Source organism: Triturus cristatus, chromosome 2_1 (assembly GCF_964204655.1).
Source record: "Triturus cristatus chromosome 2_1, aTriCri1.1, whole genome shotgun sequence".
NCBI classification, from domain to species: Eukaryota; Metazoa; Chordata; class Amphibia; order Caudata; family Salamandridae; genus Triturus; species Triturus cristatus.
The window spans coordinates 819,208,960-819,281,048 of NC_140581.1; the positions used below are offsets into that span (position 1 = coordinate 819,208,960).

The 72,089-nt window shown below is 45.4% G+C and overlaps 1 long non-coding RNA gene across 1 annotated transcript; it reads right to left on the reverse strand.

Annotated features, from left to right (window-relative positions):
• Positions 1-12,227: 12,227 nt before the first annotated feature.
• LOC146865914 (uncharacterized) lies at positions 12,228-48,634 on the reverse strand. The gene is made up of 3 exons (XR_014976724.1): positions 48,586-48,634; positions 26,494-26,617; positions 12,228-12,316 (listed from the first exon to the last, which is right to left on the reverse strand). It is a non-coding gene; the product is annotated as an uncharacterized LOC146865914 (long non-coding RNA).
• Positions 48,635-72,089: the final 23,455 nt, after the last annotated feature.

Genomic DNA, 72,089 nt, shown 5'->3' on the forward strand with positions numbered 1-72,089 from the left:
AACAGGGGTAACTAAGCGCGAAGCAACTTCCCATGGCAGTACAAGTGTACTGTTCATTCCAGTCATCTTCAAACAAAAAACAGTTAATGTGTAGGCAGAAATATAGCATGTGCATCAAAAGCATAGTATGGTCATACATGGTGATTGGTCTGTCTCTTAAGTAATATTTACAAGCCTCAAGGCCCAGATCATGCTAAATACAGGTGTAAAGAGCAACAACATCTATTGTTGCCAGAATGTAAGTGACTTTCCACGGTATCTCCTGTACCTTTGACAGGAAGTCCATGGTGTCTCTGCAATAGGACGGTAGGTTGAGGACGTAGGGACAAAGAAAATAGTCTAAATAGATGGAAGTATTTTCAAGGAGGCTTTGGTTGGCTGAGATAATCGGCCTACCTGGAGGGTCTGTGGGATGTTTATGCACCTTTGGTAACATATAGAAGACCGGGGTGACTGGTTTGCGCACCAAAAGGAACAGGAACTCATTTTGACTGATATGTCATTCTCGCGCCAGTCATGGAGCATTTTCCTGTACTGTTTTGTTATACCTCCCCTGGCTTGATCTCAGGTAGCACCCTGAGAATTCAAGCTGTCGTTTGGCCTCTATTCTGTATTTGTTAATATCCCAAAGGACCACATTTCCCCCTTTATCAGAGGGTTTAATCACAAAGTTTGTAGCCTGTTGCAAAGACTGCAAACCTTTACTTTGTGCTGAGGTTAGATTCTTTGCTAAGTTATTGCCGTCTTTTTTCCAAAGATCCAATAAGTCATGTAACACTGACTCTTGGAATGTATCTATCCCATCATGCAGTGTAATCGGGTTGAATTTAGATCTGGGTTGAAAATCATTTCTGGATCTTTTGCTGACCTCCATATCCATTATGATTAGCAGGTCACGATCCATTTCCCAGTCTCTGTAAATATGTATATATATATATATTTATTCATAGCGATGAATTTACAATATTAATAAAAATAATATAAGGTAATAATGTAAAATGATATATATTATTAATTAGGTTACTATATATATATATATATTACCTACTGGCGGTCGCCAGTAGGTAGATATAGTTAGGACCCTGTTTCCATAGGAAATCCGCAACATTCTATTTGGAATAACTTTGGCGCCGGTCGACGAATCCTCGCGAAATATTCAAAATAGGTGGGGCGCTACGCTCCGCTCCTACCCTGAAAGTCTCGGGGGGATTCGTCAAGCAGGGGCCGAGAAAAAAGGGGGGTCCCAAAACGCGTTTTCCCCATGCATTTTTCCATAGGACCTTTAGACACGGCTACAGCCCGAACGGCTGAACAGAATTACTTGAAATTTGGCAGAGAGGTAGCCATAAGGTCAAGGAAGTGCCTTTTGCAGGTCTGGTGTAAATCTGTTCAGTATTTCCTGAGAAAATAGCATTTAAAAGCATATATATATGTGGGCGGAGCCTAACCACACATCTCATCCTGAGATCTGATTGGCTGTCAGCACTTCATCCAAGAAGTGTTGGCAGCCATCTTGGGACCAATATACATGATAGCACCTCATTAAAAAGCATTGCAGTTAATAGAAGGTTTTAAGACTTTAGTTACATTATAAATCATTTGTTGATGGTACCATACTCATTTTAGGAATTGTGGTATGTTCTAAGGTGATTTCACCATGTGAAAAAGCCTTCTGCTGGGATATCATGATTGAGAGAAAAATATTTTCTCATGCTTTTACCACAGAGGTTTGGAAGGTGATCTATAGGCTAAACTGAGAGCTTATTTTCTGTAAATTCACATTATCTTTCTCAGTCATGTGAGAATGAAGTCTGACATTCTCAGTAAAACATGTACATCCAACAAGGGCAGAGACTGTCAGTTGATTCCTTTGTGTTCTACTGCAGCTTCCCAGAGTGTTCCAAAGAACTACTAGAGCGCTAACAGTCCTACTTATGATAAACGTATGGCACACCTGAAGCCATCTTGCTTGGATTAAAGTGGTAACTCTTAAAACATTTAATTTAAAAAGGAACAAAATGAGGGGGTTCATTTTTCCATAAAAAGTATGATTAGTGCTGCAGAAAGAAAAATTAGGGCACATTTTGAGTGACTTCTCAAATCCTCTTCTATTTCATTAAAAAATTCTGACATGCAGACTGAAACATGCACTTTCAATACCAGCAGCAGTTTTCCCTGGTGAGCAGTAGCTTTACTACAGTGATCTAATGAGCAAAAAGAGTGCTAACATTCTGAATTTATGGCAAATGTGTGACACATCTGTTGTAACAACATCTGAATGCCTTCTTGATGGAATCAAAGTAAAAAACTGAAAGTATTTCCTACTGAGGAGACTGCAGTAAATGAGGAAATTAGGAAACTTCATAACAAATAAGTCTCCCAAGATGGCCACCAGAGACAAAAGAGCCCAAATGTAGCCCAAATATCACCCAGATGTAGCCCAAGTATAGCCCAATGACAGAATGTCCCAGAATGTTCTTAAAAACAACTAGAGCGCTTACTGTCTTCATTATGACAAAAGTAAGGCACACATGAAGCCATCTTGATTGGAATAAACTGGTAACACTTAAAACATTTAAGTTAAAAAGGAACACAATGAGGAGGTTCATTTTGCCATAGAAATTATGATTAATGCTGAAGAAAGAAAATGAGGGCACATTTTGAGTGACTTTTCAAATCCTATTTTATTTCATTAAAAAATTCTGACATGCAGACTGAAACATGCACTTTTAATACCAGGAGCAGACTTCCATGGTGCAGTAGTTTTACTACAGTGATCTAATGAGCAACTAGAGTGCTAACATTCAGAATTTATGGCAAATGTGTGACATATCTGAATACCTTCATGATGGAATCAAAGTAAAAAACTGAAAGCATTTCCTACTGAGGAGACTGCAGTACATGAGGAAATTAGGAAACTTCATAACAAATAAATCTCCCAAGATGGCCACCGGAGACAAAAGAGCCCAAATGTAGCCCAAAATCACCCAGATGTAGCCCAAATATAGCCCAATGACAGAAGTGTGCAAAACACTTATTATTTTGTGTTTTTGCAGTGTTATATAGTGCAGACTTGTCAGGTATTGGAGTGCTTTACATGAGCATTGGTTACATCACACAAGAACAAATTCATTTTGGTTGTTGACATGGAGAGACTTAGTGATTTGACCAGAATCACAGAATGTCGAGCTGAAGCAGAAACTTCAACCTGGTTCCCCAGTTGCAAAGTCTGCAGTTCTGGAAGTAACACCACATCCTCTCCCCTAAGTGCAACATTTAATCAAGTGGTCAACTGGATAAAAAAACATAAAGATAACAAATAATTTAAAAGTGCTTTGTCGCTATTTGAAAACTCAGAAAATATGTCCTTATTTTAGTCTTTTAGAGCACTAACCATAATTTTGATGCCAATAAGACCCTCTCATATATGTAATTTCTAAAGGAAATGCTCTAGGTATTACAGTTTTGATTACATCAAGATGATGTCAGGCGTTCCACACTTTTGTAATAAATATAGAATGTTAGCAATCTAGTTGTTCATTAGGATACTGTTGAGAGGCAGAGGCCAGGGGCACGGACTCTGAAAATTGAAGGCAGGTAGGAGGGTGCAAAGGCAACAATTTAACCACACTGAGCAGGCAGGAAGGGCCGTGGAAGCACAACAGACTATGGAGGGCAGTGGAAAGGGGGGCAGGGGCAACAAACCAACAATACAGGACTTGCAATAGAGACTGTTGGAGGGAAGATCTATTACGGGTCAAGGAAGCTAGGGGCGGTCCCCAGATCCCCGGGAGCCACCACAGAACTGAGCAGGAGAGTGAGTCAGGGACAAAAGGGGCACCTTAATTTGAGCCGGGGTGCCTAGGAACGCTTGCTCCAAAAATGAAGAAAACAGACATATGAGACATGGAATTGGAGGCAGAATACAATGGCAGTTTAATGGGAAGATGCAACTTCAAAGAAACCGCAGAATAGAGACATAAAGTACAAAATACAGAATCCAGATAATCATACAGCTGTCATAATATTCTCTGTATCTCAATTAATGTACTGACAGAGAGAGAGAGAAAACACATCTATAAATGCATCATGAGAAACAAGTTACACCAAGGAAAATGTTACCTAGGAACACTCACGTTTACTCTTAGAGCAAGCATTCCTGCAATTACAATACAAAATCTTTTAAATGCAAAAGTAAAGAGAACAATGGTTAAACATAACATGACATTTCATATAGGTAAAATAGAATAAGATACTTCAAGCAAAGCAGAGCAAGACATTTTAAGCAAAGGAAGACAAGAGCTCCCAGCTCTTGGGGAAAACCTGCACTGCCTGTTAACCTACATTCAGACGGCGAGGTAGTCCGTCGATATCTGTGGGTGCTCCCTTTTTATATCATTTTGTGGGCTCCTTTGCACGCTACATCTACCTACGTATGCTACCCAAAAGCTTCGTCTGCAGATTTTACCAGACATTTCGTCATTTACCCACTTAATGCTGACAATGGACTGGGTGAAAAGGTCAGTCTCTCAGGCCAATCGCTTATCGTAAGTTCCATAGAGCAAGCAGAAAATAATGGGTATTGTACGGGAATTCAATATATTCATGTATAAAATCTCCTCAGTTCTCCTAACTTGACGCTCTGCGGTTGCCACTTCCTTAAAAGCGGGAAACCTGCCCAGGAAGCAAGTACCAGTCCAGGATGCAGCCTACTGTATGTCGACAGCTTCAGGGGGATGTTGAACTTTGATACCGAGCACGGAGCACTCGGGTAGGGTGGGGGCTACTAGTTTGGATCAGAAGGCCTCGCAGACCTGCCTTCAGACTGCTATACACTAAAATTGCAGAGCTATGGTCAATTTAACAAAGAGGCCTACATATTGAACAGAAGGGCCTACACAGGGGTTTTATGCTGGCTGAGTGGTAAGGATGTCTCAGGATAATTATATAGCAACACAGGACCCGCTGGTCAATTTAATACGGCCTACAAATGCAGCTGGCAGGGCAAGGACAAGGGTCTCATACTTCAGGTGTGGACAGAACGGGCCAGGGGCCCCCTGTGATACAAAATCTACCCTCCTTCAAGGCTGTGGCAATGTAATAGACCATTGTGGGCAGAAGGAAGAGGCAATGGTAGTACAACCATACATGCCAACAGACCCGATTCAGCCAGGAAACGTCCAATGTTTTTAAGCTCAAATGGGCTTTATTTGATCTGTCTTCTGTCTACAATATCCTCTTTTTCAATGTAACTCAAAGGGGAAAATCAATACCCCAGTTTTTTTTCAAAATCTCCCTCTTACCAAGTTCAAAATTTTCGCAAGTATGGTACATTGGATCATGGAAGGAAATGGGATAGGGACATGGACTTGGATAACAGAGGACAGGAGGGACATGGAGAGGTGCACCAAACTGACCCTGCAGGGCAGGCATCAGGGTTTGCAGCAGCACAATACACCACACAGGGCATGCAGGACGGGAGTGCAGCACAACAATCCATAGAAAGCAAGAGGGAGGGGACAGGACCATGCACATGGACAACAGAGAACAGAGGGGCAAGAGGCAATGGTAGCTAGCTGACCATAATGGACAGACAGGAGAGAAAGCTGCAGTATAACAGCCCATAAAGGGCAGGAGGGACGGATCAGGGGCATTACAATGGAACAGACAAGCCAGGAGGGAGGGAGTAGGGCTGGGGGCAAGGGGGCAGGGCAGGAGCAGCAAGATAGCCATGTAGGTCAGGCAGGATGGGCACTAGAAGCAAGACACACCATGAAGAGCAACAGTGAGACTGTGATGGCATACACACAGACCATGGAGGGAAGGTGGGAGGGGGTCAGGGGCAGCTAACTGACCACACAGGGAAGGTGGGAGGGGCCATGGCAGCACAGAAGACCATGCATGGCAAGTGGGAGGGTTAGTGGCAGCACAATGGCTATGATGGGCAAGAAGGAGGGTGGAGGGGCATGCACAAAGGACGATGGAGGATAGAAGGAAGGGTCAGGACCTGTGCACAGACAAGAAAGTTCAGGGGAAGGGACCTCACAACAGACCACACGGGGCAGGCAGGAGGAGCAGTTGCAGCACAACAGACCAGGGAGGGCAGAAGGGTGTGGCAGTACAATGGACCATGTAGGACAGGAGGAAGAGGATAGGGGCATGGCATGTGGACAGGCAGGGTGGAGGTGGCAGGGACAGGTTACAGTCATCTGACAATGCTAGGCAGGTGGGAGGGGAGTGGCAGCTCAACAGAACACTCAGAGTAGATAGGAGTGGCAGGTCCATGGGACATGGTGGGCAAAAAGGATGGAGCAGGGGCATGCACAAAGACATCGGAGGGCAGGGGGAAGGAGAATAGGGGCAGCAAGCTAAGCACAGAGTTTAAGCAGGAGGTCAATGATGGGGCATAGAATTGGGCAATGGAGGGCAGGAGGAGTGGACTGGTACATCATACTAAATTGAGGGCAGTGGCAGCACATCAGACCATGCATGGCAGGAGGGAGGAGGCTAGTCCATGGATTCACACAACAGAGGATAGGGAGGAAGGGGATGGGGCAGCAAGCTAACTGTTCAGAGAAGGCGGGTATTAGGAACTTTATTGTTTTTAAAACATTGTGTCTGTGCGAACTACTTAAAATATGAACAAGTATGCAGCATAATCTCACTTTTATTCAGGAAGAAGAGGACGTTTGTGACTGTGACTCCGGGCTCACTTGGCAGAAACACCCCCTGACCCTCCACCCCCTATCGCAAAATGTAATGCCCGTGAAAAGGGTAGGTGAACACAGTGTTATATAGAACATAGTCCTGAGAGCACGATTGAAAATGAAAACTAGATATAGTGTATGGTATAAACTATGCACCAAAAAGTGTGATATAAGATGAACCGGGCGTGAAATATAATATGCAATACATTGTGCGCAATGACAGATTCATGGGAGAGCGCGAGATAGCACAGGCACTAGCGCGTGCTATGCGATATGCGCCTTGGAGTGTAATATGCACAGGGCAGTGTTGTGTAACCTAACTAGTCTCTAAAGTTGTAATATAAAATATGTGCTGGGGAGTGTAACGTTGCATATGCACTGTGACAAAGATATGGATCCCAGATTGTAATATGTATGGCATAGCACTGTGCGTTATAACATAGGCATCGAGAAAGGCACGTTAGATGGGGCAATATAACCCGTGCGAAGACAAGTGTGGCATGACATATTCATGGGGTGGTGTTACAGTGCACATGGGCTAGAGAGTGTCATAGCATATGCACTAGCTAGTGGAATACAACACAGAGGTGTGTGGCACTCGGCAGACAATGGTGGGTGTAACACAGCATTGGGCTCTGTCAGGAGCACGCTGTGACTCTCAAGTGATGTTCGTCCCCTTTCCAGAGAGTAAAATAAAAAGTATTACACATCCGGCAGTGGATGTGTGTTTTATTAACCGTGAGGGGGGTTTCTTGCATAGTTTTGGTCGAATTTTTGTCGAATCCCCTTTGAATGGCTTGGTGTGCATGTGTATTAAATGTGCCCGTCAATAGCTACCCATGTTTGTATAAATAAACGACAAGGGTGTCTACCAGGATTAGGCACGGTAGGGCATCAGACATGTCAGAGCTTCACTAGTGGTGTAAATACATTCCACGTGGATTCATTGCATGCATAGTCGCCTTTTAATGAATATCACGCAAATCGGCATGGTGATAGGTACGTACGGTTTGTCCAGCATGTCCTAGGTGTGTCTATAAATATATATTTTTTAAAAATAATAAAAAACAGTGGCCGGCCCTGGGGTTTGGGGTCAAAAAAATATAATTAGGAGACTGGCCCTGGGGGATGGGGTCATCAGGGCCAATAAATTAGAATAAGAAGGGGAACCAAACAGCCCCCCTTCTTAAAAAACTAAAATAAATAAAAGACTGGCATCGTGCCGGAGGCCATGCCCCCTCCGTGCAGCACTCTGCAAACGCGCCCCCAACAGGCATCTCCAGTATGCGCCAGGGAGCTGCGCTGCAGCCAGGTGTTCTGAGGCCAAGCCCCTTTTTACACCTCTCTGCAACGCAGCTCTGTGGCGCTTACTGGAGGTACCTAGTGGTCTAGTTTGACCCTAGGGACCCTTAGGATTCAGGGGGACTTAATCTCTCAACTTAGAACAGCCACAGGGCGCGTTTACACAGTGGTGAAGGGAGGGGACGGGGCCTGAGGTGACGTGTGCAAACACGCACTATGGCACGTTTTAAATTGGGGATATAATTTCCCTTCAATACTGAGGGCCCCTGGGGGCTAACTAGCCCACCAAGTGCTTCCAGTAAGCGCCACTGAGCTGCATTGCAGAGAGGTGGTCCAGGCCGTGCCACTTTTTACACCTCTCTGCAACGCAGCTCTGTGGCACTTACTGGAGGTACCTAGTGGGCTAGTTGGACCCTAGGGACCCTCAGGATTCAAATGAACTTAATCTCCCAACTAAAAATGGACACAGGGCGTGTTTACACAGTGGTGAAGGGAGGGGACGGGGCCTGAGTTAACGTGTGCAAAAACGCCCTGTGGCCTGTTTTAAGAGGTAGTTTTAATCCCCATGCCCTATTATACACTAGGGGCTTACAGAGGAGGTCATGCTAATCACAGGGGGACCCCAACGCATAATGTTCCCTAGTGTATGTAGATGTTTTCACTGTATTCTAAGTGTCTTTTAACATAGCACTGGCTCTAGGACTGGTTAGTCAGACTCAGTTTCCACCAGTATCCGTCTGAAAAAGTTGAGGGTACAGGATGATTTTGCAACAAGGCTTCTTTCTGCTCTTCTTTTTGTTCTTTCTGCACGTTATCCTTCTTCATGCACTTATCTTCGTATTTGAGGACTTCTGTTGCTTCTTTCTGCACTTCTTTTGTTTCTTTCTGTGCATTTTTTCTTCTTTCTTCACATGTCCTATCTCTGTAGGCATAGTTAGAAATTAGCATTTAAAAAACCTTTGAAATTCACAGAAAAAACCATAGGTTTCAGGCACGTTATAGTTAGGAATTAGCATTTAAAAAACCTCAGAAATTCACTGAAAAAACCATAGGTTTCAGGGGTGTTATAGTTAGCTGGACTTTTCACTTGTACAAAACCATTGAAATTCCCCCGTTATAGTTAGTTCAGCTAACTATAACTCGCGCGCCCGCAATGCACTGCTGATGACGTCACATATTACATCACTCATGACATGGTCAGTGACATCACTCATGACATCACTGATGACATCTCAAATGACATCACTGATGACATCACTGATGACATCATCCTTGTGATAGAGTGGCAGACCTCCTCTCACCCTAATATAACCTTTGATACACACATTCAAAAATAGAGACTAAAATTTTCAAAACAATGGACATACCAATACCAGTTACAACAACCTCTTCAGTAATTCTAAGATCCACATACACATCCACTCATTCACCAACAGTCCTATACAGTCACTCATACATGTACTCACTCATCATATGTACTCATACACCTATACATCCTGTTACACAATGCCACTCATCCATAGAGTTACTCACACACATAGTCACTCATGCTAATAAAGAATCAAACATACATTTACTTGCATATACAGTTATACACACACCACCATACTTACTTCTACGGAAACTTACACATACTTAGTCTTTTAAACAATCACTTATAGAAACACATACTTATTCATACAGGAACTCTTTCAATCTCTCACTCTCACATATACTCACATATATACACCAATAGTCACATATACTAGTTTAAAACATATGTAGTTACTCATAAAGACACTATTGAGACAGTCATTCACTCACTAACACACCCATACACACACTCATCCACCCATACAGTCCTGCACACATGCTGTGTTCAACACATACTAACAGTGAGTCACTCATTCATGCACCTATGCACTACGTAATACCCCCCACCGAACCATGCAGACACTCAGACTGATACTGAAAAAACCAACTAATAACCTATATAGACACCCATGTAGCTACTCACCAACCCATGCAGCCACTTATACATAAAGTGAGAGACTGATACAGATATTTACATATTTAAACATTACTCACTAAGCCATGTATTCACTATGATACACTTAATCAGTCAGTTACACAATCAATTTTTCAAAAACAAATCATCCATTTAGACACTTATATACCCATTTATTCTTCCATCGACCTTGAGATATACATGTATAAAACATATTTAATTTTCAGAAAAACACACATTCACTGGATGATGTCATCAGTGATGTCATCAGTGATGTCATTTGAGATGTCATCAGTGATGTCATGAGTGATGTCACTGACCATGTCATGAGTGATGTAATATGTGACGTCATCAGCAGTGCATTGCGGGCGCGCGAGTTATAGTTAGCTGAACTAACTATAACGGGGGAATTTCAATGGTTTTGTACAAGTGAAAAGTCCAGCTAACTATAACACCCCTGAAACCTATGGTTTTTTCAGTGAATTTCTGAGGTTTTTTAAATGCTAATTCCTAACTATAACGTGCCTGAAACCTATGGTTTTTTCTGTGAATATATATATATATATATATATATATATATATATATTCACTGAAAAAACCATAGGTTTCAGGGGTGTTATAGTTAGCTGGACTTTTCACTTGTACAAAACCATTGAAATTCCCCCGTTATAGTTAGTTCAGCTAACTATAACTCGCGCGCCCGCAATGCACTGCTGATGACGTCACATATTACATCACTCATGACATGGTCAGTGACATCACTCATGACATCACTGATGGCATCTCAAATGACATCACTGATGACATCACTGATGACATCATCCTTGTGATAGAGTGGCAGACCTCCTCTCACCCTAATATAACCTTTGATACACACATTCAAAAATAGAGACTAAAATTTTCAAAACAATGGACATACCAACCTCTTCAGTAATTCTAAGATCCACATACACATCCACTCATTCACCAACAGTCCTATACAGTCACTCATACATGTACTCACTCATCATATGTACTCATACACCTATACATCCTGTTACACAATGCCACTCATCCATAGAGTTACTCACACACATAGTCACTCATGCTAATAAAGAATCAAACGCTGCTGTGACCCGAGAGAGGTGGCGTACACTCCGGCGGAGCGTGCCGGTAGTAAAGTTCCAAAGGTGCAAAGGCAATTCTTCGTACGCTCTCAGAAAGACAGACCACAAACGGGGATCTCTTGAAAGGGGTGTTTTAATTCACTACGCGTTTCAGCTCGAAAGCCTTGATCACGTGAAAGATTGTGTACAAACATGGTGATTAATAAAGTTGCTTCAATCAACATCAACATAGGACAACCAAAGGCTAGATGATGTAACAGTGGCAGACATCTTGGAGTGCAAAATTCTGTATTGCAAGTGAATCTATGTCGTTCTGTATCCGTCACACAAATAAAATAATCGGCGCCAGATTGGTGTTCAGAACGTGAAATGAAATAACAGATAAAACAGCATTGTAATAATTAAGTACAAATGTGCTGAGTGACATAGTCCAAAAGTCACCATGCGCGAAAGCAGAGTAGTCGTGCCTCGAGCCTGTTGTAAAGGTAATCCTGAGCTCTGTATGTAAAAGACATGAAATGCAAATAAGTGGATGCATAGTGCACAAAATGCATTCTAACAGTTATGCCCCAATAGTTGCCCGCACCAATTTGCCAGTACGGTTAAACATGGTATTAGGACAGTGTAGTAGATAAGCTGAGAACTGCCAAGTGACAAGTCCAGGAGGTGTGAGGGGCGTGAAGACATGAGCTGCAGATGCACGAAGTGCTATTGGAGTGCAAAAATAAATGAACCGGGTAAATACCCTGTCATGTACACGCCCCAATGTTGGCATATGCTGGGCTGCCAATAGAACAGTGAACTATGGAAGAATGAAAGAACGTGAGGGGCATTGAACATCTGCTGCGAGTGCACAAAGTGCCGTGTGAAGACACAGAGTGGTATGAACTAGCCACGGTATCAAAAGGAATTGTCCTTGTGGGAGTGTCCATCTGAAGGTGTCCATCTAGGATAGGTGGCCAAGTGGCCTTTGCGTGAGACACCTATCATGACAGTGCCCTTAGGACATGGCAAATTAGTAGCGTGAAAGGGGCAGTAAAACAAGAGCTGAGTTGTAGAATACAAAAAAGGATTGCACTATACCATGGTCCTCCAGTTGTCTTAATAGAAGAAACAAAGATCATCAGTCACCGTGTTCAAGGAGTGAAGGAGGGAAGGAAGGGTAGGTAGCCCGTGTGCGGTGAGTGACGGTGTTTGGGTACCTTCCTTGCTTCCTGTGAATAAAAAGAAGAAAAAACAAAATGTTAAAAGTTGCTAGCAAAATAACTATCGCAATGCTATATACAACACAATCAGAGTCAATCGAATGAGGAGAAAGTTAAGAACATCTCAGATTGCAAGAAAAGGAAGGAAGAGAACCAAGGACATAATGGCAACATTGTACATTATTCTCTCAGATGAACAGCTAATTCTTCATCTTGATTGAGGCCCCCCGGGTCCTTGGTTTGAAAATCAATGATATGTTTGGACTCACGCTGCCTCAATTTGAGTACCCTGTTACCTCCTCTGGGATTCTTAGTGATCTGTTCAAGAATGAAGAATCTAAGAAGTGCAGGATTAGAAAAATGTTTGGCTTTGAAATGGCGAGCCACGGGGTATTTGTCGTCGTTATGTACAATGGCTCGATAGTGTTCTAGGACACGTTTTTTGGCAAGAAGAGTGGTGCTACCTATATACCACAAATTGCAAGGGCATTCTATAACATAGATCACAAAAGTGGTACTGCATGTGAGGAATTCCTTGATCTCTTTAGTGATACCATTGTAGGTGACCTTGTTGCAAAACGTGCTGTTCTTACAGGCTTTGCAGTGCCCACACGGAAAAAATCCCTTCAAGCCATGTTGTTGTCTAGTAGGGTATATGGTGACATCGCTTCTAACTACCAAATCTCTGATGCTTCTGCCCTTACGATAGGTGATACTGGGTCTATTGGGAACAGTCATGCCAATAACATTGTCACATTTCAAAATATCCCAATTTTTTGCTACAATTTTGTGTATGTTTTTAGAATCTGAATTGAAGGTCATAATCATTCTGGTAGTGTCATTGTTCTCATCTGGGCTTTCTACAGTTTTGTCAGAAATGGTAAGATCTCTGGGTATAGCATCCGCTCTGTCCTTGGCTTTGCGAAGTACCCAGTTAGGGTAGCCTCTATTTTTGAACCGTGTCATCATCTCTCTACTGATGTTTTCATAGGCGACTTGGGTACTGCAATTTCTCTTGGCCCTCAGCAGCTCACCATAGGGAATACTCCACTTAAGTGTCTCAGGGTGACAGCTGAGGGCATGCAGGACACTGTTGCCTGCGGTGGCCTTTCTGAACAAGGTTGTCTGTATGGAATTATCAATGATGTCCAATCTGACATCTAGGTATTCGACACTGTTCTTGTTGATGTGACTGGTCAGAACAATATTATTGCTATTGATGTTGAGTTTATCAATGAATTGGATGGCTTGTTCTTCGTTGCCATTCCAAATGATAAACAAGTCATCAATGTAGCGCATCCATGTTGTTACATGTTCTAGATCTTCTTTATAGTTGGGGTTGGAAAAGACTGACTCCTCCCACCTGCCCATAAACAGATTTGCCAGGCTGGGAGCAAAACAAGAACCCATAGCCGTCCCAACCACTTGCCTGTACAGTTCACCATTAAAAAGAAAAATATTGTTGGTGGGACAATAATTGATCATGTCCAAAATCATCATGCTGTGATCTCTAGGGCGTAAGGGTCTGGTGTTGAGATAGTGTTCACAGGCCTCTATTCCTTGTTGATGGTCAATGATCGTGTATAATGACTGGACATCTAATGTAATGAGACAAGAATTCAACTCCCACTTGATGCCCCCAATCTTTTTGAGGAAATCTTTTGTGTCCCTGATGTAACTGGGTAGGTTGCTGACATAGTCTCTAAGAAAATGGTCAATATATTTTGAGACATGTTCTGACACACTGCCCCTGGAGGAAACAATTGGGCGTCCAGGAGGATCTATGGGGTTCTTGTGTAGCTTGGGTAATAAGTAAAGAGCTGGAAGAATTGGATGATCATTTTTTAAGTAAGTATATTCTTCCCATTCAAGAAGGCCCTTCTCTCTCCAAGTGGTGAGTTTGTCCCACAAGCATGTGATGCTAGTGTTGTAGTTCTCCATATTTATGTGTTCATAATATCGAGTGTCTGAGAGTTGTCTGGCTGCTTCTGTGATGTATTTGTCCCTGTCCAGAATTACCACATTGCCACCTTTGTCGGCTGGACGGATGACGATGTTACTGTCATCCGTGAGTGATTTAAGTGACTGTCTCTGTGCAAATGACAAGTTGTTGTTAAAACATTTTTTCTTCTTGTTTCTAAAGGTACACAACGACCTGCTGACAATGTCGTGAAAAGTGTCAATGGGATCATATGGGGAGGTGGGAAAGAATGTAGATTTGGGTTTGAAGCCTGAGGAAACATGGCTGTCGGTGGTAAGGCCTAGTCTGTCGATGACTTGTGTGGTGCTGCAAGGATCTTCATTGTAAGTGCAGTTGGTTGCTGAATTCGAGTCTTGGTCTAGATGTATCATATCAACAAGTACATCAATGTCGCCTAGTGTGATATTATCTAGGTGCTGAGTTGTGCCAGTAATGCCTTTTCTGGAGTCCCCTAATCTTTTGAGTTTATGCCACTCTGTGTCTTCACACGGCACTTTGTGCACTCGCAGCAGATGTTCAATGCCCCTCACGTTCTTTCATTCTTCCATAGTTCACTGTTCTATTGGCAGCCCAGCATATGCCAACATTGGGGCGTGTACATGACAGGGTATTTACCCGGTTCATTTATTTTTGCACTCCAATAGCACTTCGTGCATCAGCAGCTCATGTCTTCACGCCCCTCACACCTCCTGGACTTGTCACTTGGCAGTTCTCAGCTTATCTACTACACTGTCCTAATACCATGTTTAACCGTACTGGCAAATTGGTGCGGGCAACTATTGGGGCATAACTGTTAGAATGCATTTTGTGCACTATGCATCCACTTATTTGCATTTCATGTCTTTTACATACAGAGCTCAGGATTACCTTTACAACAGGCTCGAGGCACGACTACTCTGCTTTCGCGCATGGTGACTTTTGGACTATGTCACTCAGCACATTTGTACTTAATTATTACAATGCTGTTTTATCTGTTATTTCATTTCACGTTCTGAACACCAATCTGGCGCCGATTATTTTATTTGTGTGACGGATACAGAACGACATAGATTCACTTGCAATACAGAATTTTGCACTCCAAGATGTCTGCCACTGTTACATCATCTAGCCTTTGGTTGTCCTATGTTGATGTTGATTGAAGCAACTTTATTAATCACCATGTTTGTACACAATCTTTCACGTGATCAAGGCTTTCGAGCTGAAACGCGTAGTGAATTAAAACACCCCTTTCAAGAGATCCCCGTTTGTGGTCTGTCTTTCTGAGAGCGTACGAAGAATTGCCTTTGCACCTTTGGAACTTTACTACCGGCACGCTCCGCCGGAGTGTACGCCACCTCTCTCGGGTCACAGCAGCCGGAAGGAGCCATTTGGATTTGATATATATATATATATTTGCCATACATGCACAATAAAACCATAATAAGTATAAACAATTGCATTAGAACTGATATGCAGATATGTGAATTAATGTAGACAACAAATAAAATATTGCAAATTGAAAAATCCAATCACAAATTTGCACAGGATACTATAAATATTAAAATACATTTAAAAATAAACAAATAATAGAACATGGAAAAATAGAAACAAATTAATGCTATAAAATCTATTTAACTAATATTGCGAAACCCATTGAAGACTAATAATATTGAATATATGATCCCCACTCTAATTTATGCAAGATTTATGTATGGTAAGATTTACTATTCCAACCATAGGCTCTGCAACAGTAGGGAAAGCAATAAATTTCAGAGGGGTGTGATTTACTAGCACCACTACAGTTACAGCAACAGTAGAGAAAGCACTGGATTATGGAGAGGTCAAATTTACTATTGTCACTCCGAACAGTGCAACAGTAGAGAAAGTGTTGCACTGCAAAGAGGTTAATTTTACTGTTCCTACTGCAGTCTAAACAAGAGTAGGAAAAATACTTCATCTGAAACACATTACATCACTGAGTAACCCCATGAATATAGAAAAAATATTACACTGTTAATAACAAAAATATTAATTAACAAAAAATATATATGGATTAAAAAAAACTGAATATAATCAATTTATATAATTACTATTCAATAAACAATTATCAATTAATAAACAATTGTTATTCAACTATTCATGATTTTCCCACCATGTACCTCAACAAACCGAGCAGCCCACACCTAAAATAATATTCCATAACTTACATAGTTAAAATAAATTAAATAATTAGTTAACAATTAATTAATTATTATTTAATTAACCTCCCACCGAAGCATTCTACAAACCTAATATCCATACACTAAAATAAAATGAAAATTAATTAGTATTCCACAATTCAAATATTAAAAATCCAATTAAATAGTTAATTTAGAAATAATAATTAACAGTTGTTTCATTATTATTTAACTTCCTACCCTACACCCCTATAAACCTATCATTCCACAACTAAAATATGAGTGAAATGAATCAGTATTTCATATTTTACTCAATTAAATAATTAACGGTCATATATTGTTAATTAATTATGACTTGTATACCTTCCCACACTATACTCCTACAAACCTAACAGCCGGGCAAATAACATATCACAAACATTTATCAGTATTACATAAATTACATTATAAATGCCAATCATCTAATTAAATAAAATGTATTAAATGATTCTTAATTAATTATTACCTAGTTAACTTCCAACCCTATTCACCTACAAACCTACAACCCACTACGGCACTATACCTTGTTAGGTAGGTCGCTCCCCCACCACACAGCTCCGCCTGTGTGTCCTGACCCTGCCCCAGCTGCCGCTGCTGTAGAAGTTCAGGCCCTCCTCCACCCGCAGGCTACCACCTGCGCCTCATCCCTGGTGGCAAATGGTAGGCCTTAGGTTTATATCACTGTCGCTGTCTGTCTTTCCCTGTACTGCCCATGCTGTCTTCTGGTGTCTGTGACCACAGTTGCCTGTCTCCCCCCTGTGCCTGCATTCTTTCTGTGTTACAACAAACAAATGATGGACGGAATGCTGACAATGCAGACATTCTCACCCAGTCAAGAGATCTGGGTTAAATCCATCGTTCTTTTGCCCACTACGCCACCCCAGTTCAGACATGGCCATATGCAAATCAGTCTTGACCCTGTGCCTCATGGGAACAGTCCAGCCCGAACTGCCAAGCCATGTCTTCCCTGGACCGGAATCAAGCATCCTAGGACCGGTTTCTGGCTATCAGCCGTCATCAGCCAGGATAGCTTGACTCCAGTGGCGTAGTGAGCACGGGTCCCACGTCTGGGAATACCCATCCCACTTAGGGCGAAAAGCGTTACAACAAACAAATGATGGACGGAATGCTGACAATGCAGACATTCTCACCCAGTCAAGAGATCTGGGTTAAATCCATCGTTCTTTTGCCCACTACGCCACCCCAGTTCAGACATGGCCATATGCAAATCAGTCTTGACCCTGTGCCTCATGGGAACAGTCCAGCCCGAACTGCCAAGCCATGTCTTCCCTGGACCGGAATCAAGCATCCTAGGACCGGTTTCTGGCTATCAGCCGTCATCAGCCAGGATAGCTTGACTCCAGTGGCGTAGTGAGCACGGGTCCCACGTCTGGGAATACCCATCCCACTTAGGGTGAAAAGCGTTACAACAAACAAATGATGGACGGAATGCTGACAATGCAGACATTCTCACCCAGTCAAGAGATCTGGGTTAAATCCATCGTTCTTTTGCCCACTACGCCACCCCAGTTCAGACATGGCCATATGCAAATCAGTCTTGACCCTGTGCCTCATGGGAACAGTCCAGCCCGAACTGCCAAGCCATGTCTTCCCTGGACCGGAATCAAGCATCCTAGGACCGGTTTCTGGCTATCAGCCGTCATCAGCCAGGATAGCTTGACTCCAGTGGCGTAGTGAGCACGGGTCCCACGTCTGGGAATACCCATCCCACTTAGGGCGAAAAGCGTTACAACAAACAAATGATGGACGGAATGCTGACAATGCAGACATTCTCACCCAGTCAAGAGATCTGGGTTAAATCCATCGTTCTTTTGCCCACTACGCCACCCCAGTTCAGACATGGCCATATGCAAATCAGTCTTGACCCTGTGCCTCATGGGAACAGTCCAGCCCGAACTGCCAAGCCATGTCTTCCCTGGACCAGAATCAAGCATCCTAGGACCGGTTTCTGGCTATCAGCCATCATCAGCCAGGATAGCTTGACTCCAGTGGCGTAGTGAGCACGGGTCCCACGTCTGGGAATACCCATCCCACTTAGGGCGAAAAGCGTTACAACAAACAAATGATGGACGGAATGCTGACAATGCAGACATTCTCACCCAGTCAAGAGATCTGGGTTAAATCCATCGTTCTTTTGCCCAGTACGCCACCCCAGTTCAGACATGGCCATATGCAAATCAGTCTTGACCCTGTGCCTCATGGGAACAGTCCAGCCCGAACTGCCAAGCCATGTCTTCCCTGGACCGGAATCAAGCATCCTAGGACCGGTTTCTGGCTATCAGCCGTCATCAGCCAGGATAGCTTGACTCCAGTAGCGTAGTGAGCATGGGTCCCACGTCTGGGAATACCCATAAAGCTATCCTGGCTGATGACGGCTGATAGCCAGAAACCGGTCCTAGGATGCTTGATTCCGGTCCGGTGAAGACATGGCTTGGCAGTTCGGGCTGGACTGTTCCCATGAGGCACAGGGTCAAGACTGATTTGCATATGGCCATGTCTAAACTGGGGTGGTGTAGTGGGCAAAAGAACGATGGATTTAACCCAGATCTCTTGACTGGGGGAGAATGTCTGCATTGTCAGCATTCCGTCCATCAATTGTTTGTTGTAACGCTTTTCGCCCTAAGTGGGATGGGTATTCCCAGACGTGGGACCCGTGCTCACTACGCCACTGGAGTCAAGCTATCCTGGCTGATGACGGCTGATAGCCAGAAACCGGTCCTAGGATGCTTGATTCCGGTCCAGTGAAGACATGGCTTGGCAGTTCGGGCTGGACTGTTCCCATGAGGCACAGGGTCAAGACTGATTTGCATATGGCCATGTCTAAACTGGGGTGGTGTAGTGGGCAAAAGAACAATGGATTTAACCCAGATCTCTTGACTGGGGGAGAATGTCTGCATTGTCAGCATTCCGTCCATCAATTGTTTGTTGTAATGCATTCTTTCTGTGCCCGTTTTTCTTGCCTTCTGTTCCCCTCGTTGCCCCTTCATTCTGTGCCCTCTTTTGCCTTCTGTTCCCCCTCGCTGCCCCCTGATTTGTACCCTTTCATTCTGTGCCCTCTTTTGCCTTCTGTTCCCCCTCGCTGCCCCCTGATTTGTGCCCGGTTGCCTTCGGTGCCCTCGCCGCTTCCATTCCCGCCGCTGCGTCCCCTGCAGTCCCGACCCCTCACTGCCCATTCGCTGCCCCTGCCTGCCACCTCCCAGCTGCTCCTCCCTCCCACCTCCCCATGTATGGCGGCCGCGCCGCTGGCGCGCCAATTGCATGCCTTAGGCAAGCCCGTCCGCGCCCTGACCGCGCCCAGCGCCAGAACCCCTGGTCCCCGCACACGCCACGACGACCACCGCTGCCACGATGCCAGCACACTCCATGCTCTCAACCCCGGACGGACCCACACCTGCTTCAAGGCTGCTCACACGGTCCCTTCACCTGCCGGAACTACTGCTACACCGGCCTCAGTGCCGCCGAACAACCCGCCAAGAAAGATCTCAACCACCTTCTATGCATCCTACTGAACACCCGCTCCGCACGCACACACGCCGTCAAGCTCTGGGACCTGCTCGACATCATCCCCAGACGTCGTTTTCCTGACAGACTTGGATGAACGACTCCTCTGCACCCGACATCGCCATAGCCATCCCAGACGGCTACAAGATCACCCGCAGAGACCGCACCAATGGAGTCGGAGGAGGAATCGCCATCGTCCACAAGAACAGCATCAGGGTCTCGACCAGCACCGACGAAACTCTCAGCACCGCCGAACACATGCATGTCCAGATCCACACAGACCCCAACTCCACCCTCAGAGGCACCCTCGTCTACAGACCCCCCCAGACCCTGAACCCAGTTCAGCGACTCCATCGCCGACTTCATCAGCATTCACGCCCTGACCTCCACCGACTACATCCTCCTCGGAGTCCTGAACTTTCACCTTGAGAACAACAACGACAGCAACTAGACAACCCTGATCGATAACCTCGCCAACCTTGGACTGAGGCAACTCGTCACAACGCCTACCCACTCCGCTGGACACACGCTCAACCAAGTCTTCTCCTCAAGCCTCCATGTCTCCTTCAGCCACACCACCGAACTCTTCTGGAATGACCACCGCTGCATCCACTTCACCTTCCAGAAACCCACCACCGCACCCAACAGATCACTCGCGGCTGCTGAAGCAAAATCAATGAAGACCAACTACACGCAAACCTCGCTCTCAGCCCACCCACTGAACCCTCCAACACCGACGACACTGCCCACAGCCTCAGACGCTGGATCGACGACTGCGCCAACACCCTCGCCCCACTGAAGAAACCCCCCAACAGAGTCACCAGCAAGAGGGCCAGCTGGTTCACCCCAGATCTCCTAGCCTCCAAGCGAACCTGCCGGAAACTAGAGAAGAAATGGCACAGCGAACAAACTCCGGACAGCCACGCAGCCAACAAGGACGCAACCCGCAACCAACATCACCTCATCAGGACTGCCAAGAGGACCTCCTTCAAAGACCGCCTCGACAACAACGCACACAACAGCAAGTAGCTCTTCAACATCGTGAAGGAACTCTCCAACCCCAGCTCCAACACCAACGACATCCCGCCGTCGCAAGCCCTGTGCGACTCCCTCGCCACTTTTTTTCCACCGCAAGATAGCAGACATCCACGACAGCTTCAACACCCAGACAGCCCCAACAGATAGCAACACAACAGTCTATCCGCACACCATCGACCACGACCCCCTGCTAGCCTGGGCCAGCGTGAGCATCGATAACACCATCAAGACCATGAGCACAATCCACTCCGGCTCCCCGTCAGACCCATTCCAGCACCACATCTTCAACAAAGCCAGAAGCTCCATCGCACCCCACCAGCGCAGCGTCATCAATCTCTCCCTCGAAACCGCGACCTTCCCAGAAAGCTGGAAACACGCCGAGATCAACGCCCTACTCAAAAAACCCAAGGCAGACCCTAGAGACCTCAAGAACTTCCGGCCCATCTCTGCTCCCGTTCCCGGCCAAGGTCATCGAGAAGATAGTCAGACAGCTAACCCGATACCTCGAAGAAAACAGAATCCTGGACCCTTCCCAGTCAGGGTTCCGCAGCAACCACAGCACTGAGACCGCCCTTGTCGCCGCCACCGACTACATCAGGACCCTGCCGGACAACAGTGAGATCGCAGCCCTCATCCTCCTGGACCTCTCCACCGCCTTCAACACCGTCTGCCACCACACACTACGCGCACGCCTCCACGCCGTAGGGATCCGAGACAAAGCTCTGGAATGCACCACCTCCTTCCTCTCCGGCAGAACCCAGAGCGTCCGCCTCCCCCATTCCGATCCAAAGCCTCCGAGATCATCTGTGGCGTACCCACAGGGATCTTCCCTCAGCCCGACACTGTTCAACCTTTACATGGCCCGCTCGCACATGTCGCCCGACAGCATAACCTCAACATAATCTCCTACGCCGACAACACTCAACCTATCCTCTCCCTCACCACGGACCCCATCACCGCAAAAGCCAACCTCCACGAAGGAATGAAGGCCATCACCGACTGGATGAAGATCAGCCGACTGAAGCTGAACAGGGACAAAACGGAGGTCCTCATCCTCGATTCCAACCCTCAGCTTGGGGCGACTCCTGGTGGCCGGCGGCACTGGGGGCAGCCCCGACACCCACTGACCACGCACGCAACCTGGGAATCATCCTCGACTCAACGCTCTCCATGACCAAGCAAGTCAACGCCATCTCCTCCTCCTGCTTCAACACCCTCCGAATGCTCCGCAAGATCTACAGGTGGATCCCGACAGATACAAGAAGAACAGTCACCCAGGCCCTCGTCAGCAGCAGACTCAACTACGGAAACACACTCTACGTGGGAGCCCCGACCAAGCTCAAACGACTGCAACGAATCCAAAACGCCTCGGCACGACTGATCCTAGACATACCACGCCACAGCCACATCACCCCCCACCTGAGGAACCTGCACTGGCTGGCCGTCAACAAGAGGATATCCTTCAAGCTCCTCATCCACGCACACAAGGCACTCCACAAGACCGGCCCAGCCTACCTCAACAGACAACTTTCCTTCTACATCCCCAACCGCCAGCTCCGCTCTGCCGACCTCGCACTCGCCACCGTCCCGCACATCCAAAGAACAACCACCGGCGGGAGATCTTTCTCCCACCTCGCCGCCAAGACCTGGAACACCCTCCCACTGATCCTACGACAGACCCAAGACCTGCTGACCTTCAGGAGGCTACTCAAGACCTGGCTGTTCGATCAGTAGCGCCCTCCCAGCGCCTTCAGACCCTCACGGGTATGTAGTGCGCTCTACAAATGGTTGATTGATTGATATAAATTAATATTAAAAATTAATAAAACATTCTAAATCACTTTAAAATAGAAGCTATAATTTAAAAACAATTAACAACATTTATAGAAACAATAATAACACATATAAATAATATATCAACTAAAACACATTAAAATAATAAAAAAACAATATTTTTAACCACTATATTAGTGAAAACAATATTAAAAGCATCTCTATTATTTACAATGATGTTACTTACCTCGAAAACGATATTCTTGCCAAGATTTGTGCATTACAATATTTGTGTCTTACAACATTTCATTTCTGATATTTCTGCCTCCTGATACTTTGAAAATCAATATGTTGTCCAAACACCTAACATATATTGGTCATGCTCAGCACAGCCCTCTACCCCCAATACGTATACACACATATTTACATGCATTTGGAACCATCACCATTGACTGATGCCAGAGCTTCTCAAGTCGTCATTTTTTCTTGCCCTCTTTTGGCAAGTATTTTCTGGAGCCAGCCTTCACTGGCATGTGTCTTGGTTTCTTCCACAAAGTCAGGTTAAGCTCCTTTATCTCAGTTAGACAAGTAATGATTTTAAATTCAGACATCCTATTCCGTAGAACACAATGTTGCTCTTGTATCAAAACAGGGGGACCCAATTATTGGGAGGAATCCAGTGGGCTCAGTGTTTCAGTGAAGATTCACTGCAACATAGCTCTCAATGATTGCCAGAAACTGAGACAAAGATAGACACAGTCATTGAGCGGTTAAACTTATGCTTCCTCAGACTTAGCTGAACGGTGATGGGCTTATCAAGGCAGGTTGTACACCATCCTTTATCAACAGCACCATGAGAGACTTTCAGTCTGGATGTCCTACCTCTCAGACGATAGTTCTGCTACAGTCCCTACAGTACAAGAAGCACTCTCAGTCTAAGCCTCCAGCCTGACTTCTGATGGAGCGCTACTGGTCAGTAAAGGAAAAAACATAGGCTTAAGGGAAAAGCAGGAACATGGATTGTGCTGCATAATCTCTGGACTGGCTCCTGAAACTTAAAGTCCATGATGGAACTAGAGCTGAGGGATGATTTGGCCTTCACTGAACAGTCAGTGATGCAAAAATCGATCTGTAAAAATACTGTATCCAGAATATTAACTACCACTATATTGGGATTGTAAGGTCATATAGGGAAGTATCAAGTTACTATTCCTAACTCCACATCTATGAACCTTGTTGATATTCTGGCATCACAGCATTCTGGTAGGAAACAAAATCCTAGGGGAGTTCTACCCACTGCTATTCCTGGAGAAATCTCTAATAATTTGAAATATGAAACTCTGGCAGTCTCTGGTGTGATTCAGGATGATTTCTTCCTGTACTCTTCCTATAAGGGACACAGAATGAAATAAAGTTTCACAGTTTACGAGGTTGAAGATAGAGGAGTTCCATTAACCACTTCCTCCACATAATGATTATCACTCTTTCTGAATGGAGTGAAATGTTGATAAGCCCAAATTTTATTTATATATATCTTTGAAGCTCTAGAGTCAACTCCAAAGTCAACTGTTACCAAGTTTTGATAACCTGATCACCCATTTGCAGAACTGCTCATCATAAAACGAATGCTGGCTCTCGTTCAGCTTTTTGCAACAGTGTAGTCTGTACACATTTTACTTTTCTCTGCCTTAAAGACAGGTGGCGTTATTCTCCAAGCGCCGAGTCGGATGTACTGGGCAGCCCCAAATTAAGGGCCTTATTTTGATAGTGGGTAGTTGGACTGCTGCCCGATATCATGGCAGTCAGGAGACCGCCCGACAAGCAGGCGGTGTTACGACCGCCCAATTGCGATAGGACCACCATGGTGGCAGACTGAAAGTGCTTTTTTACATGGTGGCTTGTGCTGCCACCCAGGAAAAGGGCTGCAGCAGAAGCTGCAATGTAAAAACACACTTTGTACACATCCATGCACCTTGTGCCATGCAACATCTGGTGTATGACTCACAGTGCATGAATGTGTGTGGGGGCTCTACATGTGCCCTCAAGGTCACTTTGTAGGGGGTCACTAGGGGCAGAGGCCCTGTTTGGGGCCTACAAAGTCCCTTTCTGACAGCCTTTTCATGGTGATTAGACTGGCATGAAAAGGCTGTCGGAAAGGGACATCGTAATCCCAATGGCAGTGTCTGTTCGGCACCACGCCATTCAAGAGATATGATTCCAACCGCCACCACCCAGGTGGGATCGTAGATCCTGGTGAAGGCGGTGATCTTTCCCCTGATGGTTTCTGTCCGACGGCCTACATCATAATGCGGTGTTCAGAGCAAAGGACTGTCTGTCGGAGGGACCGCTAGTGAAGGCCTGTCGATGGCAATCCCACCGACATCATAATCAGGCCCAAAATATTCTTTACTGCCACAAAACATACACAGTCCTTTTAGTTACTTCTTCATCCAAGAGACGAACTTGAGCCAAACATATTTGCACTGGTTTTTCTTTTTCTTCCATCTCAGCTTCTGGAGGAGAATCTTTGGTTGATTATTTTGTGACTGCAGAATTTGTCTACAATAGATGCCTATCACTCTTTCCTTAAAATCTGTCCTTTTTATGTATCCTATGTTTTCCATCCAACCAGTATACCATTGCAAAATATAATTAGTTTAATACCTTCAGTCACATTGTATGTTCAACAAATACAAGAAAAGCAAAAAAGATTCACAGATTTCTCCTGCAAGCACAAAGCAGATACACGTTCTGGGTTATCATCATCATAAAAAAGAAACAGGATACCGATCAGGCGATAAAGTATGACTGTCAACTCGAAATGTACTGTTTCTAAAGAAACCAGATACATTTGTTCTTGTAAGAACTTGGGTTTCAGGATGTGGGGGGGTGGGGGGTTTGAATCACTACTAATCTCACCCTTCTAATGTTTTCGGATAAAGTAATAGATTACTGTGATCTTGCTAGGGAATTTAATGCAAAATCAGACGTTTAGGGCTTTGGTCCAACATCTTTTATTTCAAAATCTAAAAAAACCAAAAAAACAGAAGTTTGAGATTGACAGTTCTCTTCTTTTCTTCTGCATGGCCCTGGAAGTTCCTGTTCACCGGTACCCTTGACAGAAAGGAGAGGTTTGGTAAATCACTATTATAAATGTCTTTATATTCTGAATTGCAAAGGTTAGTTTAGTGATTTCTTTTGTGTGATCTGTCCCAAAAAAAGTGAGGTTAACAAAAAGGTACTCAAAATTAAATAAGGCCGGCGATATAGTTGAATGAAGATGAAATAAAAAAATAAAAATCAAGAAATATTCTTAAAGACAGGGGTAGCACTGACTTCAGCCCCACCCGTTCTTTTTACAAGAAATTATAGTATCCCCTTGTATTCCCACCCACCTCCTGTTTGTGGCTTTCCCTCCTGCTTGCCAGCACTACTTAGGAACCTTTCACACCCCTGACTGAGCCACATTCCTCCTGGAACGTGGCTAGGAGTTGAACTCAACTGGCAGACAGGATCCGTCCTCAGTTCTCTAGGTGTCGCCGAGTTCTTATAGACCTCCAGTTCCACCCATCTCAACTCCACCGGTTCCTCTCATCTCAACATCTCCGGTTCCCCAGGCCTTGGGAAGAAAACCTATAGCTGGTAGTCTCCCGCTGCGACTCTTGTTGGACACTCACCTTCCAGCTCTCCGTTCTCCTCTCTCCCCGAGTCCACCCCGTCTCTTCTTCTAGATGCCCGCTAGTCCCAAGGAAGTTCTGGTCTTGGCAGGGTTGCCTAACTTCCAGTCTTGTCATATTGGCCCTGTTACAGAAGAAGGGCGCAGTCAGTTTCAGGGAGGTAAATCGCCTTATCTACAGCCCTAAATTTGTGACAAATACTTTGACTCCCTTGCTCCCCTTAAGTCTATCTAGCGAAAGCTACTCAAAGCTATTTCTACCCGAGCTTGACTAAGTCAAATGTCTGTATATTCAATCAGTAAGGAAATAGCAATTTTACAGCAAATAAATGGTGATGATATAGAAACTACAACTCAGATTTTGTTCCAAAGAAAAATAATAAGTGACAGAATTATCTCTGTCCTTGTGTTCTGTAAAGAGCTTCTCAATCTACTGGGTTAAATTAATTCTCCTTTAGCACAGACAATGCGGTCCACCTCTGACATTAATGCGTAGTGTCTTATTTTTTAATCAAATTTCTGAAAAATCTGGGATACAAAAATTGTAGTATTTCTCCTTCTGGGCCTACTTTGGTTCTCCCTTGGTTACACGTAGAAGCAGCTTTAGGCTGCCTTTGCTTTGAACAGTCACACACATTACCTTTGTTTTTGTGACATAATATTATCTTACAACGCTATGCATGTTGTTTGTTATTTAGCGACTGTTCCTGGGATTCAGTCTGAACATTTCGTACAAGGTTGAACAACATAATATACTGTTTTTCCTGTGCCCAGTCAGTAACATCTCCCTATGTTTCTAGACATAACATGGTAGCACATCTGCAGGTTTTCTAACAGAACAGTTTGTATAATAAAAACTGTCTCAACTCCTCTGAGGTTAGAGGGGAGAATCCCAGCAGAGGAACAGGTTTTGGAACAGAGGCAACAGCCTTGCGTGAAACGAGTTAATATCTACTATGCGACCCCACCTAACCACACACACCAGAAATGAGGTTCAGCGCTAGTCCCATACATCACTAATATATCCCTGTCCTCACATATTGAGGGTAGGCTAAGATAGATGTATTAGTTGTCATTTTCAGGCTGTTCAAAGTATACAGTCTGTTAGTAATGTTAGTTACTTTTCTTAGTTGTATTTGTTTTCTAATCGCAGCAAACATGCTTCAAACTAGACTATGATACTTTCTTTACTTTCATTAAATATATTGTAAACTTCTTTCGTGTCTTTCTTCTGTTTACTACGGACATGCATGAGTGAGAAAGAAAGGTGATGAATTGCTGCCACGGTTCCCTTGGGGACTAGAGGTTCATGTTCTAGGTTTGCCAAAATCAACTGTTACTCTGAAAGATTAGGAGTGCAGGTGAGGCAATGTGAGTGTTAGACCTGGCACAATTAGCGTGGGTCTCCCTTCCATTTTTCGCTGTTGTCTCCTCTGTTTTTGCTGGTAATAGATGCTCTGGGCGCTGTGCCACTGCCATTCAGTGCCACAGCGCGAATGCTCCCTGTGTAAAGATGACATGTGAATTGGTATATCCATGATTGGCTTATTTGGTTTGCCTGTTAGTCCCTAGTAGCGTATCCTGTTTGTGCCCAGGGCTGGTAAACCAAATGCTGCTGGTGGGCCTGCAGCGCTGGTTTGCGCCACCCACAGAAGCAGCTTGTAAAGTGTGTCTCAGACCTGCCTCTGCAGTGTCTGCGTGCAGTTTAGAACTGCCATCTTGGCTATGAAGTGCACCCACTTCCCATCCCCTGAACCTTCCCTTGGCATCATGTAAGCCACCCCTATGGTAGGGTGCATTGTATGTGTAAGGTAGGACATGCTCTGATGTGTGTAGAATGTCCTGGTAATGAATTAAACCCAATTTTGTTTTTCACTACTGTAAGGCTACCTGTTCCCTATAGACCAGAATGAGCAGTTTGGCTATTACATTCTATAGTCCTAACTGACCCACAGAACACGGTAGAAAAACAAATTTAGTATGCCTGAGCTCAGAATATTAAAGTACATCTTTTAGTGAAGTTTATTTTTATATTCTGTGTTTGAAAATACCACTTTTAGAAAGTAGGTATTTTCTTACCTAAGCCTTCCAGTGTGCTCTGCTGTTATGTGTATTGGCTGTCTGGTTTTGGAGGGACAGGGTAGGCTGAGTCAGACCTGGGTTGAATAGAGAGATTTGCATTGGAGTATGGGGAGGGGTAGCTCCTGGACCTGAATAGGGCTGTGCCTGGCAAGGTGAATGCTGGCTCCACCTCCCACTGTGCGTCTGATGGCAGAGCCCCTCTTTCTGAAAGGAAGGATGCAGCCTGGTAAACAAAGTGCTCCAAGGCTGGGCAGAACTGGTTCTGGCTGGGTTCAGTGACTTGTAGCTTCTGAGAACCAAGACTTTTGGGGTATAAATATCTGTGCTGAAACCCCTACAATTGGTATTGCTCCTGGACAACAAGAAGAACCTCTGTCCGTGTAACTGAAGGAATCTGCAGGAGAGGACTGTGCTTGTGTGCCGTTTCTTGGACTGGCCTGCAGTGGTTATTACTGGACTAAGAAGAGGAAAAGGACTTTGAAATAACTTTTATTTTATCTTGCTACAGCAATCACCCAAGGGCTAGAAGAGAGCTATAGCCTCCTGCAGGAGTCTCAGGCACATTAGACTCCACCACCAGCCTCCTGTTTCCTTCCAGCGAGGATTTCTATCTGCAGGTGAGGCTCCTGTGGGTTCCCGGGCCTCTAGTTCTACTGTGGAGAAGAGAGTGCTGAAAATCATTGCTAACGCCTGTTAGCGAGTCGCCGCAGCTGAAGAGCGTAAGTAAAATCATCGCGCTGCTGCCGCTGAGTGCTTGCTACCGGAGATCACCGCATCGCATGTTTGCGGGCCTCCAAGTGCTCGCTAACCAAAGATAATCGCATCGAGTTCATCGCTTCACGACATCACAGCGCGGACGCCGAGCGTTCGCCATTTTCATCGCATCAGGATCGTCGCTCCCTCGCAGGGCACCATTTCTTTTCATCGCAGCACACCGGAGAGGCACTCGGCCTCTCTGGTGGGAACCCAATGATGAAGCATGTCACCAACTAGGTTGGTGAGTGAGGGTTCTTTTAAAACACAGTGAATCACCTTTTTTGCTAGTTCTTATTCCATTTCAGGATACACTCTTTTGTTGTTTAATTATATTAGGAAGAAGGGTCCCTACTTGGACAGTGGCCAGCCATTGCCAACTAGAGACCCCCATTTCTAACAGTGACCTAGTCACATTTGGGCCTACAGTTACTAAGGTAGTAGTGAGACTCAGTCCCTACATTCTGACTTACTGTATCCCATGGTACATTTCTGTTTCCAATCAGAATCACTGCACCACGGCACTACCGATGATGTTCTGGTACTTATTCAGCGGGTCGCCTGAGTAGTGCTTGTCTGTGGCCTTACTACTCACACCTACCACCGGAGACGTCACTGATGTTGAGGATATATCATCAAGAGTATGTTTAGGTAGCACCAAATTTTGTCTGTTGGTTGTTCAAGCTTGGACTTTTAAAAGGATTACCTATATTTGTGTCACTGTACATGGCCTTACTAATGCAGGTGGTGACTTTATCTTCGTGGTTGAAGCCCATGATTACTATCGCTTAGAAGTCTTTTACTCTTGGGTCAATTTTCCAGCTGTGTATGCTACTACAAACACATTTCATGAATACACTGTTTACCCACAAAATGTATATAGAGCATAAGTGCTCTTAGAAATACCTTTATCACAATGGGAATATCAAAATTGGATCCGAGACACTCTTGTACCTGTACTCGGGTCCAGTATGCACAAGTCACCTTTGTAATAAAGGGGCTACCTTGCCAGCATTAGCTGGTAATACACCATTCCCTAATTTGGTGAATCTCAATGCTCAAGAACTACAACAATTATACAATGGTCCAGTTAGACTATAGAGACTCTTGACTCAATATGTGTTGTGCACCTTGCTGGCAGTCCCAGCAAGGGCTTGCCTGGTAGGGCAAGCCCAGTTGTCTGCAGTGCCAACAATAGGTCCTGTGATTCTTCATTCAATTATGGACAGGATTTCCCCAGATAGTGAAGAAATTCCTTTTTGGATCTCCCACAAAAATCGATCAGATTGAAGCTGTGTTTCCCCCTATGGTACCACAAGACAAGTACAGAATTACTGTGTACGCAGATTTGTCATTCACCAATCCATGAAGACGAAGGATACATACGGATTATTGTAAATGTCTGCCACAAACTCTAAGATATATATATAAAAAAAGACAAGCACAGAATATCGACTATGTGCTTATCCCATGAAATGGTTCCTGGAATAGGTAACTCTGCCACATAGGGCACAGTCTTTGTTGCTGTGTATACCATTTGTCATGGTACTATGTCTATGTCACTCTTGCTGGAGGAGGTGTTAAACCAAATATAGAACAACACAGGGCAGCTGCTGCCCTGGATATGGGAAAGAGACTAATTGGAAAATTTCTGGTAGTGTCTGCAATGATTCTGTCTAACATTAAAAGCAAAACAGCTTCTCTGTCTATCTGCCACACAAGTTGCACAAGTCAACCAAGAACGGAACCTACCTATTATTATTACGAATGTCTATACTTCTTTAGGATGCAATAATTTGGGAACCAGACCTACCAAACCGCAGCGTAGCAAATCTAGATTTGACAAAGACACTGCAAGCAGAACCTTGAGTTTGTTAAAAAACAATGGAACAAATCCAAACCTAAACAGAAAGGTAAACCTCGTGGAGATTCTGAGCCACCGGATCCCTCTGAGAGAGACTATAATTTGACTGATCACACGCAAAAAAAAGCACCAGAAAGGTATCAGTTTTCTGATACTCGCCCTTCTCGTTCCTTTGAGAACATATCTGTCATGCAATACGAGAGAGGAGGGCATTCTGACTGCAAACAGGAAGAGTATGTGAACCCGAAGAGGGACTCACAACACTCGTCTGAGGTGAAGATTAAAAATGAGGAAACCCGCCTCAATTAAAGCCCCAATTTCAGAAAAAGAAAGGTGTGGCTCTAACAGCAAAATATGCCACAAATGCTGAGAACTCCCCTCCTGAACAGGAGGTGGTAATGACTTTCCTTGACAGCATGGCAGAGGTCACTATAGTGTGCCAGAATCTCCAGGAGTTTCTGGCAGCGAAAGGAACCGATAACTTTGTTACAGAAGAAACCCCAGACAGGCGCATGGATCATCCAGACAGATTATATAATTTGGACATACAAATTGAGGGGTACATACCGCGCACCATTAAAGTAATACTCTGTGAAAAGTCAACTTTATCATATGACATTCTTTTAGCAGAGGTCGATTGGCCCCCGCAGTGTGTCCAAACATCTCTGCAAGGTGAGGATATCATACTTCAGACTTTCTATGCATTTGTCCCTGATGAAGTCACACGTTTATGCAGCTGAATGGGCTCTTGCACTGGCCCAGATTTATATTGCATGTCAGCTGGGATAAGGACTCTCCTTATCACATTATACCCATAAGATCCAGCCCACAAGTGCAACCACAATACCCTATTAAACGGGATGCTAAAGTACCTGTTATAGAAATACTCTAGTTGGAGTACCAGGGAGTAATTGAACCCTGTGACTCAATTGAATAATCCTCTTTTTTCTGTGCTGAAACCGAATCATTCATATCGCATAGTCTTAGACTACAGACATTTAAACAGTCATACACGCACCTTTGCAATAAGGAATATACACAGTACAGCACTTATATAACTAATATAGGGCCAGATGTAGGTAAAACCGAAATACCGAGTCCTTAATAGCGAATTTTACAGATTCGTAATTAAGAACTCGGTATTTCAGATGTAGATATAAAAAATAAAAATCTGTAAAAATTACCGATTCGGTAAAAATCTGTAAAAATTACCGATTCAGTAAAAATTTATAAAAAACAATTCTGAATCCCCATTACCGAATCGGTATTATCGATTCCTTAATACTGATTCGGTAATTAGTGAATCCGGTATTTTGAAAAAACCCCAATTGTTGAATCAGCCAATCCTGTGCTTCCTCATGACCACACAACCAGGAAGTGGCCACACCCATGCAGCTGCACTGATCCTGAAGCTGTTGGAGAGGCAGGGATCACAGCAAACAACCCAGGAGTAACTTTTCCAAGTTTTTGCTGACATCCCAGACCAGAAATGGACAATCAGGATAAGGAAAAGGAGGCAGGAGAGCGCAAAAGGAAACACAAATTCAGTGATAGGGAGCTGAAGGTCCTGATTGAGGAGGTTACAAAGGACCATGATAAACTGTTTGGAAAAAATTCCCTGCACGTCCCTGAATCACAGAAGAGGCAGATATGGCTGGTTATCCAGGAAAGGATTAATGCCATAGGTGTAACCCAGCGCTCCATTGAACTTAAAAAACGCTGGTATGACCTCAGGAAGCGTGCAAAGGAGAGGTTGGCAGAGAGAATGAAGCATGCCAAGCAGACAGGTGGAGGGAGAGCCACAGCACCTGCACCAACTGCCCTGGATCTCCTGGTGGCGTCCACCCTCCAGCTGGAGAGTGTGAGTGGGATTGGGGATGCAAACAGCTCAGCCAGAGCTGGCAAAAGGCAAGGTAAGATGCATGCACAGCATGCTGTGCCCCCCACTCCCTAACCCCAATCCCCAATGAGGCAGTATGATTCCAACTCCAGTACATGTTTTACTAAAAACCAGCAATGTGACACACATCAGCAATTAGCAAGCAGAGGACAGTCAGTTTAATTGGCAGTCATGAAATTTATTATTACGCAAATGCTGCCAGACAAGTGAGCAAATGTACATTCTGTCTCCACAGGCGAGCCATCGTGCAGGGCTGCAGAAGGGGACACAGGAAAGGCACCAAGGAGAGAGAAAACACAGGAGGAGGAGGTCTTGTCGCCTGCAGAGCACACCACACCACCACCACCACCACCACCGAGAGCCAGGAGGCATACAGTGGCTAGCCTCCAGCTGATGGAGGTGTCCGAGGAGGACAGCATGGAAGGCCAACATTCCACGCTGGCAGGGGATGACAACAGTGCAGGCACACAGTCCCCCACCGAGCACGCCCACACAGGTGTCAGACACCGCAGAGCAAGGGCAGCCAGCCCTGTTGCCCAGGGCGAGGATCCAAGTGTATTCGCCGGTCTTGAGGGGAATATGCTCAAGGTGCAGCACCTGCAAGGCATAGCAATCAGATCAGTGCAACGGCAGATGGTCCACATGAATACACACATGCTGGAAATCAAGGAGGGCATGAACAGCATGAACAATACTGTGGCTGAGGGCATGAGGGACATATCATAGGCAGTGAGGAGGCTGGGCAGCAAAATGGATGAGGATTGCTTGGCGAGGCGCAGGGACCGGCAGAAATTGAACAACTACACTAAGGCAGTGAACCGGCTCTCCACTGCCACCTCTGTGCTCTGCAGGCGCTCGGTGGCCATGCAGGAGGAGGTGGCCCACTGCAGCCGTGGCGTGGCAAGGGGGCTGGTCACAGTGACCAGTGCACTGGAAGTGCTACAAACAAACCAAATAGCCACTACAGATGCAGGTGATGGGGGGATAGTGAAGAGGCAACTAGCCGCAGTAGCATCACGCCCCCGATAACTGAGTCCAGGAGGCGCAGCGAACGGCACAGCGCTGCCACAGGACAGACCGCCAGTGAGGACAGTGTGCCCAGGGAACGCAGCAGTGCTGCGCGTGGGCACAGGAAATAATGCCAGCCATCACCTGGTATTGTGAAATGGGTGATGTAACCCATTTCGCCTTTGGAATGTCCATTGCATGTTGGCCTGGCATGTTGAGGCCTTCATGTTGTGGTGGTGTGCTATGCTATTGCCCGAGTTAAGGTTAATAAAACACAGGCACTCAATTACAGTAACTGGCTGTGTCTCCTTACTTACTCAGAAATAGTTGTGTGCGATCTCAGCCTATCTGTGTCTCCCATCTGGTGCTATTGTCACACCTGCTGCGCTGTTCTCTGGCTGTGGACAATCCTCATCCTCGTCGTCAGTTCCACTGCTGTTCCTTGCTTTGTGGCAAGGTTATGCAGCATGGCACATGTTGCAATTATTTTACAGCAGATGATGGGCCGGTACTGACGTGCACCTCCACTTTTGTGGAGGCAGCAGAACCTGCTTTTTAGGAGTCCGAATGTGCGCTCCACAACATTGCGCGTAGATCTATGTGCCACATTGTATCTTCTCTCACTTGGGGTAGATGGGTTGAGATATGGAGTTAGGATAAATGCCTGCACGGCATTTGCACTATCACTTCAGTGAGAAAGCAAGTGCCATTAATAACAGTCACCAACACATTCATCCAAGGTATACATCAGGGTGTGTCACATTGATTTACCTAGCAGGTATCCTTCTCCAAATTCGCCCCCAGCCAGACGTGTGTAGATCCCACGGTTCCTGAATATGTAGGAGTCATGGGTACTCCCTGGAAATTTGGCTACAATGTCAGTGATGATGTGGTCCGCATTGCATATTACCTGCACGTTGATAGAATGTGTAGATTTGCAGTTCCGATATATGTACTCTGTAGCTGCAGGTGGGCAGATTGGTATGTGTGTTCCATCAATGCACCCTATTACATGTGGGAACACAACCTTTTGATAAAAATCCATCTTGGTTTTCTGCAGTTCCGCCTGTGTGCTGGGGAAGCGTATGTAGTGATGCATTCTTTGCATCATGGCATCCAGGAAAGTGTTGAAAAAAACGGGACAGGCAACTCTGTGACACACCACCTGCCAGAGCTATCACCCCCTGGTAACTACCTGATGCAAGTAGGTGCAGGCTACAGAGCACCTGAAAATGTGTTGGTATAGCGTGCGCCCTTGCTGTCGGATGCTCCAGGAGTGGGTGCAGGTCCCGTATCAGGTCTATGATGGTTTGGGTGTCTAGCCTGTACCTCTCATGGATGTCAGGCTCTATCAGTTGGAACAGTAACGCGCAGTCTGTACACGCATTCCTCCCGTCTCCAGATCCTCAGTCCTGCTGCTTGCATACGAAGCCGCCTTGCAATGACGTAGAGGGCCACCATTGTGTTCACACTGTTGCATTTTGGGGCTGTTTAAATGCAGTGCACCTGATTACCACCTGCTTTGAGTCAGTGGTAATTAGCGACTCCTAAATACCGAAAAATAAATAGCCAACCAGAAATCCCATTTCTAACATTGGTGATTAGCGGTGGGATTAGGACTTGCGTTTGCGCAGTACCACAGCGACGGCTGGCTGCACTACAAAACCCTGCATTTAGATAGTCACATGGAAAGGGATTATTGTTCTAAGTTGTTTTAAGTGGCATTTCTGTGAAAATGTGTTTCTGGATTCACCAGTAAGGGTGGGATCCAGTGGTGGCAGCAGATGTGTGTCCAGTGCATGTATTCCCATTCCCAGTTCCCGGGGTAATGGTACCTGTGTCACATGATGGTCAGATTGAGAAATCAGGGGCAGTAGAAACTGTCTTACCAGTCTTGGGAGGGGTGGGGATGAATGTGTAATGCGCTGGATGAATGTGAACGTCCCATTCCCAGTTCCCAGAGTAATGGTACCTGTGTCACGTGGTGGTCAGGTTGAGAAATCAGGGGCGGTAGAAACTGTTTTACCAGTCTGGGGGGTGTGTGTGTGGATGATTGGTGTGAGTTCTCAGAAATAAGGAGCTTGCTGAATACTTTGGTGTGAGTTCTCTGAAATAAGGAGCTTGCTGAATACTTTGGTGTGAGTTCTCTGAGATAAGGAGCTTGCTGAATACTTTGGTGTGAGTTCTCTGAAATAAGGAGCTTGCTATTTGATTGGGTGTGAGTTCTCTGGGGAGTGATTCCAAAAGGAGTGGCTGAGGTGTCTGCCAGCCCAGCGTGGTGGAAGAGGTTCAGAGTAGCCCAGCTAGATCTCGGTGTAGGGGCTCACGTCCTGACTCTGCGGAGAAGGAGTGGGTGGGACTGCGTGTCTCCAGGTGCCCGAAACCCAGTCTCAGGGCCTGGATGGTTTCGTTAGGGAACATCAGGTCGGGGGCCTTGGCTGTACCAATAGGTCATTTGAGGAGGATCTCCCAGTGTCTAGAGGACGTGGAGTGTCAGTAAGCAGAGCTCCAGTAGTTCTGGTGTCTGGCGGTACCGCTCCAGTTGGGAGGGTGCGGAAGTCCAGAGGGAGGGGTGAGAGGGGGAGGGAGTCCCCAGTGGGAACCAGTAGGTCAGGGACCAGCCGGGAGGGCTGAGTCGCCACTGATTGACCGTGGTGTCGCCACTTCTGTCCTGGGGGGTCTGCACGCACTGTCAGATGGACAGGAGGTCATGAGATCAGCGCCAGGCAGACTGTCACACGACCCATTAGTTATGTGTCACCCTCATTAAGTCCTGGTTCGCCAGGCATCTGACCAAAGGGTACGTCCCTCGGTTGGGGAGCCAGTAGTCGGTGTTTCCGGATCTGGACGTAAGGGCAGATGTAGTCCTGAGGGCAGGTGGGGATCATCTTAAGTGAAGAGACCCTGCTCTACAGTGGAAGGGGGTGCAGAGGGAGGGAGTCCTCGCCTCTGACCCCGGTGGATCCCAGGTGGTAGACCAGTTGATGGAGAGAGGTCCTGAACTGGTGGGAGATTTGTGTTCTGGTGGGTGCTTCCCTGGGAGGGTATGGAACCCCAGAAGTAGAGGTAGGGTGGGGCATTCTTGCCCGTGACCTCTGGTCAGCCTGAGGGTGGGGACCCTAGGTTGAAGGATCAGTGGTAGTTTGGAACTACACTGAGAGGGAGAGTGGAGAATGGCTTGTATGCCAGGGGTTACTACCCCCCTCTCTGGGTTTGGCAAGGACCAGTAGTATCTGGGTGGCCTAGGGCCTGGTCCTGGCCGTGGACAACTAGGTAGTACCAGTGGGGTAGCCTAGTTGGGCCTTTCGGTTTTTTTTTTTCAGATGGAACCACGTTGATTCAGAATGGCGTAGAACCGGAGGGTGTCCCTGCAGTGCGGGCCTGCGTCCGTGTTCTATCGCCCCAAGCAGGGAAGACCATCACGGTGGTGATTGGTCTGCCCTGTGTTTTGGCTGGAAGGGGGTTGTGTTGGACTTGGCCCTTCTGGCCAGTTCACCCCTAGAACTTTTTGCATTATCTTAGCCTTTTTCCTATGTTGTACTAGTGGTTTTAGGCCTCTAGGCGCTTTCACACTGTGTCCCAGTGGAAAGTGCGTGCGCTCTGTGTATATTTAGTGAGACTGACCTGCCCTCCCATAGGAATGCATGGGGGATCTGAGTGACCGTGTTAAGTCCTGATGTGAGAGGAGTGCAGGGTCGAGTTTGGTATGTGCGAACTCGTGAGAGTGAATGCTGCGCAATGATGTGTGCGGCGTTACGGTGTCTCGTGTAAAAGTACCACTTCTAGAAGCTGGCCTGTCTGTATAATAAATGTGCAGTGACTGTCTGGCTTGCAATTGGCTGGTGTGTCTGGCTCCAGGAGTCAGGATGGGTCTGCCCCGGTGGTGAATGGAGAGAGCTGCATGTTGATAGCAGGGAGGAGTACACCTGGGACCTGAATAGGGCTGGGCTTTCCCCACACAATGCTGGCTCCACCCCCTGTGGTGCGTTTAATGTCCCTGGCCTTTCCTGTGAATAGGGAGAGGGGCTGAGCAAAACAAAGTGCTCAGGAACCAGTTGCATCTGGTTCGCCCCTTTCCTGCACCTTTGGAGACAAAGGATTCTGTGTATAAAAGAGGGGCTGTGGGCTGTGACCCCATGAAAATGTTCTTGTTCTTGGACTCGAATCAACCAGGGGCGTGCTGCTGCTGGGGCCCAGGAGAAGGCTTGCCTCCCTGGGCCCTGCCCAGCCCCTGGATGCCTGGAGGACTTCTTTTGGGGGACCCTTCTGCCCTTAAATCCCTACAGGACCTTTTGCTGTACTAGCGTCTTGAGAGCGCTTTACTTAGTCTGGGAGCACTTGGTTTTCTCTGTGGAGGAGCGCCTCTCTCTGCCGCCTGCAGCGCTGGGCTGCGATCTCCTTAGAGGGAATCCCCAGCGTAGGGATTCCCCCCTCATTGTGTGCTTTTTGCGGGTGCCCACCCCGCTTATTCCGCGTATGTTTGGCTTGGATTTAGCAGGAGCCCACCCTGCTTTATGTTCTTACTTGCAAGGGAGCCCACCCCTCATTTTGCCGACATCGCAAAGATCACCGCCGCGGCCCTCATGGAAAACAGGAAGCCAGGCCCGTGCCGCCTGACTGCGGGCGGGGCCTGGGGTGTTCGATTTCCGCTTCCCCCCACTGGAGGGAAGCGTTCCATGCCGCATAGGTGGCGGATAGCAGCGCGGGGCTCCCACAAGTGAAGGGAAGCCCCGTGCCCCTGAAAAATGCAGCTGTGGCCAGCGAGGCTCTCGAGAGGAAGAGAGAGCCCCGCCCACTGCCTCGATGGAAGCCGCCGAGGCTTCCGTGAGCGAGGGAGAGCCCCGGCAGACTGCGAGAAGAGACAGCGTCCCCCGCCGCCTCCGGAGAGCAGCCGGGTGAGTAGAACTGCCTGGAGCGAGGGAGGACGCCGGGTAGAGGTACCTGGTCAGAGCAGCCCGATCGTGCAGCGGGCCGCTCCCACGTGGCAGCATTTGTTTAAAGGGCCCCAGTGGTGCCCTACCTTACCCTGACGGCCGTACAGAGTCAGAGCGGCCCCGTCTGGCAGCGGGCCGCTCCAACGTTGGGCATCAGTATTCCACGAGCCTAAGTGGCTCCAACGCTTGGGGGCACTACTTATCTTCCGAGCCCCGTGGTTGCCCCAGTTGTGGTATGTTCGTTTCGGAGCCTACGTGGCTCCACCGATAGGCGCATATATTGTAGATGGGACCAGAGGGGCCCAGGCTTGTTCTGTATTGGCGCAGATGAATTTCAGGAGCCCCGTGTGGCTCCACAGTACTGGGGGACATGTTGTTTTTAGAGCCTAGGTGGCTCCAACGTTTTGGACATTATTTTAAAGGCCATTGAGAGCCCATGCCTCATTTTACTTCCCCAGCTGCGCAGCACTTAGTGCCAGCTGCAGCGTTTAGGCCCTGTTCTTGTCCCCAGCTGCCCAGCAAGTAGTGGGCAGCTGCTACGTTTAGGTTCTGGCGCAACCTGGACCCTAATGTGATTTAGGTGTTATCGTGATTTAGATATTAATGCTTATGGTGTTAGGAAATGTACTGTGTGTAGTATGTTTTGCGCACCCTGTGTTAATGCTTATGGTGTTAGGGAATGTACTGTGTGTAGTATGTTTTGCGCACCCTGTGTTTTATGCCTCTAGATATGATTTCTGCATAGGAGGTTGTTTTACCTGTTTAGGTTGGTGTTAGGGAGATTATACGTCCCTGTGTGATATACGCCCCTAGTGTAATTATACTTAGGAGGTAGGGTCTAATGCATTAGACATGCGAGAGATTGCATAATGTGTTTATGCCCCTGTGATGTATACAGGATAGGTTTTATACCTGATTCTATTATGATAATGCTGAGGTCATTATAGCGCCAGTAGTTACTGGTTGTGCTCTACAGTGATAATTTGTGTTACAGTTGGTATATGTTCTACATTTACAATTGGTGATTTGTGCTAATTCTGACAGTGGTCCATGTGGCCCTGTCTTGTGTAAATAGTCCCCTGTAAAATTCTGCCCAGTGCCTGTTGGCACAGTGTAAATTGTGTGATTATCATCTAATGTGTTTATTATAATACAAAGGCTATTTTTCATATATAACCTTGTGTGGAGTTTCTTTTGTGGTGGGCCTAGTGTGTTGTTGCTGTGTGCGCGCGCAAACGCTTTACACATTGCCTCCGGGATAAGCCTGACTGCTCGTGCTAAGCTACCAAGGGGGTGAGCAGGAGTTATCTTTGGCGTGTAACTCCCCAGCCCTGACTTAGAGTGGTGGTTTCTGCCTGGCTTTGGCGCAAGCCCTAGCCAACCAGAAATCCCTTTTCTAGCACCCAGCAAATGCAGGAGGTCGGCCGTAGTCTGGAGGTGGGAGACAACTTGCTGGGGCAAGCCCGCCTTCAACAGCCAGTCGTCGAGATAGGGGAAGACTGGAACCCCTGATCTGCGCAGATGAGCTGCGACCACCGCCATCACTTTCGTGAACACCCGAGGGGCACTGGTGAGGCCGAAGGGTAGCACAGTGAATTGAAAATGCTCCTGACCCACCGTGAACTGCAGGTAACGCCGGTGGGCCGGCAGGACGGGGATGTGAAAATAAGTGTTCTGCAAGTCCAACGCTACCATCCAGTCTCCTGGATCCAGAGCAGCCAGAACTTGAGCTAGGGTAAGCATCTCAAACCTCTCCTTCCGGAGGAAGGCGTTGACACTCCTGAGGTCCAAGATAGGGCGTAGGCCCCCCTTGCCCTTCTTGGGAACCAGAAGTAGTGGGAATAGCAACCACGACCTACTTCTGGACCAGGAACGCACTCGACGGCCCTTTTGGCCAAGAGGGCCGTAACTTCCTCCCACAGAAGATTCAAGTGATCCCCCGACATACGGTGGTACTGCGGTGGCATGGCTGGAGGGGTCGTCTTGAAGGGGTGGGAGTAGCCCCTTCAGACGATTTGCAGCACCCACCTGTCCGACGTGATGGAACGCCAGTGGAGCAGGTGATGGCGAACTCTGCCGCCCACTGGCGTGGAATGGGCCTGAAAGCACGGACTAGGAGGGCTTTGAGGCGGATGCTGGATGTGGACTGACCGGCACGTTGTCCCCCGGTACCGCCTCGGCGGAATCCACGTCCGTGACCGCGTGCAGGTTGGTTCTGCGGCTGGTGGCTAGGCGGACGTGAGGGGGGCCCCTTCCTTGGCCACGAAAGGGACGAAAGGCCGAGAGACCCAAGGACTTGTCCGTAGCCCAGGAGTCCTTGAAGCGCGCCAGCGCACTATCCGCCTTCTCGCCAAAAAGGCGAGTGCCATCAAAGGGCATATCCATGAGGGTACTCTGGACATCCCTCGAGAAAGACGTGGACCGCAGCCAGGCGTACCCAGCGAGTCCGTAGTGTCTAGTCCACATCGTATAGCATGTCGTGCTGCATCCCGCCCGTCGGCAATAGCTTGGGTGAGCCGTGCCTGGGCCTCCTCCGGACACAGGGGCAGCACGTCCTCCACCGTATCCCACAGAGAGTGGGAGTAACGGTCCAAGAGGCAAGCGGTATTCAAGGACCGCAGTCCCAAACTAAGGGAAGAGAACAGCTTCTTTCCGAACTGTTCCAGCCTCTTGGATTCCCGATCCGGAGGAGCAGTCGGGAAGGAGGATTGGGAAGTAGAGGCCTGGATAACCAGACTCTCGGGCGTGGGGTGTTGGGACAGAAAACTGGGGTCACCCGGAGCAGGGCGGTGGTACCGAGCCACATTCCGATCCACAGGAGGTACTGTGGAGGGCTTGAACCAGGTGCCCTGCAGAACGTCCACTAGTGCCTCATTGAACTGCAGCAGAGGCTCCGAGGAGCTTGCTGACGGTTGAAGCATTTCATTGAGGAGGTTAGTCCTCACGGCCACAGCAGGCAACTTCAGCCCAAGGGCTTCGGCCGCCTTGCGCAGCACCACGGAAAAAGCAGCACCTTCCTCCGAAGCCACAGTCGGAGGAGAGATGAAACCAGTGTCCGGGGATGTGTCCAGACCACTGGCATACCCCAGCTCGTCTGCCCAGTCCTGTGATAATTTGGCCTGTATGGCCATAGGGTCCTCAGACCCCTCCCAGTCGACTCCGTCATCCGATTCCTGATAAACAGGGGGAATAACCGGACCCGGGCGGTAGATGAAATGGTCACCCATCGGCGTCGGATGCTGCGTCGGGCGGTGTCGCACCAGCGCCGGGCCCGGACCGGGGCTGAACCGGGGAACAGCGTCGTCCGGAGACGGCGCCGGAGGTGGAACCGGCGCCGGCAGAGATCCAGGCCTGGATCCCTCGGGGACCTGCGGCGTCGGGACCGAAGTCGACGACAGCGTCGGGGCCGGAGCCGCCAGCTCGCGAGGTCACCCAGTCGAACCCGGGGGGCCCGAAGGCGCGCCGGCAGGCATCGACGGCGGAGCCAGGCCCCTCATGGCCGAGAGGAAGGCACTGATCTACGCCGGAGTCGCATCAGTCCCAGGGACCGGCGGGTATGGGGACGGACGCGGCTCCTGCGGCTCCAACGGAGCTGCGGGGTGGGACCACCCTGACCCTCTACCGAGTCGTGCAACCGGTGAGGGGAGTCCGAAGAGTGGTGTCGCCTCTTGGACTTCTTAGCGTGCTTCGACTTACCCAAAGACTTCGAACCCGATGAGCGGTGATGGTGGCTGTGGCTCCGCGACCGGTCCTTCGACCTCCTCCTGGACCGGGACCGTGAACGGCGCGGAGCCGAGTGTCAAAGCTCGAGAAGCTTACGGGACCGCTCCCGCCTAGCCTTCGGGGTCAAGGCCTGACAGTCGAGGCACGACTCCGCATCGTGGTCGGCCCCCAGGCAGTAAAGGCACCGGCGATGGTGGTCCATTACCGACATCAGTCGGTGACAGGAGTCACAGGCTTTAAACCCAGGCATCCTACCGGCACCAGAGTCGAGTCGACAAGTAGACCAAAAAGAGTCAAAAAAGTTTTAGTCAAAAAAATTACTAAGGGGTAAGCTCTTCCCGGATCGGCGCTGTCTGGCGCGGAAAAAAGAAGAACTGATGTCAGCGCGCGAGGGCGGTGTCTAAGTACTCCGACGACGTCATCCCGGAGCACGACGACGGACGCGGAGCCACAGACGACGCCTAGCGACACGCAAGGGGTGTTGCTGACAAAAAATCTTTCCAGATCCAGCCTGACGCCTGGGGATATTCTAAGGTGTGGAATCTAACTAACGTGTTTCTTTCAGATACAAAGGATATTCCACGGGTTGGGTCCCAGTGTATTCTAGCACTTAAATACGCTGATGATACTGTTTTGTTAGCTACAACAGCAGTAGGCCTTCACTGTTTACTTAATTCCTTCATAGAGTCTATGGCTTCCTTTGACATGGACGTAAACCACTCTAAATCTCATATGATGGTTATTGGCCATAAGAAGAAAGCCCAGAAGAAAATCATGGGAGGCAATCAGGAAGTGACCAGAGTTTCTTTGTTCTCTTATTATGGGGTCATTTGTGAAGAGAGGGGATCATGGGTCCTACAAATAAAGGTCAAGAGAAACCTGCTGACAAGATCAGTAGCCTCAGTATTTGAATTTGCCAAACGGTTGGGGGCTAGACCAATACAAGCCATGGTTAAGGTTTACAAAGCTAAATGTTTATCCATTGGTAGTTATGAAATTAGTGTAGGGGGATATAGGGATTATGGTGAGATACAGAAACCTGAAAATGATTTTATTAGAAGATTACTGTTCATCCCACAATCAGTCACCACTTTTATAGCGCATGAAGAACTGGGGTTGGAGTATATTGCAGACATACTAGCTCTTTCACCCCTAGCGCATTGGTTAACAATTTGGTCAAGTACCGAGTTAGGGCTGAACCAGGCCATCATAAATTATTGTATTTCCCTGGATGAAGGTCATTCCATCCCTTGGCTGCACTATATTAAAGTTTGGCTGGAAAAACTGGGGTGTAAAGAGTTAAATGGGGCACTAAAGAGGATCACCAAAAAAGATCGGTCCTGGATTAAATAGCTATTTATGACAAGAGTTAAAGTTGACATAAAAGAAAAAGAAGTTTTAAAACCCACAGTTAGGGTCCATATACTCCTAAAAACAGTTGCTTGCCCTGGTGTCATTTTTGAACACCAGGATATAATTCAACAGAGCCTGCACGTTGTTTGCATTCTGTTTGTAGCAGAAATGAGTGGGCAGCATGGGGCTTTCTAATTTTAGAGTCCAGCTGGGCCCAAAACAAAGACCTGACTTAATGGGCCTTCAGCCCTCCTTTTGTTCACCTATACTCCTGGCTAGGTGTCATCTAGAACCTAACAGCTAGTTGTCAATGCAAGAATAGATAGGCGCACAACTCGTTATCATTTCACAAGTACTACTGGAGGCAGGTTTTTAACTTTGTTCAACTTCTGAAATAAGAGATGTGCTTGCCCTGTACGTATTCAAGATATGTCTGTCTGTATGAGTAATTACAAAGATATTGATTTAATGGCACCTACAATTTTTTTTCAATTCTGTCATGGTTCTACTTATTCCAGTGTAGGGTTTCAGAGTGCTTTACATCATGCACACAGTCACAATAAATCATACAAGAGTGTAAATCAATGCACACCAAATGTTACATAAGAGAATGAGGGTTATAAGGTGTAGAATTCACATATCACCCATACTTATAGACATATTGGGGCATATTTACAAGCCCCTAACACCACCGGAGCGTCATTTTTTTTCCACTCCCGCGGTGGTGTGCCAGTTCCCAGATTTACAAGGTGGCACTTAGCCACTTAACATGGCTTAATGCCACCTTGTAAATATGCCCCTAACCGCCACAGTCTGCTTCAGCAAAGGGGCATGCATTGGGTGTTGCTGTGGGCGTTCCTCTACAACACCCATTGCTTTTTGGCGCTGCCCCGGATTTACAAGGCTGGGGCAGCGCCAAAACCTAAGGCTAGGTAGTACCTTGTCTTAGAATGGAGATACAAGAAGAAATTATTAATTTCTCCTCGTTTTTTGCTCTTTCTATGTGTGCTGCATTTTGCAGCACACATTGAAAGAGCAAATCACCATTATTGATTGTTTATGTGCAGGAAGGTGTCCCTTCTTGCACATAAACAATCACCTCTGCAGTGCAGGCACCCTTGCAACATGGCACAAGGGTGCCTGCGCTGGGGCTAGGCAGCCTTTTTATCGCCAGCGCTAGGAGAAACGTAGGGGTGCGCCTTATTTTTGTAAATATGGCGCATCCCTGCATTTTGAAAATATCAGAGTACGACGTTACCAAATTTGGCGTAACATCGCTCTTTGGCATTTTCTAGTAAATATCTCCCTGTATGATAAAGAGTGAATGGTCAGGAGAAACACAAGGCCAGGATATAAAACTCAATGAGGTGATTGTGGCTGTTTGTAGTAGCAGGAATGTATTGCTTCCCAAAGGAACCCTTATTTGTAATCTTAGAATAACAACAGATTGAAAAAACAATCAGGATCTAAACCCATGACATGCATGTAGCTCCTTAATGCCAATAAATAGATCACTGTGCTAAATTAAAAGGCTTGTACCTTATGAACTGCAAGTGACACAATTATCTCAGCACCAAAAGCAGTATCACACTTACCTCTCTAAATAAAGCATGAATCTGTTACCTGCATGGTACACAATCTGCAGGTATATTAACCCTCTCTGCTACTTTATGAATCGAAACTGTGACTTGAAAAAACACAGAAATGTGTTAACCACTAGAGTTATCTTACCACTAATCCCTTCAAAACTGCTGTGCCTCCAATGAACTTTGCAGCAGGTGTCTTAACCCAGTAAAATATTTTGAAATGCAGCCTCTTTTGGCTAAGTAAGTAATGTAGAACATATTTACTGTCACATATGTCCTTGTTGCCAATTGCTTTGCAACTGATTGCTTTTTAAATAAGTGTATGTCGAATGTCAGGGTCTACTATTCAAGCTCCACCCCCTCGTGATTCCACCCTCTTTCCTCTGCCGATCCTGGACCCTAATTTACAGGTTCCCGGAGTACGTTTTTCAATTTCAATCACAGGTTATCATGGATAATGAAAATTAAAAACGAACCTTTTTCACTTTTTTAAGAATCAGCAGAAATTCCATATTTTGTTCAGTTATCCATGGAACTGAAACGGCACATTTTCACTTTTATTCTTCAAATAGTGTTGACATTTCTGCATTAAAACCATGACAACTTCGGCTCAATTTCCATAGAATGTGTGAGCACACTGTTTTCTGAAACGTCCGTAGAAGTTTCTTTCACATCCAAACCTCGTGTGTATTCCTCGGGTTGGGAGCGCTCTGGCATGAAATATTATAGATAGTAAAGTGACCTTAACCATATGCTGAATGCGCGATACAACCTGATTTTTTTGTAATTTAAAACGCTGTAGTATCTATTTATTTCAATTTACATTTTCTGAGTAATGAAGAGTTTGCGTGAACTCTACAAATACGATCACAGCAAGTACTCAAAGTACACAAGAGATGGAGCGACGACCGGAGTGGCAAAACCATGTGGTATTTATTGCCTTGACAACTTTTGATGAATTACACCCTTTAATGTTTCCAATCTGAACGGTAAAGAAGGTTTATGTCAATGCATTCTAATGCCCAATTTCAGTGTTTGGGAATAAATCGTAAAAACACAAAAAGACAGTAAAGAAAATGTAAGATCATTTGCTTTTCAAAGAAGGAGCATTGAGTCCCATATGTCTACGGTGTTGACTGTTTGGTCTCTGAGGATAGTCAACAAGTACAGGACAAGATGGTGTCACAGAATGTAACTAAAGTTCAACAAAGTTTGAAAGAGCTGCAAGCTTGCATGTAAATGGCCAGGATGCTGCCTGCCCCTGCGTCACCCTGAAATGTCTCTTTTGACACCAGCTGGGACTATAAATCTGTGCCTGCTTGCCTGCAAAGGATTTACTCTAACAGGTTCAGGCTTAGCTGTACAAACAGTCTCAGCAGGCAGCTGCTTTTATAGGCACCATCTGAAACTGAGTTCCTCCTGCCTGGAGAGGACAGTGCCTTTATTCCGTCGATAAAAAGAGTTCACGTGTGTGCTGTTCGATACTTAAGCGCTGTTTATACAGCATCAGTGAAAGATAGACAAGACACATACACTTCTTTCTACCGGGTAACATCATAAAGCTCTCTTAATAGGGTAAGATCTCTTATAAATCGCCTCGTTTGGGATCATATCGCTGCTTTAGCAAAAGTTCAAGATCATTTCAGGCACAGTGACCTCTGCTCAAACCTCAGAGGTGATGTGAGATAAACATCTTCCCGTTTGATTCGGATTAGATTTATGGCTTGGCACGCACTGAACTATGAACTTGCTTGATTTTCGACCATTCAAAGAAAGCGTCCTGGCACTTGTGTGGAGGTATCTAAGCGCAAACAGACCCCTAGCAGGGCTTTGGTTAAGAATGTTAGAGAACGGAAGTGACATTTTTCGTAGATACGTATTGCACAGTGCCACTGTACTGTCATGCTATTTATCCCTTAATGTCACCTGGTTTTTCTTTTTGATCTGCACGTAAATAAAAGCTATTTTTTAAAAAAAATGGATTGCTAGAGAAACAACTGCAAGGTGATATTAACAAGCATTGGCAAAGCAAATAGGTTGCGCCTTTGGGACCCGTTGGGTTCATCAATGGTGTTTAGCCACGCCACACCCATCTCAGAAGCCTTTGATGTGGCTGCTGATCCGAGTTGGAGGGACCAATATGAAAAAAGTATGCAAAGGCATTTTTTTAAATTGTAGTTGAGGTGAGCAACACAGAGGGTGAGGGTGAGGGTGGGGGAGCAACACAGGGGGTAAGGAGTGTAAACAACAGCGACAGCAAAGGAGGGCACGGAAGGGGGAAGCACATGGTTGTCGATTTATTAAAATGCAAAAGGGGCAGAGGAAGTGCCATCATATGCCCTTGGACTCTAGTGACCTCGCAGGAAGTGACATCACTTGACCTTTGACCCTGGTGATTTCACAGAAAGTGATTTTACTCAATTGTTGACTCTGGTGTTATTAACAAAATTGAGCACAGAAAAGGATAACAATAAAATTTACAATATGTGAGATTTAAAAACAACAAAAGTATTTTAAAGTAGATAAAAGTGTACTTTAGTTATCATCAAAATTCACTAGACTACTGTGATCATGTTGCAGGGTCTCTCCCACAAAAAGAAAGCAACATAGACTAGGAGAACAGCTATCACAGACCAGGAGAACAACCACCATACACCAAGAGAACAGTCATTATTGACCAGCTACAACCATCATTCTCTTAAAGATAGCTTCAAATTATCAGACATAGGCTCATAACTGTCAGGCTCGCTCCGCTCCACCCACTCCTACATCAATCGAGTGCATGGGGGCGGAGTCAAGCAAGGATAAAATGGGCAGTCAGTAACAAGAACTCTCTTCGCGTTCATTACAGATCTGCAAAGGCTTGCCACACTCGTTATTTTTTGCTTACCTGATTTGGTCTCAGTGTTCTGCAGTTGGGTGTCCTTGCTCCGTATTGGTTTGGTCCGACGTGTTACTGCTCAGGATGCTCGGGTAATCATCTTCCGGGTCATGGCTCTCTCTTTCTGGGATCTTGACCGGCTATGCATTCCCTCGCCAGGGGTTTGTGTTCTCTCCTCTCAGTTTCCTTGCACCTGCTTCTCTCTGCCTCTCATTCTGTGGGCAAAAAAAGAGAGAAGACTCAAACAATAAAGGAACATATGTCTCCCTGGTATATATGGTAGGATTATATATTTGTGTATCAAAGGAAAGTTACTTATCTGATGTGACTAATTCATGGTGAGTGGAGATTAGCGTATCATTTTTTTTCCTTCTTTAATCTCTGGCTGCTGTAGAGAGAAATGCTGCATATATTAGTTTCCTGACTTTATAAGGAGGTACTGTATAATTATCAGACCCAGCACCTTTTTGTGTGATTATATATTTTCCTACATCCTGTCTATGGGAATATGTTTTTTGTTTTTTTCCTAGCATTTACTTGGATGTATGTTTTTGGATCAATTGGATTGTTATGTGCTATGTGTTAAGGTTAGTTCCACTCATACTCTTTTATGCATTTATGAGTATAGGTTCATTAACCATATTGTGTAACCCTTAGTTTTTCTATTCTTAGATATATCATTCTAAATTAGTTTCCGTACACCATTCAAAGAGTATTTCATGATATTATAGAGCACTACCTTCAGACATGAAGTTAGGATAATTCATATATTTCTGTTGACAAAGGATGTGCATGCAATCAGCCCCATCCAGAATCTGTGCTAGACGTATCACCAGGACACATCTCCTTCTCACTTTCCTTGTTTTGTTTCCCCTCTTCCCCACCTTCACCTCGTTGGCTTTGACTCTATTGGGATGATTCTGGTGGCTGTGGGAAGTTGGGATCCAGCATCAGGTCTTCCATCTCATCTCCGCGGAAACATCAGGTGAGGTCCACAATACCCTGGCCTCTCTCTTCATATGTCAATCATAATTTGCCTGTGTAAACCATAATAAGCCTAGACATAGCTTCAAGGTCCAAATTTCAGTTGCAAAAGCCCAGGCAGAATCTCCATGTGCCAGTAGATACCAAGAAAAACCCAATATGCCTGTGCTGGCTCATAATAACATAATCATTAATGAAAGGCTGACCATGGTTGGCGCATATGTGTAAGCTCGCCTTATAGGAGCTACTCTGCAAGCAGAATGTATCTGCTGGGCCCAAAGGTTCAGGTTCAGAAACAATTTTATTTAGACAGTTGTCCTTAAAACATTCTAAAAAATAAACTTAAAAATTAAAACCTTAAAAAGAACCCCCTTCCTAGCAACCCCAACCCCCGAACCCATTACATTTCATCTTTAAAATTCTGTTTGACAGATCGTAAAAACCGAGCAATCCCAACTGCCACATCTAAATGTTGCATCTCAGACAATAACACCACCGCTTTGTTCCTATGAAGAACATCATATTTAAAAAACAGAGATCTTAAAAACTTGATTTGATTTGCGAGATACAAGACGCAGTCCATAAGGATATGTGTAAGGGTACATTTAACTTTCAAAGGGCAGGGACAGAAACCACTATTATTCTGCACCCTAATCCTATGTGGGTGGGATGAGTAGATTGGATTACATCTCACCCTAACCCATAAGATTTTGTTTCTGAAACCTGGGTCTAGTAACCGTGATAAATAAGGGAAAACACTTTCCTGGCCGAATGCGGTAAACGAGAAACTAATGGACGATTTATTCTTTAAATACAATAGATCGATTGATTCTGACTCCATAGCAGCGGATTCTCTCAGTGCTCGTTTGCCTGTTCTTAATTGCAATTATTCTGGTTCTGACGGCCTTTGCCTACATCCTTTCACTACTTTGGATCTCTTCCCAACACAATTTGGAGACTTTAACCACCTCATCATCCTCCAACAGTGTGTTAAAGTATCTTAGGGCCCAAGTAGAGGCTGCTATATTCCAAGAGACCAGACTGCACTCTCTCCTTCTAGCCTGGACCATGGTACCTTGGGGAGTGATAGAAGTCTTTTAAGAACTACCTCTTCCAGTCTGTCCCAGTCATAGGTTGGACCAAGAGAAAATACCTCTCCCCCATACAGGCCTAACGGTGGTATCTTCCCTTCATAGGCCTTTAGTAATGGGATATGGGATAGCCCCCAAATCTACCATTGAATCTGGACAGACAGCTTGCCTGCAATAGGGCTTTCTGCTTAATGGCATCCCAATGCGCACCCCAATTCAGATTTATCCTAAAAATTAAACCCAGGTATTTATATTGATTCAATTGCTCCACCACCTGTGAACCTAAATACCAGGAAAAGCTCTGCACTTTTTTTTCCAAAGCTTATAATCTTGGTCTTTTCCAGATTAATACGAAGCTTATTCTGCTTACTATAAGATGCCAAGGAATTGAGTTGCCTATGCAGACCAATTGGGATATAATCCAATAATACCAAATAGTCTGCATAAAGTAGACAAGCAATATGCTGGTCTCCAATTTTAGGCGAAAAAGACTTTGCTTGGGAAATAACAGTTGGGAGGTCGGCCAAAAATAGACTAAAAAGTAAGGGTGCCCAAAGAGCAAATATACCCACCAAAACCGCAGTCACTCTGTTCACACACACTTTCCAAACCTTTGTTTTTTCTCTTGCCAAATCTGAATGCATGCACAGGAAATGTGTGTGCCTATTCTGGGATAATCCCTTTAGCTTACTCGCTTATTTGTATAGAATATACCTACCTTTGGACTCTAGAAATGTTTTTTGGTTTGATAAATTGATATTTTCAGGACTTTATTTTATGAGCAAACTAAAAAAAACGGCACAGAGTTGGCCTTCCTGGACCTGCTTTGGACACCCATTACATATATGAATCATGTTAGCCTTATATACAGTTGATGTCTCAAATTGAGTTGTCTCTTGAAAAACTGTTTTTAATAGGTAGTATCTGACAGAACCCATTTTTTCCAATTCTAAACCTGTAACACCACCATGTGTGCATATAGACATGTCTCACTGGAGTGCAGCTAGTGCTTTAACACTGCTCTTCATTAAGTCACATCCCACCTGTGTGCAAGTTCTGGCTACATCTCTTTAGTGTGTGGGCATCGGACCCATTCACCTGCGTAAACCTAGCTATATCTTGCCTGTGTGCACCTAGACACACCTCCCCTTTGTACACCTTGCCCTTTTTACCTGTATGCAAACATTCTTATCACCTGCATCCACATTGAAGCCATCACCTGTGTACAGTCAGGAGCCTCTCATTTTTGTGCACCTGTATCGCTTCCAGCAGTGTGCACCATGGCTTTCAAAAGAACCACTCCAGCTACTCAGACTTAAACTGGACAGCTGGAGAGTTTCGGGGTAACCCTGTATGACTGTATCTTTGTGCTCATAACCACCTCTCATATGTGTGCTTTTACCCATTCTTACATGTGTGCAAATAGCCTTATAACTTGAATAGACCAATCTTTCTCTGACCAGTTTGTGCCTACCACTCAGCATATACACCCTCATCTGTTTGCATACAAGTCCCCTGATTAGATGCACCTAGCCCCCTCTCACACGCAGACACACCGGCCCTCAGTCACAATTTTGCACGTAGTGCTCATTATTAGGTAGGCACAAAGCATTTTCTAATCTGTGCCCTAAAATCCTTCCTCAACTTTGGGCACTAGCCTCCACTCACATTTTAACTCTATTCTGTATAGCACCCAGACTTCAGCTTGTGGCCGCTGGTTGGCAGGCCTCTGGAGAGAGTGGCCTTGTTTTTTGTCTCACTCTGAATGGTATCTGTCGAATAGTGAGAGTGTGGCTGGATGTTTTATTAATGTGTGCTTTGCTGCATGTTTAAGGAATGTCTATTGGTTATACCTATGTTAGAATATATTTTTGTGTTTACCAAAAACATTAAAAAAGTAGGGGCGTATTATCAAGAAACAGGGTTAAAATTATCGCCGCTTTAGTGGCAGAAAACTGCCGCTAAAGAGGCGATAATGGGCTTGATAATATGCCGCAGAGAATTCCCATAGAAGCCCATGTTCTGGTGTCAACATGGGCTTCTATTGGAATTCTCTATGGCATATTATCGAGCCCATTATCGCCGCTTTAGCGGCAGTTTTCTGCCGCTAAAACGGCGATAATTTTAACGCCATGCTTGATAATATGCCCCGTAGTGCTTGGAAAGCAAACAATGGAAGCTTAGAAGCCAGCCAATCAAAAGAGAAAGCAAAGAGGCTATGATATATGGAAGACCAACAAGCTGGAAAAGACTACGAAACAGACAAATGAGAGTGACAGGAAGCAATGTATGAACTGCAAGCCACTGCATGTTCTTGGTAAGCCTACAATATGACTTTCACAACCAGACAGCTGTGCTGTATGGCAAACTCGACCTAAAAAGTGGAGAATGCCAGGTGTGTGTGGCACTGACACCTATTGTTACTACTGTGCCTCTATTGTTGAATCTACAAGTCTTCCTCTCCAAATATTTTGAGGAAGTGAACTTTGCATATTTAGTAAATAGGAAGGGCATGGCTTTTTAGAGGTCATACATAAGTAATGCCAAGGTTGTGATGCCATGTATATATTTTATTTGTTGCTCTCACTACTGCACTTAGACCTCTTTGCAGTAAGTCTAATGTCATTTTAGGGACATTGAAAACAAGTCAACTCAGTAGTCAAGTCTAGAATGAGCAATAAACACAACTAAAGTACCTCTGTCTGTAGGAGGTACACATGGCAGGACTTTCTTTACATTCCAGACCTGAAAGAAGACATTCTTGACCAAAGCACTGATAAAAGTTGTTATCCAGTTAGTCTCCAGTTTTCTCTTCTTTCGTAACACCTTTCACCAAAGAAATCATATATAGAATCACTAAAATGTGATTATTGACACCCTACTAGCTTCAAGTAGAATCACTACATGTTGTAGACTGTCAATTGAAGATCTAGTTCTCACAAAGCAAAGGGTTCATTTGTAGGAGCTGAGACTGTTTGCTGTGCCCTTCTGTTTCCATTGCATGGTATAGCAGCCTACTGCTTTATACGTCAACTGGTTGGTTAAAAGGATCCTATGCACATTATATCAACTTAAGTAGGGACCGTGTGGGACTCCAATCATCAGGAAAAAGAAGGAATTGAAGTGCAGCACCTTAGCACTGGCATGTATGTTCAATGTGAAAAGAAAGGATTTCCACTACTTTAACCCCTCAGAAGAAACATTCCACATGCATCAGATGAGAGAGTAGGATGGCATGGCCAGAAGGTCAAATAGCGGATATGAACACGAACTCCAGAATGCGCATATTCTTTGTATCAGCCATGGACCAAATGTCGCCCCAGTGGATCAGCCATGCAGTGGCATGCTCGATACATGTCCACTCTAGAATTAGACTGTAGGCCATGTAGGAGCTTGTGGGAGGCGAATACCCCTGTTATGTCATCAAACGAGTTGGATGAGGAAGAGCCATTGTTCACATTATGGTATGTTAGTTACTTTATTCGATTTTTGCATACTGCAGTATTGCCATTTTCGGTGACCTTTCAGCACTGCTGCATGTCTTTGGCTGCTGTCTGCTGCCAGCAAGCTCGGGGGTTTCCCAACAGCTGGGTTTCTGTAAATATGTGCCGGATTGTAACCTTGAGTGTGATCAGTGGGTCTTGTATTTTGGTGGCGGTGTCCATGTTCATGTTGGAGCTTTCCTTTCTCTGTCTCGAAAGTCTTATGCATTCTCAGTGTCTTCTCTGTCCAGTGACAGATTGTTTCCTGTTCCATTTAAGGTGTGATCCCAGTCCCATCATCAATGTATTCAGCGTCCCATCATCAGCGTGATCCTGTCTCAGTGTCACAGTTTTCAGCATTCCACTGTTTATGTTAACTTGCAAAGTATCTATCACACTTTAATTTGTTCTTGACACTGGATCAGAAGACGGGAGCTAATTAAAATGAAGTGGACAGAGAAAGAATGGCAGATTATTCCGGTATGCAAGTTTTCATTGCATCAAGAGGAACAGATAGAGTACATACCTGCTCCATTTGACAATTTAAAAATCATTATACAGCACACTTACAAATATGGATTTGGACAAGTGTAAGCTAAGGAGTGACAGTTTTGATTTGCATAAAATTGGTCCATAGGATTAAACTCGTGGTGGGAAGTTTTAGAAATTGGTTGACTTCTAAAGAGCACAATTTTCAACTCCACCCTTAAGGGCATGTGGCTAGATGCACTCTGAATACCAACAGAGAAGTTGTTCTGGAGGCATGAAGTGATATGGAGAAGTGTATGTCTGCTGTGCTTTTACATGTACAGCTAAGATTTACATAAACTGAACACATTGAGAGTGAAGAGTGTGATCGGAAAGTATTGATTGGAACCGTTTGAGTGTAGAGACTGAAAACATGGTTACAGTTTCCAGGTAACAAATGATGAATCTGTGGGCCGCCATTTTGAATGCTGCTGTAAAGGTTAGACCTTCAATAAATACGTAGGTACGCCGTAGAGAGGTACGTTTTCTTTATTAATTAGAGCGGGAGAGGAGTTGGCCTAACGGCTAGGGCGGTCGACCTTGAACCTGGGGAACTGGGTTCGAGGTACGCCGTAGAGGGGTTACATTCTCTTTATTAAGTAGAGCATCTGGAGAGACCCCATCCACAACAAAGTCCAGTTCAACTGCCATCCTCCCCACTTCAACATTCCATCCTGGCAACCAGTTTACATTCTGGAACTTATTAATTCAGAGCACCTCAGCTGCTAAAAGGAATATTCGCGGTAGCAAATAAAGGAGTCTTGATATTCTGTATTAAATATGACCTCCCACTAAAATAAGGACAGTTCGAGAACCTCACAGAAAGCGTCAGCTAGATTGTCATGAGTGAAGGATGCATTGAGATTCTGTTTGTAATAGAACTTTGTTAGTCCAATGTAGGCTTGCAATGGAGAGAGAGTGAATGGGTCAGTGGTGGAAGGATCTGCCTTTCTTAAGAGGTTAACGATGAAGTATTTCATACTCTTAAAACGTATTCAGCTTGCAGGGTGTGACTAAGCGCAGTACTCTTTGGGAGGTTGGTGAAGTACCTCTCTTGATAGAGTCTTGAGGGAGTTTTTTCAGTGACGGCTTTGCCTTTATATATGTTGACAATGGCAATGGTAGTGTGTGATGATTATGATATTGCAGAGATCTTTTGGTTGGACAATGTTAGAGGTAATTCATTGAGTGGAGATGAATCTCTGCACTACTTTGTTCGGAATTTCACTTTGAGGTGGGTGAGAGAGCCCATTAATTGGGAGTTAATTTATCTTCTCCTTTTGCCTTTTCGGAGCAAGCCGATTATTCATTTCCTTGGAGAGGCCATTGGTCATTGAGTCCCGGTTTACTTGCCTAAGGGTGTCTGTCAGCATAGCCTTGAGTTTGATAGAGGAGTTTTTTGATTGAGCAAAAACAAGTTACTTTGGGCTTCGGTTTATTGTTGCCAGTATGTGGAATAACATGAGAAAGGAGTGTTTTCTTGTCCAAGCAAATGAGTAGGAGCCATATGATTTTGATGGCTCACAGCCCCTGCAGTCCTCTGTGTCGAATTTCAAACCTTGTGAGGTTCAAGCTTGGTGGTGAGTGGGACCGGGCTGGTTGACCTGCCTGAGTTCTCTGGTGGCTCAGATGTGCCCAGACAGTGGAGTGCAGCAGCTCCCTGGCCTCGATGCGTAATGTGCGGGCTCGGACTGAACAAGTGACCTGACATTGAGTGGTGTGGGAGAAGGACTTGAAGCACCTAGTAGGCTACATGCCCTCATCAGCGTTGTCTCCTCTATGGCTGTTGCTTACATGTTTTTTACATGGGGGGATTTCAGTCAGTGAAAGTAGCATTACACACTGATGGCCCAACTTGTATCAATGCACACTGCCGTGTGAGACTGAGCCTCCTGTCTCCAATACAGATGACATACAGCTAAAGGTGCATGGCCATAATCACGCTCCTGGTAAATCATGATTTGTCATACAGTGGGTGAGACAATTCTGTGTTACTTGGCACCTATATGAGGGACTTCTATGCAACTGTGAACAGCAAGAAACAAATATGTGGAGTACAATCACACGGAGGCAGATAACTCTCAACTGCCTATATAAGTGGTGCACCAACATCTGTTCTAAGGTAATTCAGGCCCGGGATGGTTCCCAACAATTCAGAAATGGAGAAGTAGGCCAAGCTCCCATTTGACACCAGTCGGACTATGAGGGCTTCTTCATCTGAAAGAGTGGGGGTTTCACAAGACGCCTCAGCGAATATACGACGTTACATCGCGGTGTTTACACCGCGATACCTTTACAACACAGGCATTACAATGCAAGTCGTTACAACGACTTGCACTGGAGGGTGCTGGACTTAGGAATAGTATGATTTACTATTCCATCACCAGCCTACGTTACAGTAAGGAAGCTGTTGGAATAGTAAATCATACTATTCCTTATCTTAGAGCGCCATCCAGCGCAAGTCATTGTAATGACTTGCGTTGTAATACCCGCGTTGTAAAGGTATTGCGGTGTAAACACTGCGATGTAATCGATGTTTCCCCTCCTGAGCGGGGAGTGAAGATCCTAACATGAAAAGGCTTCTCCGCACTAATCAGAAGAGTATCACATCTATAAACAATAAACTGGATTCATTGACAATACATCGGACAAGAAAACATCTACGCTCATTAAGCAGGAAAATAGAATCTCTGCCCTGGAATCACAAGTTTGCACATTAGACGGTGATAAGGTTGGCACTAATAAGAAACCCCTTGATATGACAAAAGTTCTCAATTATATTAAGGCCAATAATGTAGATTTAGAAGCCAGATTTAGGCATAATTGCATTAGCTTGGCTGGAGTTTTGTAATCCACAAATACTGGTAACATGGCCAGCTATTTAGAGACTCTGCTTAAGGCACTCTTCGGCGTGGAGAGTTTATTCTCACTGTTTGCCATTGAAAGAGCCCACCATACTCTGGTGCCTAGACCCATACTGGGAGCAAACTGCTACTCTACCCTGGCTAGAATGCTCAATTTCAGAGACCGAGACACTAGACTTAAATTACCCAGGGAAAACCAATTGCTTACTTACGAGGGTATGACTTTGTCGATTTTTACAGACTTCACTTAATGAGGACAAGGCGCCCGATCTGAATATCTGTCAATTAAACGTAAACTGAGTGAGGCTGGCATTTTATAAGCAATGTCTTACCCTGCTAGACTAAAAATAATGTATCACAACTGACCTCATATCTTTCTGACACCACAACATGTTCATCCGTTCATCACACAAATCCCCTTTACACCCAGCGACAACTTCCATAAGAGCCTACATAGCCAGCATACTGAGGGACTGAGCGACATTAAGTGAAGTGCCACTACCATAATGTCCAGTTTGGAGACAATTGAAGATGAACTCTTGCCTTCCTCTATGAACAAATGTTGTTGCCTTGTTTGTTAGACGTTGACCATTTTGTTCTTCCCTTTTGGGCTAGGCCCAGCCATGTGGCTGATCTGAGACAGTTGTTGTACCTTATGAGTGACTTTTTGTCCTTATGTGTTATCATTCTTCCATTGTAATCATACAGAGCTATCCTTCCCCGCCAAACACCCCCATGCAAGGTGATATTGGTACACAAGGGCACATGGGGTCCCCAATATTACCTTCCTTAACCAACAGTGCTAGTATGTTTTCTAATGCACAGCCTTTTTACACCACATTTGGGTTGTTATGGGGATAATACTAGGGTGTATTCCACTGCCTGGTTGGGTTGCTAGAGTGGGTTGGAGGGAGGGAACTACATAGGGGCTTTGTTACTCGATAGACGCTACACTGTTGAATCATATCTGTCATCTTTGTAGTTCTGTCACCCAGCCTGATAGCATGGCTGGAAGTGTGGCCCTCAACTATATAATTTTTAAATATTTTTTTTGTAGGTTTGGATGTGTAGGGGTACACAGCGTATCCATCTGTTGACCTGGAGTGTGATAGGGCTTAACAACCTCCAAACAATGAGGCAAATGCTAACATATCTAGATCATCATAAGATCAGTTTGGCTCTTCTCCAGGAAACTCATCGTACCCTGCAGATACTAGAGTGGCGGCTAAGAGGTAAAATGATCCTACATTCGCCTTCCACACTAGGGGTGCTGCTATTTTAATAATACACATCATTGATTTAAGACTTCTTCACAAAGTCATTGATCCAGAAGGATAATATACTATTATCCATGGGGATGCTTCACGGTTAAAATATAAGACTAGTAAATATAAACAGCCCCAAACTAGAGGACCCTACCTTCAATGTTTGAATATGACATCCAGACCTTGTAATGAGGAGGTCTGGATGTCACCAGAGAACTCAGGCAGGTCAACCAGCCCGGTCCCACTCACCACCAAGCTTGAACCTCACAAGGTTTGGAATTCGACACAGAGGACTGCAGGGGCTGTGAGCCATCAAAATCATATGGCTCCTACTCATTTGCTTGGACAAGAAAACACTCCTTTCTCATGTTATTCCACATACTGGCAACAATAAACCGAAGCCCAAAGTAACTTGTTTTTGCTCAATCAAAAAACTCCTCTATCAAACTCAAGGCTATGCTGACAGACACCCTTAGGCAAGGAAACCGGGACTCAATGACCAATGGCCTCTCCAAGGAAATGAATAATCGGCTTGCTCCAAAAAGGCAAAAGGAGAAGATAAATTAACTCCCAATTAATGGGCTCTCTCACCCACCTCAAAGTGAAATTCCGACCAAAGTAGTGCAGAGATTCATCTCCACTCAATGAATTACCTCTGACATTGTCCAACCAAAAGATCTCTGCAATATCATAATCATCACACACTACCATTGCCATTGTCAACATATATAAAGGCAAAGCCATCACTGAAAAAACTCCCTCAAGACTCTATCAAGAGAGTTACTTCACCAACCTCCCAAAGAGTACTGCGCTTAGTCACACCCTGCAAGCTGAATACGTTTTAAGAGTATGAAATACTTCATCGTTAACCTCTTAAGAAAGGCAGATCCTTCCACCACTGACCCATTCACTCTCTCTCCATTGCAAGCCTACATTGGACTAACAAAGTCCTATTACAAACAGAATCTCAATGCATCCTTCACTCATGACAATCTAGCTGACGCTTTCTGTGAGGTTCTCGAACTGTCCTTATTTTAGTGGGAGGTCATATTTAATACAGAATATCAAGACTCCTTTATTTGCTACCGCGAATATTCCTTTTAGCAGCTGAGGTGCTCTGAATTAATAAGTTCCAGAATGTAAACTGGTTGCCAGGATGGAATGTTGAAGTGGGGAGGATGGCAGTTGAACTGGACTTTGTTGTGGATGGGGTCTCTCCAGATGCTCTACTTAATAAAGAGAATGTAACCCCTCTACGGCGTACCTCGAACCCAGTTCCCCAGGTTCAAGGTCGACCGCCCTAGCCGTTAGGCCAACTCCTCTCCCGCTCTAATTAATAAAGAAAACGTACCTCTCTACGGCGTACCTACGTATTTATTGAAGGTCTAACCTTTACAGCAGCATTCAAAATGGCGGCCCACAGATTCATCATTTGTTACCTGGAAACTGTAACCATGTTTTCAGTCTCTACACTCAAACGGTTCCAATTAATTTGGTAATAGATAAAACCTAGAAAGCTCCCACACCACTGTCCTTACTCATGATACTGTGGCACGTATATTGTCAGACATCATGGCTATGTGTGACCTATCAGCCATATGGAAAATGAGACACCCGACTACAGGAGACGGCACACATGTGTCCTCAGCCCATGGCTCTGGGTACATCTGGACATATGGGGTAGGCACACGTGACATTTGCACATGGACACATTCAATGGGCCATTTGCCACATTCCCCCTCATGCCATTCGGTGATTGAAGTGCCAGTCTTGCAGCACTGTGCCTTCACATGCCAATTATTACCCTTATCCCGGCTTGACACAGTATTCAGAGAGGAAGTAAAATCTGAGAGTATTACTTACTTTCAGATTAATAAATTCTTAGTGGATACAGTGGGCACACTCTGGGAGGCATTTAAGGCCTGTGTAAGTGGTGTGCATTGCTAAACAACATAGTTTTGTTAAAGCACTCTGGGTTCGATTGAATAAAGTTGAAAAGCATATACACACACATGATGCACAGTGTTCCTCACATATTGACAGAGATGTACACAATGTTATTAGAATTCACCAAGGTAGCAGAATAAGAAGTTAAACATTGACATAAAACTGAGAGGGCCCGAGTTTACAGTGGTGGGGAGGGAGGTAGAACACTGGCAGCGTAAGCTTGCTGCAAACAGGTGCCCCACAGCATTGAACAGATTAAAAGGACTGAGGAAGGTCTTTTCTAAGAGGCTGGACAAATATTGGCCAAACTCTCCTCACATTACACCCAACTATATAATTTACGAACTACCCTCTCTCCAGTTGATTATGCGGCATACTAGGATAGCATTGTACTTGCTAAGATAAATATCACACTTGAGAAGATTGCCACCATTATCTCCTGCTTGCCAACATGTGAGGCCCTAGCTACTATGCTTTCCCTACAGAATTCTATAAAACATACTCCCTTTTACTGGCACCTAATATCCTGCAAGTGTACAATGAAGCAATGACATCAGACATGCTTCTCCCGTCTATTAGAGAAGCTGTACTAATCATGTTACTGAAAGAGGGAAACCCACTTGCTCAGTGAAAAACCTATAGACCTCTGTTCCTTAATAATACTAATGCCTTGATCCCCGGTGGTGGGGGGGAGGGGCTGGGGGGGAAGACTCCCTGCTAAAGTATTGGTCAATAGACTGATACTCCTACTCCCCAAGCTGACTTTACATGATCGGTCCAGATTCATTCGAGGTAGATCAACCTCCCAAAACCTGAGGACTTTGTTCATCCTTCTGCATTAGCTGAATGCTGACATAGATGCTTTGGCTGTTTTTTTGACGCTACTAACACCTTCCACTGTATTGAATTGCCCTTCCTGTTCACAGTGGTGACTTGACTAAAATAGGGATCCTGGTGAGTTTTATGAAGTGGAGTCGACATCTCTATAGTGCACACACATACAGCTTAATAGACTTCTTTCAAACCAGATTCCCATCTATAGAGGTACTTCTGAGAGTGATCATACCCCTTCAGGTTAACAGAGGTTTATATTCTACCTCCAATTACATTATTATATCACCATGCACTGACAATATTACCCTAAGCAAAGTTGTCCAAAATCTCAATCCCATCATTATAGAATTTACCCAATTCAAAGCGCTCTCTGGGATTATCTTTAACTCGAGCAAATCTACACATTTTCCATTGACCCCTATAACACACTTTAGAATGCTTAAATTCACCCACACTTGGTGGTCACTTAAAGATCTTGGGATTTGGGTCAGTCAGGATAACAGGTTATATCTGAAAATGATGGTGTGCAATTGCCAAAACTGATGATCTTATAAATGCAATAGGCCTCAGCTTTTATTAAGTTAAAGCCATTTGCTTTGCTATATAATACCATTAGCAAAGCAAATGGCTTACGCTTTTGGGACCTTATAAGTATTTAGTTATGCAACTGTTGAATGGCTAAACACTTATAAGGTCCCAAAGGCGAGACCTATTGGCTATGCCAATGCTTGTTTTCTTTCTAATTGCGGCACCGGTGCTTTACTTTTAACATTAAGAGTAAAGCGCGGGTGCCGCGATTATAGCAAAAGTAAAGAAATAGATGTTTGTTTCTATTTCTTTACTTTTGCTATAATCACGGCACCGGCGCTTTACTTTTAATGTTACAAGTAAAGCACCGGTGCCGCGATTAGCAAGCTAAAAATGCTACCGCCGGCCACAGCTTGCAGTGCATGTGCGCGAGTTGTGCGTGCCATATGGCGCCTCTGCTGATGCGCGCGCCCGCGCACATGCACTGCAAGCTGTAGCAGGCGGTAGCATTTTTTAAAGCCCCTCCGAGCAGCGCATGCGCGCTGACTCAGCGAGACCTAAAAAAACCTGTCAAGATTGTCATATTATATTCAACAAAGTCATATTTGTTGCTTATGCAACTAGCAACCATTGACAAAGCCAATAGCTTTGGCTTGCTGTAGTTGTAATGTTACTTGTTGTGCTATGTATCTGGATGCAGACAGAAGCAGCAAAATACCAGTCGGGCGGCACACTATGCTAAGCACAGATTTTTTGATTATGTGTTTTAACCCACGCTCTTAATTAAATTGGACACGACCCTTCGAGAGACACCCCAGTTTTTTCATCCCACTTAAAACCCTGCGTATGGCAATAAACATCCTTCAACATTGGCATCACTGTAATTCAACAGTCTGCTAGCTAAGCGTTTCCAAAATGGGACAGCCTGCTTCTTTGTCTAAGCAGCGGAGCCTCGTCAGGAGAATAAAGCACTATATGAATACAATATAATGATAAAGGTAGCCAGCACTCTATAAAAATCAATACAAATATTCGATTAAGAGGACCATGTGGGGAGGCCACGAGCAACACAGACATATGAAATATCTGGGTGACGGGACAGGGGTTTCCCTGTCAGAGTAGTGCACGTGGTCCCAGTTCTCGTCAGTACGCTCCTGAACCTATTTCCCCTTTTCTGAACACACACAGCTGGCAGGAAGCGAAGGCAAAGCCACGTCACCCATTTTAGGATTCGATGAGCACTACTCCCTCGGGCCCTTGCTACCATTGTGCCGATTCACGCATGCCCCTTGAAGAACTCACCGAGCAAACCCTTCCATTCCCTAAACACTTACCGCCTGTAAGAGTGTGAGCAGCCAAACCAACCCCTGCTCTACCACCACGGCCGCCATCTTCGAGGAATTCTGCTGGCTGGACCGCCAACTCATCGAGAGGACCCCTGAGTGGTTGTCCTTGGCCGGCCAGAATCTGGAAGCAAAATATTAATTTGCATACCTGGTGGACCTATATAAAATTAAAAATAGGCACAGGATGTTGCTCTTTGATTTGTAACTAGTTATCCTTCCCCATTACAAGATTTCAAAGTAGTCCCCAGGCAACGTGCTCCATTTACAGTAACAACAACGCAGACTTTCATTTTTCATAGCGAAAATAAAAATGCAGATAGAAGAATAAAATACTTTGAATGTTTTAATGGTCAAAAGGCGCTTTAAATCGTAAGCGCTTTCAGCAATCACATAAGTCAGTCTACACAGCACATGAAATGTCTCCGCCCCTTTCTCCCTCCCTTCTCAAAATTCCTTTAAAAAAAAACAAAAAAAAAATTAATCCTCTTCCCCGTGAGTTGGCCCCTTCTCTTCCCTTCCAATGTGCCTCTCCCACATTCTCAGACAGTTTTTTATTAAAATTTGCAGACAAAAGAAAAACAAAAATGGCAGCCTGAGCTTATTTTTGAAACGGGGCACAGCGACGAGATGCCATATTCTGCAGATCTGCACAAAAAGAACGAGCGAAATCCAAAAAGCGGGAGGGGAGGCGACAGAGCACATCTGCAACACGGGGAAATGTATACAATTGTACAAAAACAAAATACGAAAAATAACACGGATGACACTACGCGGCGCGATTCATTCGCAAAACATATATAGAAAAAAGATTTTGCAGAAGTTCCGTAGAAAGAGATCGATGCCCGTTCAATAATACCACAGCTCTGGGCTAACAAAAATGCGGAAAAATAAGCATTCACATCGTTGGCTTATTCTACGAAAATGGAGCAGCTCTGCTTGCAAATCTTCCCTCTGTCGCCCAGGCTGCTAGACTGGAATTGCAGCAGCTAGAAGTGAGGAAGAAAAAAAAGCAAGGGCAAAAGGGAAAAAAAAGGCCATTTTTTTTTCCTTCTCAGCATCGAAACCCGAAGCGTGCGATCTGCAGTTTTAGGACAGGAGGTGGCTGGAAGGGACAGTGAGCCATAAAAACAATAATACAGAAAGAAATGCACTGCAGACATTGATAAAAATGCACCGCACTGCATCTGAAGGTTGCGCGCGGAAAACAAATTAAAACGAACAGAGAGAAAGTAAACGCAACTTTAGCAAAGGTAGACAAAAGAAAAGATTTTGCATATACAGACCTTGTTTGTGCAATTGCAGCTTTTTGGGGGGAATGTGCATATACAACTCCAGCTAAAAAAACAAGCCAGCGGAGCAGTCGCCGGACCGGGAGGAGTGAGCCCGGGTCCCCGACACTGCAGGCGTGCGCTGCAACGCCAACAACAACTCTCTTTTAGAGCATCCCAGTTGGACTGACTCGCATGACTGGTTTCTTATCTTTATGGGGCCATGTGTTTGGCCCCATAAAGATAAAAAAAACTTTTACGCCAGCAGTAAGGACGGCTCTAAAAGAGAAAAGTGTACGTCACGAGACGCTCCTTTCCAATGGCTGGCCACTGTTTAGCATAAACGGTGACGCCAGCCAATGGAAAGGAGGGGCGGGGCTTAAAGCCCACTAGAGAAATCTAACCTAAAACGTTAAATCTCGCCAGCGAGACTGCGCATGTCTGCGCATGTCTGCGCAGTCTTACGTCACTTGTGAGTAGGCTTGCTCTGATGAAGATCATTATCCTGCCGAAAATGCTTTGTCTCTTTATAATATCCCTATCCTGTTGACTAAACATGTCTTGCGATTGAGGATGTTTACCCTAGCAAGGGAGGGCAAACGACCCAAAATTCAATGGGAAATCTTAACTTTACCAAATGAATGGGGGGTCTAGCAGCCCCTGATTTTTAACTCCTCTACATGTGTTCTCAGGTGCTATTTGTTACTACTGGATGCACTCCTCACTGTACATGGTACATTTGGTGGTGGAAATGGGATATGGTGGATCTGACCCCATGTAGCACACTGATCAGGCAGACTCCCTCCACCTCTGCACAGAGATCAAAACCTACCTCCCCCTCCCACTTGCACACAAGTGCCATGGGAGGGTTTTCTTAAATGATTAATGTGCTCTCAATACTGTACACCCCAAGCAACTGCTGGTTCATTATCCACTGCATCAATTCACAAGGAGCAAGAAATGTTTGTTGCCGGCTGCAGAGTCGGGCCGAATCACATTGGGTGACATTAGCATAGATTATTAAGGGATTGCGGAGCGGTGTGATTGGTCTTTAGCAGACATATTAGGATATTCCCAGCTTTGGGCACTATGAAAGGCAAAATCCCAGTTGTTTCTGGATGAGACCAAGCCCTGTAGTACACTAGCACTAGCTTGTTACTCTCACATCAAACAATCATATTGTCACTAAAATGTACACTACAATGCTGATGGAGGCACTGGTGACACTTCCTAAGGAAGGGTGCTATTTCTGAAAAAGATTGGTTGTTTTGTTGTACCCAGATAGGTATTTTAGCCCCCAAAGGATGGTTAAGACTGATACCCTTTACATTTTTACATTAAACCTATAGTACCCCTTTAAGGTGGTGATGTACAAACTGTCTACTGATCCAGCGATGTGCAAGGTGAAGAAGTCCAGATGCTGATTTTCTTCATTTAAAGGTGAGTTACCCACAGATTTGCAGATATTGAAGTGGGCCATTCAATAGATTGTCAGAGAGGGTTGACATAGTTCCCCCCCCCCCTCCCAGCACCTTTAGCATGTACTATGCACATGCCACAGCATGTACATCATTTTATATCTATTGCTCTATTATTGGCAAAGAGAAGAGTAGCCTGTATATGGGGAAGAAATAAATCCCCTAATATTGACATGGTATATTGCACTGAACAGATAAAGAACTACTATTCTATGCTTCTTTAGATGAACACATCCAAGGATTTATGGGGCCACTCCAATCTTACCTGATGAATACTGCTTAGCGGTCTCGAGACTATATGGGTCCTGTAAATCACATTGATATATATGCAGGAGAGTAAAGGGGTGATGTATTGCTGACTTCATAATATGTACTGTTCATTTCGATCTAGGTTAGCTATGCTCTATGCGCACCACTTCCCCAATTTGCTTTCCCCCAGGCCCTCAAGCTGGATGTCTGTATTTTGTTGTCCTGCTTCAGCCAAGTGGTTCATATTATAATTAGTTGTCATTAATATTATCCTTTTCCAACTGTACATTACTCCAGCTGATAATTAATGGTATGGTTGTGTTTGGAAAACTCTATGAAATAATGTAAGGATATGCCTCTTTTGCATGATTACCCACAAGGTTTTGCATTCATGCAGCTGGTTTTTCGACTCTGAGAGTGCACTGATGCTTGCTAACCAGACCACAGCGCCAGGTGTTCTAGCCCTTTACGTATGTTTAATTGGCTACCCCCAGTTGGCATAAGCTTACTAACTTATAAGTTCAGAGTATCTGGTACCAGGAATTCACAGGGCATATAAGTCAGTGTCCATCCTGAGTGTGAAAAAGTACAAAATGGCTCCCAACCTGCCACTGCAGCATTGAGGGGCAGTTTTAAACTGCTAGTTCGACTTTCCCATTTAAAACAATGACAAAGCCCCCACTTTCCTCAACAATATATATGTCTCTCCTAAGGAAGGCCTTTCGAGCCCTCAGACTTAAGTAGGACAAGTACTTTGATATGCCTTAACAGAAAAGTCTCCAAAGTGTCACTTTACTGTGGTAAGGCTAATAGCCCAATTGTCAATTACAGAGTTACAGGCTGACCCCTCAGCCTTGATATCTTCTGAATGGGACTACCAAAGTTGGTACTTCAAGGTATCAAATTAATCGTGACATTAAACTAATGCCCAAGTCAAATTTAGTGTCACTTTGAAGGAAAAGCAACTTTTAGAAAATTGCCACTCTGTTGCACAGTTTATCCGGTGGCCATTCACATTTGCTGGCCACCAGACACCTATCTGCACTCCTAAGGAGTCGTGGGAATAACTCCCCAGCCCAGGAACTATAGAGGCCTGCTGCACAGGCACGTGTCACCTCCACCTCACATGAGCCACGCAAGGTGTGGCCCAAAAGGTTGCATTTGATGGGAAAATGGCAACCACACTGGGTAGGGCTGCCCCTTTGTTAAGGTAGACGGGCTGGTGGTGGGAACAGAGAGGGGAAGCCAGTTGCCAAACCATTTTTCCCGTGGGCAGGTAGCCACACCTTTAGGGTAAGCTACCATACTCCTCACACAGAAGGAAGGGTTTAGACATCTTGGAAGTGGGTGGGATAATGCCCTCTGGGATAGTTAGCTGCCTTACATAGCTGGAAGTCGCCATAAGATGGGAGGGATCCTGCCCAATGGCTAGGGCCCACTTCATCCCCCCAGGGCACTTTCTGGGCTTAAATGTGGCACCCCTGGCACCTTGAACTTCAGATCACATCTGGACTAGAGAGAGGACTGAAGGACTGCTGTGCTGACACCTGGATCTGGCAAGAGAAACCGCACCAACCACTGGACTGCACCTGCTGCTCTTTGGTCTAGTGAGGAGAGTACTGTGCCTGTGGAGCTTGGCTCTTGGGAAATCTCTCCAGAGCCCAGACAGTAAAGGAGAACTTTCTCTTTCAGCACTAGGGCCATTAATGCTGAAGTACCTTGTTGCAGCTAGTCAGTAGCCACTTTCAAAGAATCACATCTGATTGCCGACGTGCAGCCAAGATGCCCACTACTTGGCACTCAAATGTTGCACCTGTGTCTGCCAGACCCAGTAATGTGTTCAGAAAATTAGTCAACAAAGAAGGACACTAGCCTGTGCCAAAGGAAACCTTCTGTGACTGGACACCAGTAACCCAGTCACTGCTGGACCTCTACTGGCCCAAAGACGACTTTGGAGACCCCGACTCCTGTGGCCAAGGTCACCCCACCTCAATCGAGTACCAAGGAACAACCTCAAGAAGACCCCCGTCGACTGCAAGGTATCCACAGCATCCACAGCATCTTTCAGCATCCTCAGCAGCTTGTATCCTCAGCATCTGGACCACATCATTGAAGTCTACGACGGTCCTTGCCTATAAATCAATCAGGATGTATAAAGTCCGGCTAATCACCCGATAAGGTATCCAGGCACTTGCAGGTCCCGGAGGCTTATTCGATCATCAAGAAAGGCAGACAGTGGACCTATTTGTAGAAGACCATATAACCAATTGACTGAAGCCTAGAGGACTATCCAAATTCTTCATGGTGATGCGGGCCCACAGAGTCCCGGGCCCCGCCATGACCCATAATTGCGAGACTGTTCCACTACCGAGATTGGGATGTAATCCTCCATACGGCCAAAACGGCGCCACCATTGAGGTTAGAAAATGCCCTAATCACTTTCTATCCAGATTTCACACAGAAAGTGCAAGAAAAGAGGCCAAACTTTTTGGATATCAAAAAGATTCTATGGGTGCAGAACATCAAATACTCAATGCTTTTTCCGGCAACCCTTAGGGTAATAGCAGATGGCAAGATATGGACATTCACAACCCCAGACCAAGCGCAGGACTGGCTGGATGGGTGGAGAAGGGTCGCAAACACAAAACATGGTCGGAAAGGCGTATCAGCAGAGGAAGTAGCAGCAAGGGACTCAGACTCCGAGTCATTGACTGAGAGCCGGCAGAGAGCAGAACATTCTACACTGTTCCTGGGGCAGATCCTATAGGGAGTGTGACACCGGAACTGTCAATTGATTAGCTTGGAAGCGGCAACCAGAATCGCAACATCCAGTTGCCTCCTTGAGATTGGAACATACATACAGATAAGATCTATGCTTTTACTAGGAAAAATAAATGTAGTATATGTAGCGTTACATGCTTTGGAGCAAATTGTGATAAGCTTTGCCGTGATGCATCTTGAAGGGAGGGGTTGAGGGGGGATATGAGGGACTCTCAGGCCCCGGGCCGACCCAAGTTGATATTGTTATTCTGGGTCGACAGGCACTTTGCAAATTGGGGGGTGGGAGGTTTTTAACACACAGTGCAGGGCAGCACGGAGGGGGGAGGGAAATTTGGCATACAAGCTAATAACAAACGGTCCGTACAAAACTTTGAATCCTTGAAAAATTGTTCAAAATCAACAGCAGAATTTACTCAAAAGTAATTCTGAATCCGAAAGATATTAATGCAAGACCCACAGAAAGGCTCCCACTGTGCATTAGAAAAGGAATATACATTTATTACATTGATGGGACAGCAAAGGCCCAATCTCCAAAATCTTAACTATTTAAAATCTACTAGGAAGTTTCCAACCCAGAAATCCAGAAGGATGCAATCTTGTCTTATGATCACAATTATGAAGCCCTACATATTAGAGAAGCCAGTCCCACACATCCAGAATATTACCTTTCTCTTACTAGCATCATTCATACTGTTGGGTCGTGATAACGTTGTGGAGTGGTCCACTCTAACCACGTGAAAGCACACATGCTCAAAAGCTCTTTACAACAATGCTGACGAGCTTCACATCGATCATGAGCACCTTCATTCAATAAGGTACAGTTCTTGGCACTCCAAAACAAGCAATTGTGAATCCACTTCCCAAGAAACCATCAGCGGAACCTAAACCCCTACCTAACATCAGGCAGAACTCTAACATTCCCTCTTCAAGCAGGATTCTTGAGTCAGAGGGCATGCACCAACATTATGAGTTCATGAAGCCTAGTGAGCTATCTGACAGGATCATTCTTAAAATACATTTCTCATTTTTAGATAGATGCAAACCTGGTCCTAATATTGCTAGACCTCTAAGCAACAGATAAAACATTGAACTACCACAATCTAACAATTTGATTATATTAATGGATGGGAACTTGAGAATTACATTAGGTAGATCACAAGTACTGAAGCAGGACAGAGCAAACAGGTATGATATGGCACAACACTACACTGTCCAACATTCAGATGATGATTATAACAAGAGGGGTTCTTTCCTGAAGAAGCCTCACTCATTCCCCTACAGGTCAATACATATTTGTGACTCTTGGCGAAAGCCAAAAACCAACACAGATTATCACTTTAAATGTATGTAGATGATGTTCTACAACATCTGTGGCTATAAAAACAAGTGTAGAAATCACCTAAATCCCTCATCCTGGCTGAATCACATTTTCTTCTTGCTGAAAGAGAGCTTCATGTGCTTAAATGGTTCAACAATTGTGGCCCTGCTGATTAGGAACGGTTTAGAAGGTTTCTTTCATTTAGTGGCCATAATGATTAGGAATCTCGCCACACTGTCTCATTCAGTTAAGAGCCTTGGCCTCCTTTTTAGGTTGCAGACAGTGGAAGCTGTAAGGTTGCAAAAGACCTATTGTGATCTTACAGTAGCCTTACATCCCACCCATAGCTTACCATTGGTTGGCTGTATTGTCACTTTCATTTGCTTGCTTTTTATTTAATGGCTTGCATTCCCCGTTTGCGTGTGTGACCCTCCTCAGGAGCATAGCCTCTTCACGGTCCTTTTGATTGGTTGACTTGTGTCCTTCCACTGCTTACATTTAGAGAAGTACTTTTTAGGTCTCGGCTAGCGAAGGCTGCGCTTGTGCAGTCTCGCTCGCGAGATTTAATGACTTGGAAAAGAGGGGCTTGAAGTTGAACCCGCCTCTCTTCTCTCCTCTTCTCCATTGGCTGGCCTCTGAAATACTGGTCAGCCATTGGAGAAGAGGTTTGTCTCTCCAAACAAGCCCCGTCTTCTTCGGATTCGGGGGCGTGTTTTTTGCGATTCTTTCTCTCCTCTGGAATGTAAACATTCCAGCCAATGGCAAGGGGAGAGAAAGAAAAACACGCCCCCGAATCCGAAAACGCCACTGCGTTTCTCCGAGGCATTTCTGCTTGACCTCGGAGAAAGGCGGTGGTGTTAATGGCGTCCTCTCCCCCTGCTGTCGGCTCCCGTGTTCTGCTGTTGCTCTGGTCTCCTCCCCCCTGTCCTCTCAGGCTGGCTGGTGAAATTGAATACTAGGTAATGAAGACTTCAACAGAGAACTTTATTTACTTCAGGACGTGTTCCAGATAGCCTTCCTACAGTTCGCATTAGACAGCGTTAATGTATGCCGAACACACGTTTGTAGTTAACAAACGCTCGTTTTTGCTTTGTAAACTTGAGCACGAGGACGGATCCGAAAACATCCCCGGAACCTTTCTAGCCGTGCAAGCTTTTACTATTGCAGAGGTTGGTGTTGTAGTTGATCACGGCTCCTCCTCCATAGCCACTCCCCCCGTTACCAAGCTTGATAACACGTTGTGCGCAATTTATTTGTTAAGGTAATCGGCGGACCTGATGTTTTTTCGGGCGTTGTTGGCATATATTCTTAAATATGGCTTTTTTTACGTATTGGTTATTAGTACGCCCATTCTTTGCTTGGAGAATGTTAAAGAGGGGCATTGCCGTTTCCGAGTAGCGTCTTTGCTCCTGTATCTTGTTCAAAATTGCCCTCTAGTGGGTTTTCTGTGCTTTGCTTAACCACGCCGTTTGCTTTGTAAACTTGAGCACGAGGACGGATCCGAAAACATCCCCGGAACCTTTCTAGCCGTGCAAGCTTTCACTATTGCA